General features: G+C 34.4%; 4 protein-coding genes and 1 long non-coding RNA gene across 5 annotated transcripts; 4 read left to right on the top strand and 1 right to left on the bottom strand.

Moving 5' to 3' along the window:
• Positions 1-8667: 8667 nt before the first annotated feature.
• On the top strand, positions 8668-16232 carry LOC132283320 (ER membrane protein complex subunit 7 homolog). Its single transcript, XM_059785258.1, has 7 exons — positions 8668-8892; positions 9140-9183; positions 11988-12096; positions 14204-14267; positions 14378-14494; positions 14617-14725; positions 15797-16232. Exons 1-7 carry the CDS (start codon positions 8792-8794, stop codon positions 15892-15894), a joined length of 642 nt encoding a protein of 213 aa, XP_059641241.1. The 5' UTR covers positions 8668-8791; the 3' UTR covers positions 15895-16232.
• A 1228-nt stretch (positions 16233-17460) lies between these two features.
• Positions 17461-29524, top strand: LOC132283945 (hydroxyproline O-galactosyltransferase HPGT3-like). The gene is made up of 12 exons (XM_059785992.1): positions 17461-17829; positions 18419-18482; positions 18945-18994; positions 19083-19273; positions 22590-22650; positions 22781-22853; positions 23190-23313; positions 23416-23503; positions 25109-25159; positions 28139-28210; positions 28703-28815; positions 29171-29524. Exons 1-12 carry the CDS (start codon positions 17702-17704, stop codon positions 29191-29193), a joined length of 1038 nt encoding a protein of 345 aa, XP_059641975.1. The 5' UTR covers positions 17461-17701; the 3' UTR covers positions 29194-29524.
• A 939-nt stretch (positions 29525-30463) lies between these two features.
• On the top strand, positions 30464-32848 carry LOC132286059 (uncharacterized). Its single transcript, XR_009472661.1, has 2 exons — positions 30464-32190; positions 32494-32848. It is a non-coding gene; the product is annotated as an uncharacterized LOC132286059 (long non-coding RNA).
• Positions 32849-48268: 15420 nt separating this feature from the next.
• LOC132285280 (heparanase-like protein 3) lies at positions 48269-52801 on the bottom strand. Its single transcript, XM_059787447.1, has 9 exons — positions 52412-52801; positions 51345-51381; positions 51058-51241; positions 50807-50955; positions 49644-49874; positions 49366-49555; positions 49143-49268; positions 48931-49030; positions 48269-48783 (listed from the first exon to the last, which is right to left on the bottom strand). Exons 1-9 carry the CDS (start codon positions 52730-52732, stop codon positions 48409-48411), a joined length of 1713 nt encoding a protein of 570 aa, XP_059643430.1. The 5' UTR covers positions 52733-52801; the 3' UTR covers positions 48269-48408.
• Positions 52802-59354: 6553 nt separating this feature from the next.
• LOC132281352 (uncharacterized protein At1g05835-like) lies at positions 59355-60897 on the top strand. The gene is made up of 2 exons (XM_059783066.1): positions 59355-59409; positions 60584-60897. The coding sequence occupies exons 1-2, from the start codon at positions 59355-59357 to the stop codon at positions 60895-60897; spliced, it is 369 nt and encodes a 122-aa protein (XP_059639049.1).
• The last annotated feature ends 11192 nt before the right edge of the window (positions 60898-72089 follow it).

The following is a 72089-nucleotide window of genomic DNA, read 5'->3' as shown; positions in this document are numbered from 1 at the left end:
TAGGTCTAGGTACTCATGCCCACCTTTGGGTGCGTATTCGCATGTTACCTTCTATTCAGGTTGAGACCCCTATTATAGACTAGTGAATGTCCCTTAGTGTGGATATATTTATACATATGGACTAGATAGATATTGTGAGGTGTCTACGGTGTATCTGCGTATCGGGTCACTGTATGGATTGCAGTTAGATTAGAACTTGCTCGTGGGTCTGACCCATTCCTTTATTATTCTTTTCAGGTACAGGACGGTACCAGCCTTAGAGCTTGATCGTGCTTGTCGAGGACAGTCTCACTTTCATCAGATTACGTAGGACTTTCCCCGATGTTTCTAGTATTATCTATTTTTCAGTTTCAGTCTCAGTTGAATTTTTAGTTAGGGGTCCATCAGTGGATTCCCAAGTTGTAACTTTGAAGTTTTGGAGGATTGGAGTTTTAAATTTTCAGTTACACATGGAGGATTTTATTATTATTATTTTTTTCAGTTTTATTCTATCTTTATTGGTTTTTGTCATCTGTGTTCGTTTTAAAATACTTTAATTGTTTGATATTCCCTAGGGTTTGGGCCTGGGCCTGATCAACCCGTGTCTCGGATCCGAGGGGTATCACATCATTGACAGTATCAAAAACCAGAATACCACCCTGAATCGTATCACTAATAGAAGCATAAATTAACCTAATGGCATGATAGTACCTTTAATCAACCTAAAAAATTCAACAACTTTTCTACCAAAGAAGACTCTGCACTGGGTACGGTTCTTCCTCAAAAAGCATAGACTCGTAGTCCAAGAAACCTAATATAATATTAAACATGTTTTCTAGGCAGTATAGTTTTAACCATTCCATGATCCAATCCTCATGAGTTATCTTTGAAATGCGGAAGCGTCTGTAACCTGAATACATATTATATTAAAATAACACCACATTAACAACATATAAAATAATATATCACAACTATAGGGATTATTACTTTAATTTGTGCTTGGGATTTTTAGCCAAATTACTCATGGTGTTTTACCATGTGCAAAACCCATTCACCCTGCGGGAACAGATAAATTGTCATTTAAAAATTACCTGTTGGCAGAAGTTTAAATTCCACTTTACCCCCCAAACCTGCAATCAAATCGCGCATAGACCTAATTGACTATACTTGAATTATTGTTAAACACTTCTACTACCTTTTGGCAAGAGAGTTATTCAGTTCTAATCCAAGCACCCTCAATTTTACTCACTTGTCCAACACTAAGCCACTGATCACCTTTTGGTAGAATTACCGTCTTAGTGTAGGTAAGTACACTGTGAGACTTCAATAAGACCAACGTCTTAAAATTTCAAAAATAATAACCTCCATGAGCATGTCACCTTTTGGCAGGCATCGTCGACTTTAGCTACTACCTTGAAACAGTCACCTTACCGATCTTCCTAAAACCCGTAGAAGTTCCATTTTATTTATGTTCATATTTATTTATTTATTTAGTGCACATAAACCAAACCCAAAATTATGGAACACTTGATTTCACAGTTACACAAATAACTTTAACAAAAATAAAAATAAAGCCACCTCATAAATATCAAAAAATTAAAGAGAATAATATAATAACATGCACATAAATTAAGATTTAAAATCTTAATACTTTAATTTTAAAAATTATAAAACTTGATGCATGTAATATTATATATTCGATAAACAATCTAAAATACTTGAATCTTTAAATTAATCAGGTTAATACTGCTTGCTATGGCACGCAAGCCCTATAGGTTTTTTAACTTAAAAAAAAAATAAAAATTAAACAAGTACTATGAATTACTTAATAAAAACATTAGAAAAAAGGATGTGGCTAGATTGCCATGAAACTTCACATTAACCAAAAAAAAAAAAAAAAAAAAAGGTAGCACATCAGTCTTACACTAAACTAAAAGGGATTGACGTAATTTAATTTCTTTGATATCCTATCGAGTCACTCTCCAGATTGTTTTTCTCGAGCCAATAAATAACCACGCAACATGAATTGAATATTATATTAAATATTCAATCAAGTTTCAACCTTACAAATTTTTTAATACTTTATTCATGCACATACAATGATATATATATATATATATATATATATATATATATATATATTATATGCGTTGAACAAGACAAATTACTTCATAAAACTATTTAATCGTGTACCAAAATTGAAACAGGAAGTATGTCAATATCTTTATCTTGCTTAATTGAGATACTACCATATGGTTAAGTTCTTTCATGAAGAAGGTGTGCATGCCTTATACATATCACATACACGTAAAAATAGCTTTTAAACACTACTGACAATGATCCTTTAAAACTTTCATGTAATTCATAATTTCATCATATAGTGCTATAAATCCAAGTCAATAAAAGAGACGACAACAGTGATCAGACCGCAAGACCTAAATACATAGTATGCCATCAATAAGAAATCGGTAATATGAAAAATTGTTCCAACCCATGTAATACTCGTAAACATAGTACGGTCAAATTTATAATACTCCCTCCATTCCATATTAGTAGTCCATTATTCTCTTTTTACATGTCCTAAATTAGTTGTCCTCTTTGAAAAATCAAAGCAAATAAATTCTATATTTCCATCATTGTCCTTTATCTTTTAAAAAAATTTCAAACTTTGTAACTATATATATAAATTAAAAGGGACAAGTTGGTAATTTTAAAAGGGGACAATGCATTAAATGCATGTCCCCTTAAAAACTCTAATTCTTAAAAATGGACCTATAATATAGGATGAAGGGAGTATATTCACAATTCATTCATATTCTACAAGAAAAACTTTAAGCCTTAACCATGGCTCTGATACCAATTTTTGGGTTTTAATTCAATAATTTATGTAAAAATCAAGAATACTTTAATTAATTAAAGAGGAGAATTTAGTCATCATACCTGATTGATGATTAAATCATCAAGCACTTTTAGATATTGGATAAGATCTTTATAATCTTTTAGAATTTCCTGCAAAACATTAGAGTGTTTTACCTCATTTTAAGAGTTGTCCATCGATAAGGCTGAATAAGGGTTTTAAAACCCTTATATATAACAACAATAGGGGAACGACTTCTCTACAAATAAACATATCTAAGTCTTCCTTCTTATCATAAAAACTTATATATCAATAATTAGAATTAAATCATACCGAATAACTTAGAAAACCACAATCCAATGCTATAAAATCATACTCCTAATTAGACCACTAAATTGGAAAGTACAACCCAACCCATCAAGTATCGATAATCACATTGCAATCCTATTTTAAAAAACGTAGTGCATAGGACTATAAAATAATTTTTATTATTTATATATAAAAATTTCCAACATAAGGACCCAGGTTCGAGTTTAGGTCTGTATCCAGTCCATACCTCCTAGCACCTTAGAGGCCTAGATTATAGGATCCATATTGTATAATGACCAAAATGCTTGGTTGGATGTTACATGTTGCATATGATCATTTCATATTCCATTATGTGCTTCAATTTATGAAATTATTTATTTATTTGGAATAGGATTGTTGTACCTGTTATCCATAGAAGGCACATTGAACTTAAGTGATGATGAGTGGGCCTGTGTTTGGTGGCACGTTGTGGGCGCCTTTCTGTACCCATCTCATAATGTAATCCTCGAACTTGGTTATTAAGTGATGATGACACTGGCATTGTGCAAGAGTAAATTGAAATTATTCAAGTGGCTTTTTGGTGTTAAAATTCAAAGTGGTCACTCTTCAATTGAAATGGATGCCCATTCCACGAACCAGTAATATCACAATTTTGGAAGTCCCATCAGCAATCAAGAGATAGAAGTCTGTTGTATCCGTATTTCCTTACATACTTTTAACTTGGTATTCACAATGCAATTTAGAAATAGAATTCTAACTAGTTTTCCTTAGCTTCCACAATTTTTTCCTTAAAGACTAATAACTAATCCTCCCCGTGTGTGTCTATAGAAATAATTTTTTGCCTGCAGTTTTATAATTAGTTCCTGATCTTTTGCTTTCTATAATTTGTCATGATAGCCATATCTAGTGTTAAGAGAGCCAGAGTGGCAATGGAGGAAAATTTAACTGTTTCAGTATTTCAACTGTTCTTTTGTATGTTTCAGAGTAGATAACTTTCTGTAGAAACATGTCAATTTTGTTTTTCCACTTATGTTTCTCTTCATACGTTAGATAGTTTCTATAGAAATAAAGTAAAATTTAATCCTTAGTTAGTTTAATATAATATGTTGTTTAATGACGTTTGCAACTGGCTTGTTAAGAATTTTTGAAGCATTTATTGGTCGATTGTTGCTCATTCCTTGTTGATAAATATCATTTTGGGTATTATAAAGTTTTATGTAACTTGGTGGTGTAGTTGAGTGAATTAGTGGATGTTATACCACATGCCATCCAATGTCGTGGAAATAAAAGCAATCCTTGCTCCAACCCAATGTGCCTTAAAATCAAAAGATACTTTATCCATGCGCATCAATGCAGTTTTTAGACAACCAAGATTTTACTAAGGGTTCACTCAGAAAATTGTATCGATATTTTGATGCAGAGAAATTCAATCCCTTGAATACCTTGGTTGGTATTGTGGACGCCCATAAAACCTAATGGTTATGCACTGGTGGCCTAATGGGACATTTGGTTTGTATACTAACTTATAGTTGTTCTTAACAAGCCTGTTGTTGGCTCCATATTTAATATTTTTCAAACAGTAGTGTCTGGAATCGTGTTCAACGTAGGTGAGAAGAACATGTATAGAGCTGATAAATTATTAAGTGATCTGGGACTAGTTAAACACAAGATATCATGCAACTAAACGTGTCAGCTTTAGAGTAAATGAGATTGCATTGTCAATAGTAAACAAACAATTTTGGGCTAAACATCTTCTACATGCTAATTGAAAAGGGCATGCATTCAATAAGAAATGAAATGTAGCTAGGAAAAATAGTACAATATTATTGTATATCTGAAAAATGGTATTGCATGGATTCAAACAACCTTATTAAAACCTTGTTAGAAAAAACCAGTGGGACAAAACCTGATCGAAGGAAAAAGAGTACAGTATATGTCGATACGTTTTTAATTATTTGCTCCCCTTCATCAGTATATCAGTTGGAGTAGTTCATTATGAAAGATCCTTAAATTATCACATCCCAATGTTGTGTACCAACTTCTTGAATGTCGTAGATGACAGTGTTTAAGTGAACAGGTTTGCTAAATTTTCACATGAATGTATCTACTAAATATCAATATAACCATTCTTCTGACGTTCATGTGCATAAATTTTTTTTTGGTGAGATGTGCTTGGTCCTGTTACTTTTGATTTGACCTTTTTCATATGTGCAATGCATGTAATATTATCTTCATATAATACTATATGGCTATTTGTTATTGATGAGAGGCCACATGATGTTCAAATGTGTTGGATCATGGATCATAACCAAATGTATTCCTTGCTTGCCTCATGAATTGTAAGTATTTCAGAATGACTCAGAGAAGTGGCAATCATTGTTAGCTTTATAGAGTGGCATGATATATAGCATGCTACCACAAGTAAACATATACTTTGTTTGTGATCAAGCTTTATGTTGGTCAGATAGATAACCATGCCATCACTTACAAATGTATTTGTCTAAAAGATAGAGTTTGGAATGTGAGCCTGGTTGGGGAGGGTTGATGTCCTCCCAGTGTTCTTCTTTTGGGGGGTTCTAGCCATGGTTGCCAGTGGATCGAGGTGATTAAAGTGTGCATATGTTGATGTATGTGGTTCGAGGTGAAGTTATTCTTGGGGACATGAGTTCATTGTTATTGAGGATCTGCTTTGATTCATTGAGTGATCATGATGTTCTCTTGAGGTCATTTTACATTGATTGTCTTAAGTTTTGGAGTCTAGGGCGTGAGTGAGTTTTAAGGGAATGTTTAGGAAATTATCGAATTTGGATGTGATTTGTTTGTAGAGATTTCCTGTTCTAGCTTGTGGCTATGAAAGCTTTTAAAAGCTTATAGTGTAATCAGTGATCAGTGGAGTTTTGTATATCATCGTGTGATGTACGATTAAGGTATTGTTGGACTTTTCGGTGTAACGAAATTACGTTCACATAATTGTTGAAGTCACATGACCTAATGAGTAGATGACGAATGAACCTTTAAAGTCATATTTAGGCTTGGATATGTGACCTTTTTCTCGGGATTTATGTGAGAACAATATTAACGGATTCTGGGAGTTTGACTTTTTTAAATAAAACAATCCCATATCAATTGTGTGCCATGAAGATATCGCAATACGTGCTTAATTCTATTCCAATATCTGAGGGTTGGTGCAGAAATGTATCTTGCTAATAAATTGATTCAAAAAGCTATGTCAGGTCGTGTGTAATTTGTAAGATATATTAGACCACCAAAATTGTACTGAGATATGATCTTTCAGGACCAAAAATTTATTTGTCATCCTTGTGAGGATGAAAATGATCTTTTTTTACATCAAGTTATCGAACAACCATTGGGAAGCTCAATGGATGGGCTTTATCATATAGAAAATTCCACTTGATAAATGTTCAATTGCAGACCAACAAAAAATTTTGTTTTTCCAAGATCTTTCATCTCGAATTTTTTCTTTAAATAAGTGGTTGTATTTTTTATGCTTATCCAATATTCCCACAAGATTAAGATCATCAACATATATTGCAATAATAGCAAAATCAAAGTATAATTAGTTAATAAAAATGCATTGACAAAGATGATTATTCACATACCCTTCTTTTAGTAAGTACTCACTATTTATTTTTTTTATTTTTTTGAATATTATTTATTTCAATATATATATATATATATATATATATATATATAGAAACATAATCTTTATTGGAAATATTCTTTTCTAATTCTATATATTTTCCTTTCATTCCTATAACTCTCCTTCTATAAGAAAATATAATATCTCTCTCTCAAAATTATTTTTCTCTCTCTAAAACGGAGCACCCAATATCAACAAGCTCTAAGAAATTTCATAACATCAGTAGAGAACACAACCCGGGAAGATGTTACTTGACCCACTCAAAAAAATCAATCTTTTAATGAATAACCAAATGAAATATAGTATAATAAAAATAAATAAATAAATAAAGAGGATGTCTTCTTTGGTAATAGATTGTTAAACGAAACATAGAGATATTTTAGAGAGAGAAAAAATTATTAGAGAGAAAGATTTCCATGAATAGGTCTTCATATACATCCAAACAAACCCATTCACTATTTAAATATATACAAAATTGGCTGGGGCATTCTTGTTACACAAAAATGGTACTTTTGGATTTTTTTAAAAAAGTGACATCACCAACAGCTTTTTTTCAATAAATTTCTTCAATAGGGGGCAATTTGCTCAAAAAATAGATAATACAGGGAGTTATATGCACACTTATTATTTTTATTTATTTACTTCTTTTTTTTCTAATAAATATGTTTTTTGCACATTTTTTATATAGCGAGGGAATTTTTTACACTTAACCCATTTTTTTCATCGTAAATAATTTACGACATCCAAACATTAAAAATTAAAAATTATTTTACATCCAAACAGCCTTGGGATGCGTTTAGTAAAGGGAAACGTTTTATGTTTTCTATTGTCAGTCCCTAAAAAGTCAAAACAAAAACAAAAAACATGTTTAGTAATGTGTTTTTGTTTTTCTGTAACAGAAAAGGTTTTTTGTTTTTGTGAAGAAAGGAGAAAACATAAAAAAGGTGTTTCTCATATTTTTGACACTATCGAGCAAAAACGTTTTCACTATTATTATTACATATATATTGTTCATTTCAAATAAAATGTATGTTATTTATATTATATACTAATGCTTCATATTAAATACTAATAAAAATTATATTTTTAATATATAATTATATTATATTATATATTAGTGTAAATTATTTTTTATTTAACAAAAATATATATTTAAAATATAATATATTATATAATAGTGTAAATTATTTTTTTGGGACAAAAAAATGATTTATTATATATTATATATTATATTATTAAATTATTATGCAACATACCTAACATATTATTATATACCATATCTATATTATATCATAGTTATATTATTTAATATTATTTATTTATTATAATATAATATATTTATATATTTTATAATAAATGTATAGATGATGCATATGTATGCACTTATATACAGAATTGATTAATTGGTTAGTGTTTTTGTCATAATATGTCTTATTTTGTATTTATGTAGTGGGTATTATTAGGATTTGTGATTTTAAATTAAATATTATATTTTTTTTATCCTGTATTGAGTATTTTTACTATTTGTAGTAAAATAATTGAATTGGAAATATATTTAAGATTTTTTTGTAGTAATGAAATTTGCTAATAAAAATAAAATAATTAAATTTTTTTTTTATGTAAATTGTAACAAATGTGTATTATTAAACACTGTTATTGTTTTTTATTTTTAAAATTATGACAATAATAAGTGTTAATAAATATTATTTTTGTATTTTATTGTCTTTCAAAAAATAAAATTATATTTTTACTTTCTTAAAGTTTTAAAAATAAAAAACAAAAACGTTATTAAATACATAACTATCTTGAAATGTTTTTTAAAACAAAAAAACAAGACATCCCATTTTTTTGATAATTTCATTCCCTTGTCTTCTTTCATCCATCTCAAACACGGCGTTAAAGTCGAAACAAATACCAACGACTTCCACGAAGAACCATCATTGTTGGGTCTTTCACTCTGAACGATTCGAATTTTTCTGTGTCTGATGGCAGTGACACGGAGATCTAGAGCGATGCTTCTCACTCTAGTATTGCTTCTTCACTGTTGCTTCTCTCTCCTTCCTTCGACGGTCGCGATCTCAACTGGGTGCGTATACCTCACTTATAATATATATATATATATATCTCCTACATAAACCCTAATTTGTTTGTTTTGAATCTCTATTTCTCCTTTGGAAAATGAATTAAAGTGTTGTGTCAGTTTTAATTTTTAATTTCTGCACACAAAAATCAAGTTCCAGCATTGATTTTTATTTTTATTTATTTTTTCTTGGGCAAAACCAACAGATATATGGATTGGCATGCAATTTATTTATTGATTTATTTATCTGCAGGAGTGGTGATGGTTATACCATAAATGGTCGAGTAAAGATTCCAGGTATGCTGATTTTATCTATTAACCTTTTATTTTATTTTCTTTTTAAATATACAAGTTTATGCTTTTTTGCACCTTTGGGTTTGTTTTCATTAAATTGAAAATTGAATTGTAATATTGTGTTGATTATGTCATTTTTTTTTGGTAGGATATATTTCTATCTAATGTGTTGTTGTGGTATGAGATGAGCATGTATTTCATTATGAATAGGATGTGGCTTGATGATTTTATTTTTTAATTTTTATTGTGAGGTCAGTTTATGTATCTTTCTTAGTTTATGTATCTTTTTTTTTTTTTCCTAGTTGGTACTCACACCCGTCTCTTCTGATACTTAAACCCCTGACCTCGCTTTGGGAAGTAAGAGGTCGGCACCGCTAGGCCACTGGCCCGTTGGTCAGTTTATGTATCTTTCATCTATATGTTGAGTGTCTTTGCTGGTACTACAGATTGGGGCATAAGCTTTTTGTGAGAGTGGAATTATTACATCGAATTGGAGATGTCAAAAGTAGGAGAGAATAAAAATATGAATTTCTTAATGGAAATTCAGATTTTAGGGTCTACAAACATTAACAGAGGAGGAAGAAGATGGGGAAGACAATCTCTTAAAGTAAATCTTTATGTTCAAAACACTTGATTCAAAATTGGAAGAAACAATGAAAAAAAAAAGATGTTTCAAAATTTTAAAATCATAAATTCACCTTCTTGATCACATTTTTCTCTTGGTACAACTCATCTAAATGCCTTCCAACACTGTAAATTCAGGGGAACATTTGAAAATTTAGCTTGCCCAATACAAAAAAACAGTTTGTGACTAAAATCTATTCATAAAGCCCAAAAATTTCTACAACAAAGAAAAGATAGCAAATTATTATTATTATTAATTTTTTTTTTTTTTTCCTTTCCGGTAATTGAAAGATAGCAAACTTGGTATGACAATCCTAACTCAACTTAATTTAGTGGCTTGCCGCCTGCGAGGTTTCTTTTGTAAAATACACCTTTAGAGATTTGCCATATTTGTTGAATGCGAACAATGGATAACAATTTGACCCTAACTTTTACACTTTTCGTTAATTCTTATTCAAAATTCAATTAATTAGTTTGATAATTATGCCGAAGGGAGGCTCAATGATGCAGTGCTTGTCTCCCGCCCCAACTTTTCCTCTTTTTTTTTTTTGTGGTGTGGGGGGGAGGGGGGAGTTGGTCGAACTAAGCGGGCTTACATAACAGAATTTTACGTGGATAAGAATTCAATGAACTATTGGAAGCTTAGCAATTAGCCAATTAACTATTATTTTCTTTCTTAGCTATTCATATTAATATGAATGGAGAAAAGAATAGAATGTAAAAGTTTAAATCAATATTTAATATTATAGAACTTAACAATTAATATAGCGATGGGGGTATTGGTTGAACAGCTGCTTTGGATGATATTTGTACTGTTGATAATCTCAAGTGCAAGGGCTTTTGGATCACCAACTGGTGCTGTATGTGAAGAGGAGGAAGAGATAGTGAGCCATTTACTCTTGCATTGAAGTATTCTGCAGCCTTCTTTCATCACCTGGAATTGTGTGAATTATGTTTGGCTTTGTTATGGGGATACTGCATAGCTGGAGAGGAGGTCTATATCTGGATATTACACATTTGTAGGAGGTAATTTGGTAACATGGAAAAGTAAGAAGCAAAATGTTGTGGCGAGATATAGTGCAGAGGCAGAGTATAGAGCAATGGCTCATACAGCTTGTGAAAGAGATGGGTTTTTGCAACGACAGGCCTATGAGAATGATTTGTGATAATCAGGTTGCTACGTACATTGCCAGCAATCCGGTGTTTCATGAGAGAACTAAATATATCGAAGTAGATTGCCATTTTGTGAGGGACTTGGTGATGAGTAAGAGGATAATTACTACTAATGTGAGATCCAAAGATCAACTGGGAGATGTATTTACCAAGGCATTGGGAAAATCACGATTTTCAAAATTATGTAACAAGTTGGGCATGATAGATATCTATGCTCCAACCTGAGGGGGAGTGTTGAGTAATAGTGTAATTAATGATAGAGTTGGGGACATATTGTAAATAAGCTACACTTGTAAGTGTGTGTGTATATATATATATATATATATATCAGATTTTAGGAATAGAACACCACCAAACATCTCATTTCTCTCTCTCTATCTCTCTTTATCTCTCAACAGCATTGAATCAGGAAGGCGTAGAATGCTACTGTCTCTGCCTTTTGTGGGGAATTTGGTTTGACCGTGTGAGTGAAATAGTTCAGTTTTTGAAGGGCAGATCATCCAATACATAGGCTGAAACATCTTTTTTATTAGGTCTTCATCTTCTTTTGGACTTTAGAGTCCTATATTATGATGTATGATTCTTTGTACTTTTTTTTTTTTTTTTTTTTGGGAAAATGAGATTTATTCTTCATTGTTTCTGTATAAACTCTCTGTGTCCCGCCTTTTGGCACTTTTAGTGGAATTCTTACCTTACCAGAAAAAAGGAAAAAAGAAAAAATATAGGTACACGTATAAAAACTGAGTTAAGCAAAAGTACAGATATTTTATTTGCTGAGCCATTAATGCAATGCATTGTTCACAGGCGTTAAAACCTCAGTAGGCATCAAATTACAAGTGTTATAGCTTAATTAATTTCAATCCTGATTCAAAGTTTTGAAATATCATATCATTAAAAATCATTGATCTTATTTATTGTTTGAAGTCGCCTATATCTTTACAGCTTTATTTATTCATTTTAGAGATGATTTTTTTTGGCTCTTTTGGATGGTTGGTGCTTTGTTTTGGCAGGCATTGGTTCAAGAGGATTTGGTCTGCCAGCAAAAATATCAAATGCCAAAGTCATACTCAATGGTGGCCAAAGAGTTACCTTTGTCAGGCCTGATGGTTATTTTTCATTGTATCCTACCATATTTATATCATGCATTTACTTTTCTTTTGATTAGATCCATGGCAGTTCTAGAATTTGTACACGGTATAACTTCACTTCATGTTGGTTCATCTATAACCAAATTGTAGTTTTTTTTTTTTTTTTTAGTTGGTTGTCACACGCCCCACTTCCAAGGAATTGTTTGCACCCAAGAGGAGTCGAACCTTAGGCCTGATCCTTCCTGAGGCACCAGGGCCAAGTGACTTACCCACTTGAGTCAACCCCTTGGGGTTCAAATTGTACATATAGTTTCTGCAATTTTATCCTTTTTCTTGTATGAATTGTTGTGTGCATGTTTATGGAGGTTTGGATATGAAAGTTTTTTATGGTGATGTGAAAATTGAGTTTCTATGAGTAATATTTTTGTCCTTGACAGCGGATACATTAACATTATGAGGATTAACCGACAATGTCGATTGTGTTTGAATAAGGGTAATAGTCATTTCTAACTGAAGTTGAGCAGTAATGTTATCTCATATTTTGGATTAGGTTATCTCTTAGTTTGCATTTAACATGGAGTTCCGGTGGTGCTACGAGAAACCGAAGAAAGGAAGAATTAGGTTGTTCAACCTATAAATCAAAGAACAATTTTATGAAGATATTTTAATATGTAAACATAAATATTTATAAAGCAAAGAATAGAAACGAAAAAAGAATATGTTTAAAAATTTAATGTCAAAAAGGTTGAGGGAAAAATTGAAGACAGTTTAAGATCATCCATACATACTTATACGCTTAATTTTGTTAATGTAAGAGCGATTGTATATGCATAAAAGAATTTCAGGTGATGGTGTAGCCTAAAAGTTGATTTTGAGAGGCTGGTATACTTGTATCAAGTGGTGTTGGATCAAAATCTGATGTTATTTACTAACGAGTTGTAATTCCTTGTTTGTTGTTATTTGTAATGGGGGTAGGTTCTGAATACCTTTTTCTCTGTCTTGTTGACATTCCAATTACATTCTAGCCTGCATCATGTGCTGTTATATTTAGGATTTCTTAAAACTAAAAAAGTCAATAGCTTTCAGTATAAAAAGGTATATATTGGTGCCTTAACAAGGATATTACTATTTATAAGAAATTACTCTTCATACTTTATCATGTTTGGGTTTGATTTGTAGTAATGATTTGAGCTGCTGTTTATAATGCTTCTCTAAACATGGTCAAGTTTAGGCCACAACAGCAGCTACTTGGCATATTAGAGGCTTAGTTTTGTGGCATATTAGAGACTTAGTTTTGTCAGATTTCCTTTGTTTGTCTTTTTTGGTGTTTCTAGGTCTGACAGTTTCACTTTTCTTGGTTCTGTGAAGGCGTTGCTTGTTCGTGTTATGTTGGGAGCTATATGCAATTGTTTAACACAACCGAGGAGTGCTTTGCTTATTATTTTCTTTAATTTCAAAGTTTCATCCTGCATGGTTAGTATCTGTCTTGTGTCACGAGGTGGCTTGTTTCATTTTGTCGGATGGTCATCTTATTAAAAAATATTGAATTTGGTCCTGTTCTTCATTGGTTTTAAGGGAAGATGCATGTGTAATAGATTGTTAGGGGTACTTGGTAGATGGAGAGAAGGGTCATATACCAGCGTTAGATCTCTCTCTCTCTCTCTCCCTGTTTTTTTTTTTTTTTTGGCCCGGGGGGTGGGGGAGAAAACCCCTGGCCTTCTATTCTGGAAGGTGAAGAAGTATCACTGGACTACAACCCTTGGTCTTTTCCTATATATATTAAAATAGTAGGTTTGTACAAAATACTTCAGAGGATTCATTAACCTGCAATTCTTTATGGTGAACTGATTTTCTCTGCATGAAAGCTTGTCACATTTTTGGTGTGCAAATTTGAAGAAAATAACCCTGAAAGTGGACACTTTTTCCTGTTTTATTTTGATAGGCCAGTCTGGCTGTTTTCATCTGATTACCATTCGTTTTATTAATTCAAACTGATTAATTTTAGACCATAGGGCTGCGTAATCAAGCAAAGGCTTTTACCTAGGAGCTCAAATATAGATATACGTGTATGTATATGGAAGAATGCTATTGAAACATTTGGTAGACTCAGGCTAGTTCCTTAACCTCTATGCTCAAAGCCATAATGTGCCAGCAGGGACTCATCTGATTGAAGTGGCTGCAATTGATTATTTCTTTTCTCCGGTGAGATTATGCTATCCACATTCCCAGCTAATACTTGATCATAGTGGAACATAATCCAGATTTCACATGGTTCAATTATTTTTTATTATTATTATTTTTAATATGACCAGGTTCGCGTTGATGTCAGTGCCAGAAACCCCGGTAAAGTTCAAGCAGCACTGACAGAAAATAGGAGGGCTCTGACTGAGCTGGTCTTGGAGCCTTTGAGAGAGGAACAATATTATGAGGTTGGTTTAGATGTCACTCCCATTATTATTTGTTTTTTTTTTTTGTTTTTTTTTTGTTTTTTTCGGAAAGGATTATTATTTGTTTAAACAAATGATTATTGTTATCCTTTTTTTGGTTGCAGATAAGGGAACCTTTCAACATAATGTCTGTAGTGAAAAGCCCAATGGGTCTGATGATAGGATTCATGCTGCTGGTGATGTTCGTGATGCCCAAACTTATGGAGAACATGGGTAAGTACTCTATACTTGGTTCAATAATTTTTTGTTTCGACTTTCAACTATGCTCCAATTTGCTGTGAATTTACTCAGACTGGCTTGCTTTTCAAATGGCAAGCCTAATCCCCAAATGAGATTCAACAAAGCTAAGTTATGCTTTAATCATAGTCAGTTTTTGTCATTCGTCTCATAAAAGGACCTTAACTGCTAGGTTCTTGATATTTTCAAATTGCCAAGTTACATGATTATTTTTGTGCATGTAATGTATTATTGCATATAATCCAGTAAACAGTTTCTCCTGGGACATCCACTGAATTTGAAAGACAAGGAGAAGATTTAGTTTCTCGTCCGTACTTTTTTTTACTACCATATAAAACAGTACATAACTCACTGCCTATTTTAACTGCTTGCTAAAATCTCCATTTGATGGCAAAATCTCCTTCCTGCTCCCTATGGAAAATAGAAATGGTGATATTTCCACAACTTTGAACACACCAATGCCAAGTTGACCCCAATTCCAACTGGGCAACTATTAAGCTTAAAACAAGATTTTTTGTTTGTTTGTTGTTGTTATGTGCATTTTGTTTTGTGGGCAGGTAAATCACATATGCTATCATTTTCCCATTTAGGATTCAAACCCTGAACCCTCCATTTGGAAGGAGAAGAGATACCATCTTTGGTGTTTTTATTTTATTTGGCTCTCCAAGTGGGTACCATGGCTGTAACAATGGCACAATTTTGCAATTGGAGGAACATACTGAATACAACCTGAACTTAACCTGTCAAAAGATTTGGCAATCAATAAGTTTGACACCTAGAGAGGTGAAAAGATGACAATAGATCCAGAAAAGTATATTAATAATAAATTAATAGGGTAAGAAATGTCCAAATCCGAGTGGCAATAGTTGTTAGGCAAACTGCTTATTGGAATATATAGCAAATGATGTGGTCTGCAACTTCCTGTTTATACGTGTTCAGATTCCCAATCTATGGTTGAGGGACAAAAGAGTGTTTCATTTTATGATTTTTGTTGGTTGTTTCTACTTTTAAATTGTTGGTATCAATCTATATTTGTGTTGGTGACAGACCCTGAAGAAATGAGGCGAGCACAAGAAGAGATGAGGAACCAAGGGGTTCCATCTCTTTCAAGCCTTTTACCCGGAGCTGCCCCGAGGAGCAGTTAGAGATTAATTCGAGGCACTATTTGAAGACTCTATCTACTTTACATGATTCTGAGCTGCAAAATTGTTGGAGGGCATTAATTACCACAATGGTTCTTAACTGGGTTATCGGATATATGCTCTTGAACAATGGGTCTCTTGCTGGTTGGCGGTTATGGTTTTTTTATGTTGAGGAATGCTTTTTTGGATGATGATTCAGGAGAAAAGAAAGAATTTTTCTTTGTATTACTATCAAATTATTGAAGTTCCCTTTTCTTTATAACCAAGACTAGTCGTTTGTATTGTAGTGTTACGCAAGCCTTTCTCAATTTTATAACTTAATAGTCTGTTAGTTTCTTTTATTCTCTCTCTCTCTCTCTCTCTATATATATATATATATATATATATATATATATCTTTGCATCTTAACCTATGGGGAGAAGGATCCTCTCTAGTGCGTAGTCGAAAGGGTGAAAATTGCCCTGCAGTAGGGATTTTCGATTTCAACCCTTTCCATTGCACAGAAGTTTCGACTTTATAGTTTTGTTTTTTTTTGAGGTTTGTACTTTATTTTCTTTTTCTTTGGAGTATATTTTGTAATAACCTTTTTAAGATTTGTTATTAGGTATAACTTTTTATAATTGAGCCCTTGGGTCTACATATTGCAAGGCTCGATTAGAGAGCTATAGGGGGATGAAAAGCTAGGTTGATTAGTTTAATTATTTTTGAATTTTAACTTTCACATCCAACTTAAGCTTAATTAATAATAAAAAGACATGTAATAGTAAGCATAGTGCAGCATAAAACATCAATACACATGAAAAATGATTTTATTTTATTTTTTAATTATTATTATTATTATTATTTTAATTATGTTGAAAGGAAAAAGCTCAACAGAAAAAGACCATGATACTTGTGACCTAAATTCACACAATCTAACTTTATTTTTTTTCTGCTACAAATAAGCAAATCCTTTTCTCATGCTATCTGCGGCTACATCTTGTGATTTGATTTCTAATGACTAATTTCATATTCAACCTTCAAGTTTGTTGTATAGAACTATTGTTTTTGATCAAATTTCAAATATTTAAATGAAAACTGACACTCTTTCCTAACAAAATCAATATTAGATTAAAAATTTGTCAAGGATGAATTTGTCAATAATATTACTAATATGTTCAATAAAGCAAACATGGTCATTATTTCAAATGTCAATATTGTTTTGGAAGTGCAATAAAATTAACAAAAAATAATAAAATTTTAGGATAATATGGCTAAATGTGTGGGTATAAATACATATCAAGGTCTGCGACGTTTTTATAAATATATTTTAAAAATTATAGAATATTTTGTCTCAAAAGTTAAATCAAATTTTATACGTTTTCAGTCTTTTCTAGAAAAAAAAAAAAAAAAAAAATCATAAAATAGATGGGCTGGCTAATAAAGCCAAAATCCTTAATTAAATAGAGTAGTTAAATATTTCTCTCTAAATTTTTCTGTGTATATGTTTAGCCAAAAATATTTTAATTAAATATTTAATATTTCTCTGTTTTTTTTTTAAAAAAGCACTGTGTCTTAGTCTCTCAAGTCACATGTTTGGCAGGAGAAGTTATAAACTCTCTTTCATTTTGTTTCAATATAAGGGAAGTAATAAATTCTCTCTCTCTCTAAACTTAATTCAATTCGATTCGAGGTTTTGGACTGTTACTTCGATAATCAGATTCACAAAATCCAGCGATATATCTCCAAAATCTATCTTTTTCTTCTTCTTCTCCATCTTCATGTTCGCATTCTCTCAGATTTGATTTCTTAATCATCTTTTCAGCAAGAAATGGAGGGCTTACCAACGACGTCGTCCAAACCGGACAGGCGAGGGAGATCCAAGTCTTCCCAAACATCCAAACCCTCCCTACTCATGGCCTTCTTCTCTTGTCTCGCTTGCCTCTACATCGCCGGCCGGTAATTCTCTCTCTGTGTATATATATATTTGTGTGTATATATAAGTTAGAGTGATCTTTATTGGATTGGTGATCTGGTGCGTGAGTGTGTGAATTTTCATTTGTTTCACATATAACAGCATTTTCATGTGTTTGAATTTACACTCAAAACTCACGCGAAAAGTACCTCTCGAACAATTGAAGTGTGTCTATATAAATATATATACATAGACACGAATTACACGAGCATAGTGCCTATTATGTGCACCTATATACGTATATTGACAGATTTAGAGATACATTGATTTTAAAATGTGTTCATATATGCTCATATAAATGTGTCATGCTTATCACCTACACATATATAAATATTTACATACATGCTTATATAGTTTTGCAACTGTTTGTACTTCATTTTCCAATAATTGGTAACATTTTTTCCAAGCATTAATTAATAAGAAGGGAAATTATTTGATATATATATATTTCATATAAAAATTTACATAAAAAGTTATTTTGGTTTTAAAAATTTTATGTTGGAAAAATGATGCTTTATTTATTTATTTTTCTGGAGAAATTTATCTAATTGTTTGTTTATATTGGATGATTAGGTTGTGGCAAGATGCAGAGAACAGAACAATACTGGCGAATCTTCTTGAGAAGAACTTGAGCCAGGTCTGTTTTCGATTTCTTGAATAGATTCAGTGCGTTTGCTGATAAAATGAATGTATATACCATGTATCAAAACACTGATACCTGTTTTGTTTTGTTTTGGAAACTTGCCTAAAAATTATGTGGCCGGTTCCTTCTTGGGACTCTAATTTCCCCCTTTAAATGGTTATTTTTGGTGTCATTTCATTTTGCAATGAATTTTTTCTCTCTTCAAAAAGCCGTTTCTAAGAATTTTGTCAGAGCGTTTTCCATGTCTTTTCATTTCTTTAGTTTAGAAAAAAAACCACACATTTCTAAAACTGAAAGTCACACGAAATTTTCATTTCCAGCAAAAGCCAAAATTTTAAAATTTTCATTTCGACAATGTCCACTTTTGACTATCTCATTTTCTTTTATTTCTTTCCTTTTTCCACTTATTTTATTTTATTGATTTCTTCTTTATTTGTTTTATTTTATGCTTTGCAGAGACCAAAAGTTCTTACGATTGAAGATAAGCTAATGGTCATGGGATGCCAGTACATATTTTATCATCCTCTTGTTTAGTGTCAGTTTCCACAATTTAAGATGATTTGTGCATTTGTGTTAAGGGTAGTGATGTTTCAGGGATTTGGAAAGGAGGATTGTGGAAGCTGAGATGGAACTAACGTTGGCAAAGAGTAAGGGTTACCTCAAGAATAAGTCGCAGCAAAGTGGGTCTTCTTCTGGAAAAAGGCTTCTTGCTGTTATTGGAATTTATACTGGATTTGGGAATCGATTGAAGCGAAATCAGTTTAGAGCATCTTATATGTCAAAAGGTCAGTTAAAGCCTGACTGCACTATATTGAATTTCAAAAATAATCCCTCAAATCAGTGCTGCAATACAGATTGTGCTGCAATACATTGAATTATTTTAGGGGGCTATATCAAATTGCTGAAAGGCCTTGGTGATTATCCAATTTGGTAATCTGAATAGAGAGAAGCATAAGTACTTTTGTTCCATGATTCATTTTGATATTTTAAAATTTTCTCTCCCTTGTAAGTGATATTCCTTTTGTTGATTTGATGATCTAGCGTGATAATTAGAGTTATGTGTGTGATAGCATAGTGCTTAACTGCTTGTGCATTCCTGTAGTGTGAACTGATTCTGAATTTAGAACACTTTGATGTCATCCCTTTTTTTATGTCTAATGATTTTCTAAGTCTCAAATTGAGAATCACTTAGTGAAATTCTTATCAAACCACATTATCGTAATTGTGATCATTGCTGTCACCCTTTCCCCTGGACCTAGATGTAAGGTCTTGTAGTCTGATGTTCACAATTTTTTATTCTTATTATTACTCAAGGTCTCCCCCACTAAAATACAATTTCTGGGTCAGTCTGTCCGAATTCAAACACAGCTGATTGCCAAAAAAAGAGTAGATGTCAAAATAGGGATTCCAATTTAGAATAGCCAATTTGGAAATACCAAGAGCCGTGACCTAGTGGTATCTCTTCAATCTTCCAAAGTGAGGTGAGGGTCAAGTCCCCATAGGGACAAACGGGTGTCTGAGTTGGGAAAAAAAATGAAATAAGTGGTGGTGGATCCCCAATAAATGTAGTAATACAATTTGGAAGATCCATAGTACAAAATTTGCCTCTTCGCATGTGGAGGTAAGGTTGCGTACATCTGAACCTCCACAGATTCCGCAATGGCAGGAGCTTCGTGCACTAGGTTTGTCCATAGTACAAAATTTTTGCTAGAATCTCGATCCGTGGTGTAATTTGTTCAGACCAGCCATAAATGCTTGTTGCGGTTGGTCTTCTTCAAATATTTCTGGCTAAATGTGATCTTGGTCAATTTCGTCATTGATACTTCTCTATTCTCATATTTTGTTAATATTGTATTCGTTCATGGTAGTGAGCATGAATGAGCTTAACCATAGTATTTTTTTCTGATAAGTGAAAATAAAATGCCAATGAAAACCAGCGTAACCTTGGTAAAAATGCAAAGGAGGTTCAGAGAAATTGTTGATTTGATTACTCATCTCTCTCTCTCTCTCTCCCTTTTATTTTATTTTATTTGAATAGACAATTGAGCTTAATTTGGGGTGAAGATCATACTGTCAACTGACTCAACTCAGCAAAGAGCTGTTTTAATTACTGATGGGTGGCTAAAGTCATTGTTCTGCAAATATTGAGTTTATCAAAATACCATTGACCTAAAATATGAGAAAAAATAAAATTGGCGAGCAACATCGTAATTTAAAATAAATGTAAAAAAGACTCAAGTCACTACCTTTGGACCAAAAAGTCTCTTGTTAACCATCTGACTGAACTCCTAAATTTAGACTTCTGAATAGGGAAGTCATCTGCAACCAAGCAATTGCTATCACAACATACAGATGAGAAACTTGTTTAACATTAGTACAAGGAGAATAGCATACCACCTCCAAGTTTTTGGCCTATCCTATTATCCAATGAATAAAATGGAATTTTCTCAAGTGGAGGAGATGTACAAGGTTGTGAAAAGGATGGTTGGGAATTAATTGTAGGTCTTTGTAGGAGGTCTGGTACTTTTACTTGATCCATTGTTTAAGAGAAAATTTGAAGTTCATGGTTTGGAGAATAATAGCAACTAGGTTTTTTCATTGATTTCTGTAGCACTCGAACTTGTTAAACTACAAAACTAAGCAGAATTCTGCAAATTGAACAAGTTATACCTTAGAAGATAAAGAGTTTGTGGTATGATTTGCAAGTTCATATACCAGAAGCCTCTAGATCCAAATTATTCGACGTGTGTGTGAGTTTCCTTAACCTTCCAATATATATATATATATATATATATATATATATATATATATATATTTACACTAAGATTGGATGAGCTCCATGTAGCTCATTGTTTACTTCAAGTTTGGGGCTGAACTTTGCCCTACCTGTCAGAATTATGCATAAGAGGGGAAAGCAAAATCAAGTTACTACACTTATCATTAGTATTATGCCATCTTACTTATATTATATATTAGGATGGTTTGTCTCTCTCTCTATATATATATATATATTTACACTAAGATTGGATGAGCTCCATGTAGCTCATTGTTTACTTCAAGTTTGGGGCTGAACTTTGCCCTACCTGTCAGAATTATGCATAAGAGGGGAAAGCAAAATCAAGTTACTACACTTATCATTAGTATTATGCCATCTTACTTATATTATATATTAGGATGGTTTGTCTCTAGGATTGTGTTTGGTCATGGCATTTAGTATATTGTTGCTTAGGATTAGTGGAGCCATTTTTCATGAGTTCAGAAAGTTCCATTTGAATTTTTATTTGCATACCTTTCTATTCAGAAGCTTTTAATTGATATTCGAATTTCGTTAATTCAAAGGATTCCACTAGGGGCTGTGTTGGGAGTTGCTTTGTATCCTGATGCTCTCATTGAGTCATAGTTGGGTATTTTTAGAATTCTAGGGTTTTCTAGCTTGCTTTAAATAGCGATTAGAAGTTAAAGAATGGTTCTCTTTTTAAATAATGAGCATGGGACTATTATTCATTTTAGTATTGATCTCAATCAACCATCATGGAGTTGTTCTTTCTCTTTCCTTTCTTTGGTACTTCCTCTTTTCTGTTTTTCTTGTTTTGCTGAATTTCTTTTACTATTGTACTACTCAAAGCCCCTTTATTTACCAAAATCTGACCCTATAACTTGAAAATTATTGCTTTACAATTTTAACCCATTTCCTTTGTTTTTTGACCTTTTTCTTTTTGATCCTTTAGGCTCAGGTTTTCTCCTATAGTTCAGCCCTAGAACATAAAGAATCTAGGATGTCCTCTGATTTCTTTGAATGCCATGTTCTGCCTTTTCTAATTAATATCCTTTCAAAGATTATTTTTTATTTAGGTCCTTATGTTTCAGTTGAATATTATTTTGTTTATATTCTTCATGCACTTGAATATGCGTATTCTTTTTCTTCTATTACAATACTGCGGCTTTTAATTTCTGCTTAGTATAGTATTTAAAATAAAAGCTTAGCGCTTTGGGTATTGACTTAGCTTGTATGGTTTTCTTTTGAATGTTGTGAATGATAATTATCAGGAGTTAAGCCTTAAATTTACTAATGATACATGTGCATTTCAATGGCTTTTCCAGATGACGCTTTGAAAAAACTTGAAGAAAGAGGAGTGGCCATACGTTTTGTAATTGGTCGGAGGTTTTCCACGCACCCAAAACTGTGTTCTTAAATTGTGCATCATCCTTGGTTTTGCATCTCTTAGTTTTTCCAGTGCTATTGTAAGCTAGACAAAGCTTTTGTCATAACTCAGTTGTGTTGACATTGGCAGTCCCAATCGAGGTGATAGCTTGGACCGCAGTATTGATGAGGAAAACCGGACGACAAAGGATTTCTTAATTCTTGTAAGTTGTTGAAGTTTGGATGATAATTAAACCACAATGATCTTCTACCTTAAGTGCATGGCCATATCCAATTATTTGAATGGTATAATGATATTTTTAGTGCTTTGTTGGCCTTAAAAGACCTTTTGGAATTACAGCCGAACATAATTATGAAATTAGATATCATGATGATTACTTAAATCCCTTGTGCATTTAAATTATTAGAATATTAATAATAAAATTTAAATAATCATAATAAATTAGTATATAGAATAAAAGTACTAACGTGGATTTATATTTGGATTCAAAAAAATATGCAAAGCATAGATCTTGAGCATGTCATCACTTGTCTATTAGGATGGTCATGAGGAAGCTCAAGAGGAGTTGCCCAATAAAGCGAAATTCTTCTTTAGCACAGCAGTTCAAATTTGGGATGCAGAGTTTTATGTAAAAGTTGATGACAACATAGACATTGAGCTTGGTAATATATTTTATTTTATTAGTTTTTATAGAATATCACCACATTCTTTCTTTTCATAGAACTTCTAGAAAGTTATTAATGATATTATGTTCTGGCTGTCAGATGGGTTAATTGAACTTCTTGAAAGCCGCCGTGGAAAAGAGGCTGCTTATATTGGATGCATGAAGTCTGGAGATGTGATAACTGAAGAGTAAATGCTCTTAATTATATTTCGTTGTGCTCAGTTTGGTTGCTTGTTATTGCTTATCTTCTTTTGCTTATGATGTGTGTTAACCACCATCTACTCCAAAAGCTCAAGCTGTTAGAGAGGTTCAAACCTCACTGTCACCTTGGTTTAAAATTGAAACATGTGTTGGACCAAAAGAAGGTCACACAGGAGGGGGCATGTAGAAGGATATTAATATTAAAGTTGCACCCTCTCTAATAGCTTAAGCTTTAGAGTAAATGGTTGTCAACAATGTGACTTAGTATATTTGTGGTAGAATTCTCTCCTTCAATGATACTTATATATATTTTCTTTAGTGTTTTCTCATGATCAATTGGTGGGATAAATTTTTGATGGTGAAAAGGGGATCTTTTGTCAACTTTGAGAATGATATTAAGATTTTCATTGAATATTTGATATCTGGAGAACAGAGGTTGTGTAACAACACAACATGGTAGGATACGTGGTGAACTTCTGAGTCATACCATAAGTAATACGCCACTCATTTTTCGTATGTGGTAGATCGTTTACTTCTTATGTTTTATTACAAGTTATTATTATTATTTTCAATTCTTTTAAACTACATAGCATTGCATAGAGTTTTATGCCCTTTTTTTTGCATGTCATAGCAAATTGAACAATATCGGACTCTTACCTGGTAACTATCAGTTGTTTAATCAATTCGGATGGTTGTTCAAAAAGAAAAAAGAAAAAAAGCCAGGACTGTATACATGAAGAAATAATGAAACTAGTTTTATGTCTTGCATGCCATGCGCATATTAAGAAGCCCCATTGGTAATTTGTGAAATAAGGTTGGCATCGGAATCAAGGTTAAGGGTCAACACTTGTATCTGGATTTCTAAATGCACTCAAGGGAATGATTTGCTAGCTATTGTGAAACATATTATTTATTATATGGGCACACCGGTTATTAAATCACTTAGGAAATGTTTTGGCTTAGGACATTTTAATTGGTATATGAAGCCTTAGCAGCTGTTTGTGTAGCCTTTGGTGCTAGGGTGAAGGAAAAGCTTTCTTGATATCAATCAACACTTGCCTATAATCTTTTTATCATAAAAATTGTGGCTAAGATTTCTCTGAACCTTCTCAATTTCATTAGTGTAATGGTGTCTTCATTCAGAGTCCTAATAATGCGTTTGTAATAAAATGATTACCTCTTGTGTAGCATTCTTACACAATGCTCCCACAAGAACAGGACAAAGCTCTTTGAGACTTTGACAGAATTATGTCTCAGTTGCAGACTACAGCTTATGAGGAATGTATTCCGTCTGTGGCCCAATGGTGCATTTCTAATAAAATAATTAACTCATGTAACATTTCTTAGACAATTCTGCCACATGAATAGGAAAAATCTCTTTGAAAGAATTATATCTCAGTTGCAAACTTTAGCGTATGAAGAATGTATTATTTGTCTGTGTTTATGTGGCTGCCTCTCTATTGTCAGCATTTCCTATTGTTGTATACCGCTTAATCCTTGAATTTTTCATTTGCCTATTTGAACCTGTAAGCAGGTTTAATGTGGAGGTTGTTGGTTCGACGTTTGAACATCCTTATTTGTTGAATTTGCAGGGGAAAGCCATGGTATGAACCTGAATGGTGGAAATTTGGGGATGGTAAATCGTACGTAACTAGCCTTTTACTGGTTCTTTTTTTTTGCTTGGCTTGTAAATGCCCACCTCGTGCATGAGAGTAGCACTAATATCTCCTGAATAGATTTATTAGTTCATTGATTTTGTAATTTTGAGTATAGGTTGAAGCTTATTTTATGGTACGTCCCGTATTGATTTCATTTGTATTTTGGTACATTTTTTTTATTTTTATTTTTTCAAATTTCCCATGCTCTTTTTAATTGCAATGCTCCTTTCAAATGCCAAGAAGCTGTGGGAGAGGAAACATAAAGTTGAATTTAATCTCTTTTACCTTTTTCCGCTACATCAAATGGTAGCAATTTATGCTTGAAAATTACATAAGTAGCCAACTATACTGAGTATGGAATACCAGTAGTGTTCTATATGTCTATTTTTTAAGGTCAACATAGTGGTATTTAGCGATATTATCTTATACGACTGGGTTAACTTAATTGTTAAAATTTCCCCTTTAATTTTTTATTTACTTAGTTGAGTGGTTTGCGATTCAAGTAAATAAATATCTTATTCTTGTGGAAGAAACCTCTTAAGAGTTGATGTTAACTACAGTTAGCAGTGGGCACCTGAAATTCTGTTGAACATCATTAGGTAGCATTCATTGGGGTACTAGGCTATCATCTTTTGAGCATTAATGTGAAAAATGAGATTCATGTTTAAATTGGTTAATGTCATTGAATGCTTTGACAATACTTGTATCACTTCTGAAATTAATATATAAGGGAATGGTTATCATGACTAAATCCATGTGATTTTTAGACAAGGTATTGTTTGACCACTTGGTAAAATTTGAATTTAAACTAATCACATTTAATCAACTACGTGAAACTTTGGTGAAATGATTTTTGTTTTTTTTTTTTTTTTTTTTTTTTTTTTGTATATATTAAATAATGGCTGAATGGAATTTGGACTTTGGAAAATGCCATCATTCCTTTCAACTATAGGTAGTAAAATATGTGTGCCCCACTCATGAGATGTTTTGTTAGATCTTTGTTTATCAAGATACACCATCACACCATCATTCTTTTTAACTTTTTCAAGCATTAAGATACTTTTCCTTTTGATTCTCCAAGAACTTTTTCGATATTCCTCTAATACATTAGGTCACATGAAATTACATTTTATATCTTTAAGCTTCTAAGTTTTGTTACTACTTTTAGCATACTCTTTTTAAATAGTTCGCCTTTCTCATATTATAAATTCCACCACCTAGTTGTTGAGATTTTATCTTCGTTCTCTTTCTTTATTATCATTTAATATATATGCTGAAACTCAGTACCTATGCTGCGATGACATGTTTTCTTCATAAATAACCTTGCAATCTTGCTAAAGGGACACTCTATCTAGGCCACAGGCACTTGCTTATAGTGGGGGTATGGCCTCACTTATATCCATTGGACTGAATGCTTATTCTATTTGAATGGAAATCACCACATTTATGAAAAAAATAACCTTGTAATCTTTGCATGTTAGGCATCTACTCTTTGAGCTCTTTAATTTGTGGAAAACAAAAGCAATCTGAGTGTTGTTTAATGTGCTTTAGAAGTTTTTGAATATTTATCTCTCTGTCTAGAATACGTATAGCCACCTTAAGTTCATATAGGTAGGGATGTCAATTTTTACCGCTCCGTCGGGGCCCCGCCTCGTCCCGCCCCGTTAATAACGGATATGGGAACACTTGTTATACCGTTGGGGCAGACATGGATACAAATTTTGTACCCGTCGAGGGTCACGGGGCGGGTAAGGGTTCAATATACATATCTTAGGGGCCCCGCCCCACCCCGCCCCGCATATAACTATATTTAATATATATATATATATATATATTAATAAGTTATTTTAGCGGCTTACCCAATTATCCATCTCTTACAATCCTAATTTGGGATGTAAACTTGGTATTAAATTTGCTTTTGTTTTGGTTATGGTGGAAGTTGGAGCTTAGAACTTCTTGTGATTTGGTTGTATTAAACTTTTATTTTTGTTTATTATGTTCTCTGAATTATGTTATGTGCATGTTATTTTTTTTATTTTTATTAGGATATATAATTTTATTTATATTGTGTCATTCCTAGGCTTTGCACATTTAAATAACAAGAGTTTAAGTTCCAAAAAGTGGGAAAAAAAATTTGTTAGTGGGACGGGCACGGGGGCACAGTATTTCCTAACGGGGCGGGGTTGGATATAAAAATCCAACCCGTCGAGGGTCTCGGGGCGGGCATGGACTTGACAAAAATTAAAAGGGGCGGGGCGGGATTTAGGGAAACCCGCTCCAAACCCGCCCCGTTGCCATCCCTACATATAGGGGCCATTGGTTGGTGCACTGGTAAAATGCTTGGGCTATCGAGTGTGCATACGCTAGTTCGAATCGTGAGAGCAGCTACTTTGCGCGCGCGGGGGGCCGCCCGCACCTTTGATTAACGGGGAAAACATTCGGTAATCAATTGCCATATTCTCCCCATCTATTCACATCTCCAATACGTGTTCACCATGCATCATCTCATATCATACACAATCATTTCCTACACAACCGTTAAAAAGTCTCTTCCTATAAGGAATCTATCTCCTTCGATGTCCCCTTGAACTTGTTCCCGAAGTTGAGCATTAACGTGCTATTCTAGTCCTACTTGGGGCGTAAACACTGACTATATTACCGATATCTACCCAAGTGTTAGATACAATTGGGATGAGATATTTTGCAAGCTTGATGTTGGCCACAAATATGGTGAGAACTGCAATAGTAATTGGATAATTTGAGATAACTAAGCAATGCTGTTACGTAAAAAAGTTTGTTCCACTATATTTGCTCTTCGAATAATTCAGGAATTATTTATTGAAACTAAAAGCCAAAAGATTGGCACAGAATGAATTCTGTTTTAGTTAAGATTTCTCTTTTTTGTGTCATAAGTCTGATTATGGTTACAACTTCCACTGTATGAAACATCAATCTTGTCTTCAGGTACTTCCGACATGCGAGTGGTTCACTTTTTATACTATCCAAAGAATTGGCTCAATATATTTACATAAACAGGTTAGTTATCAATGCCTGCTTAGGGAGATGAATTTAATTTGGATCTACTCTTTTTTTAAACTGGGAAGTTTTGACAAGCTCTGATTGTCCTTGACATTAAGATTAAACTATCTTTTTGAAGTTTGATGATTAACATTTGATGTTTGGCTTATCTTTTGTGCTAGAATTTAAATTTCCTCACATAATTTTTTACATTTCAATGGATTGTTTCAACTAAATGATGCAAGAAACTCGAACTTATCTTGAGATGCCAAAAGCAAGATGCTTTCACTAAATATGAGCTCGTAAAATTACTCCCCTTTTTTTTTTCCCCAAAATATTCAAAGTTTAAGAGTCAACAGATCTACTCACAATATTGCATTTTATTCTTTGATTCCTTCTAATCAAACTGAACTGTTCCTACATCCTCTATACTTATGAATATGTATATATGTATATCTCCTATACTTAGTGTATGAGTTCCGTTCTCATCTTATTTCCCTTATCATGCAGTGCATCTCTAAAGTCTTATGCTCATGATGACATATCAGTGGGTTCTTGGATGATGGGAATCCAAGCAACCTACATAGATGATAGTCGTACGTGCTGCATGAACTCAAGACAAGGTAAATCTGCTTCCTTGCTGTCATAGTTGATTCGATCTGTCCATATCTTGTGGCATGCCTGGTATGATTACCAGAAATGCGAGATGCAATGGAAGTTTGGCACCTAAGTGGTCGTTGCTTACGTTTTGCTCAATGCAGTAGTTAACCAGTTTACTCGATTATTGGGGGGGGGGGGGGGGGGGGGCGGAAGGAAAAATGCCAAATGTGCGTTTTGATTGGGACTTTTTTCTCTTCCTTCCCTGGTTTATAAATATGTTTATTTCTCAATAGGTTGAATATGTTTAGTACTATATTGGTCTTGATGGGCCAAACGGTATGCAACACTAACAGTTGGTATTTTAACTCTTGTTTCCAGATAAAGTATGTTCCTTGGGTTGATAGGAGGAGGTTTCTTTTCTTCTTTTTCCATCAGAACAACCAACCTCTAAGCCTGTTATAAATGCATTTGGAACATTCCCTGTGCATGACTTTGCGGTGTCCCGTGGCAGTGAGGAAATCTGAAGCGGTAGCAAAATTTTTATTCTTACATTTTACCGAGGGGTGATCGGCAGCAATTTTTTCCCCATAGGATAAACACATTAGTTGACTGATCTGTAAACCTCCAGATACTGCTAACCTTATAGTGCAATATGGTTGGTTACCTACACACTGTTCAGTATTTAGGTAATGTTTTTTCTTATTTAACTATTAAATTGTGTTTGTGGAACTTTGGCTTAAGCGATCAAACAGAAAACTCATCATTGACCAGCTCGTACAATTTTTATTTTTATGACGAGACCATTTTATGACGAGCAATGGAATAATTTGGTTTCTATACCTAAAATGTGATCATAGAGAGCTCAAGACAAATGCCATGGGCTTTTTACCCTGCTCTATAAACTAATAATCCTACAAAGAATAAATTTAATTTTTTATTAACCTACCAAAGTTCTAATCTACGTTTTACTAAAATCAACCGGTTAACGTTAATGACATGAGATGATATTTAATAAGAGTCCGATTATTTAGCCTGATAAATAAAAGAGTAATGATAAGTAACACTGAAGATTTGGCTTAGCCACGAAAAAAAAAAACTTTCCTCTATCCCTTCACAAATAGAAAACTAAAAACTCTTCATAATTGGAGGGAGAGAACAAAAGAAAATAATCACCATTTGGAAATTTTTTGTTCCCGTGTTCTATAAATCTAAATTTACAAAGTAAAAATTTGAAGAATTATATAGTTTGAATATATTAAATTATTTTTTAGTTTTCTCTTTGTGAGGGGAAAGAGGAAGCACCATGTTTTCCTTATTTATTTATTTATTATTATCTTTTTTAACCGTTGTACCTTTCTTGTTTTTTTAACTCTGATGTGACTTAGCCAAATTAAATTCGAAGAGTTCTGGCTTTTTCTCTTTTGCGTTGCCTATCATTACTAGTGTATCTATTATATATACACACACATATACATCACATTGCATTTGCATGTAAGAACTTCCTTATATACAAAACTTTGTTTTAGATTATTAATATACATCAATTACTTTGATAGGCATTTGTTAATTGCTATAATGATCAAAACTGATGATCTATCCACTCCCAGAAACAAAAATAAGGAGAGGAATTAATTTTTTTTTTTTGCAAAGTATTGAAAAATTGTAAAAAAACATTATAATTTTTGTTATAGATTTTGTACAAATCAGATTCTTATATTTGAATACTATGAAACTTAATGTGAAAATGAAATAAAATAAACAGAAAAAAAAAAAGATATACATACCATAAATAGAAAACTAAAAAGATAGGAAAATTAAGGAACTATAAAAACCAAAAAATAATGAAAGGAAAAGAGACATATTTTATAGAAACTATATAAATATGAAAGGGAAGAGCGAATGTATTTTGTGAAAACAAATAAGAGTACTCATGATCCTTACAAACAAAAGTCAAAAATTTTATCAATGTCCTAGGATTTCAACTTAATATTCTTTGTTGGCGATTAAATTTTAGAATAAACACGTTTGAAAAGATAAGAAAAGAGGATGGGAAGTAATTTATGAAATTTTAGAATGACCAGTCATATTTTGCGGTTGGATATCTCTGAACTTCTAAGGGCTAACGAATGAAAACCCTAACGTCAATCCTCCTCAATCTTTTCTGCTCCTATTTATAAGTAAGGTGAAGAAGGAAGAAAGAACAACGGAGAATCAGACGAGAATCAGACGAGAATCGAAGATGGACGTAGAAGAAACGATGGTGATGTTGGACGAAGTCGAAGAAACTACAAGTAATGTTGTTGCAGAAGAAGAAGAAGACATATATATACTTCAGCGTAGCAAGGTTGAACGGCGATTGCCGCTGGTACTCAGTCAAAGACGACACAAAACCTCTCTCTCCCGTTTTCCCCGATTTGCCGCCAAACTATTCATGCTCTTTTGGTTCTGCCCGTGTCGCCTTGCGCTCGGTCTTATACTAATCCCAAATTATGGCATCCTGTGTGTATCAATCGGTACTTCGACCAAGGGTATTGCATCGACACTCTCTGTCCCTCCAAAGGGTGGACCGAATGTCCCTGTATGTCCAGGCCAAGGTACCACTACCATCCCAAAGCCTTTACTCACGATGGCAAGGTCTACGTGGCCGGGGGCCTTATTTATAGCCACTTGATTGATGATATACCACCTTGTGAAAAAGATGGTTTATGGTATTTACCAAGTGATAACTATTTTGAAGTTCTTGATCCCTCCTAGCCGGAGGAGAGCAGATGCCGGCGACAAGTTTTCTCGACCGAAATACCCCAAGAGGTTAGATTGTTTTATGTAGATGCCGTACAAATGTTACAGAATTCAACTAGCGGAGCATGGGAGCTGAATGTGCTTCTCACTGGCTTACGACGAAGTGTGCTATATAAATACAATTTGGATGATGAATCGTGGACACGCCTGGGTGGTGGACTTTGGTTTCTATCGCCCCAGAAACGTCCTTTATAATGATGAAATCTTGTATTGGTATGATAAAATGTCGTCACTGGATCACATTGTTTGGATGTCAATAGTGCAGACGTCGGACCACGACCACTCTACTTCTCTGAACGAGAACGCTGCGGTGGCGAGGAGGAGGAGGATTTGGATTGTGATGGTTTGGTTCCCCTTCCTTGCCATTTTCGTTACTTAACCTAGTATTTTGCCCCATCTATCCGGCAGCACAAAGTTCTGGGCGCTGTGTATAGACCATTACACAATTAACCACAGAATCACTGCCACCTGATGGAGAGTATCCACTCGTTGTTAGATGCTTAAAGTTTTCCGCGTCTAAGAAGCCCAATCCAGAAGGAGGGTTTGATTTTCTTGCCTCTCTTCGTGTTTGGAGACCAATTATTCGACGCCATTGCAATGTAAGTGCTATTTTTGGATTCCATCTCTTTCTTAATTAATTATACGATTTATTCCATTTTTTCTTTTACTATCTTTTAATATTAATATTGTTAATATTAATTGACATTGATGTATCCAAGGATATATTGGAAGCACTGAAAAATTCACACCTTAAAATTTGAACTAAATTTCTTCCCAAAAAAAAAAAAAAAAAAAAAACTCTCTCAACATGCAATTTAATGTGTTTATGCTTGTATAATCTGATGATGTAAATGCTTATTTTTTTGGGCAAATTATGCGGATTTGTCTGTCTCTGTTAATAGTCCCTCAATTCAACGACGAAGGGAAGCAAATGGCATTGAGGAGGGCACCCGGGACAGTAGTGACCACTCCCACGGGACGAAGAGGATGAAAATCGTGTAGGAAGGTTTTCAACAGGACGTTTTTTAGGAAAGGTTAATTTCAAATTATATTAATTTTAGACACGGATGGCCACGATGATGTAGGCACATGGACGGCTGTACGGTGTGACGACAACAATGATGATGAGATTGCTTCAGATGATGATAAATTGTGTCCTTCAATTTTTTTTTATTTTTTTATTTTTATTTTTTATTTTTTGTAGACAATGCTGGTCGTGCAAGCCAACTTGAGCTAAAGGGAGGTTTTGTATTTGAATATATGGTCGTGCAATCCACCATCATTATTTTTAAAAATTTGGGTTCAGCTCAGTTACGTAACCTCAACTTTGTATTTGTATTCATACTTAGTTTGAATTCGTATTTAAGATCACATTAATTTATACGATAGGCAAATATATTAAAGGAAAGAGCAGGGTTAAAAAACTGGTATTCAAATTAAAAAAATCTCTCTTATTACAAAGAATTAGCTCAAGCATTAGACTAGAATTTATTACTGTTGCTGGTGTACGAATATAATGTACATTACATAGATTAATGCTCATTTCAGGATATCAGTCATATATTACGGTGACAATGAACTCTAAAATTTTTGCCTTACAAAAGGGTGAAAAAAAAAAGAAAAAGAAAAATAGAAAGTAAAAAAATGAAACATTATACCTGTCCATTGATGCAGGTATTGCCTAAAAAGGTAAAGCAAATCAATACTTTTGCTTGAGACAAGTGTCAATTTATAGCCCTATCAATAAGAGAGAGTTCATTTCTAAGGTTCAATAGAGCAACTTCTTTGCAATCAAAATTAATATTAGTAGTGTCCATGGCAAGGCCACGGACGGCATCACAAGCACTATTAATAGTGCATTATATGGTGGAGCCCAGAGCTACAGAGCAGCACCTCCACGAAAGTGGCATTTTCCTGCCGATGTGTTCCACATAAAGGGGCTCTTCAACTCTTCCAATCTCGTTCATTTTCTTGGTCGATAAGTTAATTAGGTAGCAATCCGTCACTTCTAGACGCCTGCCAAACTCATTAACACCCTCATCATAGGCATTCACACAAACAAGACACTTTTCTCGACCTCCTCCTCCTCCTCCTCCTCCTCCTTTTCCTTTTCCTTTGGCGGAGAACACAAAAATCCAGAGATTTTTGCCTCCTCCTCCTTCTTTTTCTTCTTCTTCTCGGATGATGATGATGATCTATAGACAATTTTCTTAACCTCCTCCTCCTTTTCCTTTTCCTTTTCCTTATTCTTTGGGGGAGAACTGGAAGATTCAGAGATTGTTGCCTCCTTCTTCTTCTTCCCAGATTCCGACGAACTCCTAGATCCAGAGATTATCTATCATCTGAAGAATATTTAATTTAAAATTTGAACTAAATTTTCTTCAATTTTGACTTATGGCAACAGTGTTTCCAAACACAACATAAGAGATAGGAGATTATTGGTTGCTTAATGTCACCTTCTGACCTAAATAGAGCCAAAAACTTGACTCTCACTTAAAGCTTTGAAGTGTCATAATAATTAATTTAAAATTCGAATTCATGGGTCCGAACCGTTAACCGAGTCCTTATCCGAACCCGAGGTTACTTAAGGGTACCATCATTAATCTACATGACAAGACACCTTTAGTGTACCACCATAACTCATTACATGCGCTAAGTAACTACAAAGAAATAAGGGAACAGCTCCAAAGATGGTGGAACAAGAGTAGTGGAGGGCCTGCATTTCAATCGGCCGAAGTGCTTATTTCGGTTGGCTAAAGTGGACAACCGGTCGACCAGTTGTGGCCCAAAAACTTGCGAGGCTACTGGAATTTGGGTGGAACAGTAACTGGTCGGCCGAAGCAGTTATTTCGGTAGGCCGAAATGACCCTGCGAGCTAGGGTTTTGCTACTGGATTGCTATGAATGTTAAAATGGACAATGGTCTATGCAAGAGTTTTGAAAGCTGCTCTAACTTGCTCAAACGCACTGTAATATGACATACTACATTCCATGATTATAAATATCAACAATTTGATAAGATGCAACATTATTATTCTCATTTAAATAAGAAATGTCAATATACTCTTACAATGAGTCCAATTTACATCAAGATAGTGTCAAAGCTCATAATTACATTACATGGTCCAGTTATGCAAACTTAATACATGTCAAAGGATACTTTACAAAAAAAATAAATAAATAAGGTTCAAAACACGAAAGGTTGTAAAATGCACTCCTAGTCCCTTCATGCTTGTAGTGGATCGTCGTCCGCCACTTTCCTTCCATGTCCTGAAAAATATTAATAATAAAGGGGTGAGCATAAAGCCCAGTAGGAGGTGCCAAAGACACACCTCTTGTAACCCTGTGAATCCATACAATGAATAGAAACAAGAGAAACCAGATCATGCTGTGTCGAGAAAAAAATACAACCACAACATCAACATCAATAAATCCAAGTCGTGAATGAACTATGCCATACAATGAGATGCGATGTCATGCAATGTCGCTCCCCATTTATAAAATATTTTTCGTCATAATTTCCAAACCGTTAGTGAAACCCGTCACATAGCAACTCTATAGCGGCACGAGAGGAGGATTGACTAACTGTTCCTGACCCATGACAACTCCATGGCTTCATTTGGGGCTCAGATAACTCAACCACGCTAGGGTGATCTCCCCAGTCCCCTCTAGGCCTCACTAACACCGCGATCCTTGGGCAACTCCTGGGCAGGCGGGTTTTCGCAAACCCTTTCAAAACTTTTTCCCAAAAACCCATTTTTTTTTATTTCTTTCAAAACTAATTTCTCATTTCTTTCCCAATGAAATGCATGGATGCGTCATGCTTTTCATGCCATGCCAATATTTATTATTCTACAACTAATTCAAACTTAAACCACTTAGCATGTTTTACAAGAATTCCAAAAAAAAATACCACATGCTTTCATTTCAACAATAATCTAGCAAGGTAAGTATATAAGACATGAATTCTACATTATATAAGCTTGCTAGTTCATGTAATATCAACTAAAGCACATAGTCACATACTTTATTTACAACAATTTAATCATTTTAGAGGAAAATCAACACAATTTAGCATGCTAGACAACAATCATGGAGAATAATTCACAAAGGTGCAAGAAATTATACATTAGAAACCCCTACCTTCAAAAATGCAAAAAGCCCTAATTCCCAAGCCCTAAATTCGAAATTGCAAGGTTGGCCAAACAAGAAATTGCTTACATCAACACGTAGATCTTAACGAGCTCTCCGATTTGCCGCAAACAGCACGATCAAATTCCCAACGGTCGGGGAGAAATCAAAGCTTGAAGCTTTGAAGAAAAAGAAAAGAAAGAAAAGAGGGAGAGAGAGATACAATCGGGAGTAAGAGAGATTTGAGGCTTAAATGGCCTTATGGCCATTAAAAAGGAAAGTGGTGGGTCCCACCACTAAAAAAAAATCTTTTAACTTTTTTTTCTACCACAAAAGTCATATACATGCACCACTTATATAATAACCACAATTTTAGCATTTAAACAATTAACTCATGCCCAAATAATTATGTATGAAATGCAACGGACCCAAGACGCAACCCCCATACACAATAATTTTCGGTAGTGGGTCCCACCCTGGACCTTCAGGCCCGAAAACGAAAAAATGTCGAAATGGCAATCGGTGCATTTCCAAGAGTCTTGAACTCAAAGAAATATCTCACCCAACTCTCAGACACACCTAGCACACCTCACAATGTCCAGCACACAAAACGAGAAAAGACTAAATTAAATACCCTCGAAAAATAAGAAATTTTCAGAAAATGAAAAATGACAAAACCCAGAAACATACAATACCATTTATCATCCATTGCATCAGAATGCTCTGACTACATAATCCCTAAAATGGATTTCTGGATGAAGTATAGTGGTGGGGGATAAACAAGTATTTTTTTTGCAACTCATATAAATAGGTTTATGAAGAGGGTTATGTAAAGATGATTAAACCATCTTGCTATTTATTTATATATATATTAATCTTTTGTTATTGTATTATTTATCTTAATGCTTTTATGGTTTTGAACAATATTGGATTTGTATTTGGTTGTGTGGATTGGTTTTTTTGCAACTCATATTGGATTTATATTTGGTTGTAAAAATAATTTTTAGACACTTTACAGAAGTATCAGACAAATGTCCGACATTGGTACGGAACCCTCAGGAGGGGTGTCCGTGCTTCATACGATTTAAAAATCCTATATTTTCAGAAGAGTATAATAGAAATCCGAACTATTACAACATGCCCATTAAAGAAAAAAAGAAATAATGAAAGTTACAAGTCACCGATAGTGATTTTTTATGATATGGCATTCAAATAAATTTGTTAAAGTACTCTAGTCAATCTGTTAAACCCTAGAACTAAAACTTTGAACTTTTAGTTTAAAAAGTGAGAAAAAACTACGATATTATTACAACCTTTAGTATTTACTATTACTATTAAAAGTGTGTAGAATATTTATATCTTATATATCATTTTCATGCAATTCTTTTGTTTTTTCAATCCAAGTATAAGTTTGATAGTCCGACTACATTGTTGCACCTCTTGGAATTGTCCAATCCTTCTGCTCGATTCTTAAATCATAATGAGAAAATTTTACACTCTCCCTATTTGTAATTGTCTATTGGACCTTTTGTTCTGCTACCGTAAGTTGTTCAGGCTTCCCTTTTCTTGGCCCACACTATAAATTCTTTAAATATTTATACAATTGTTTAACCTTTCCAAAAAAAAAAAAAAAAAAAAAAAAAAAAAACTTATAGGAAACCCTAAACCTTCTAGTTTTCTATTTATTAAGGTGTAAGGAAGCTACGAAATGAAGGTTCAAGTCTACAAAGAACATACCGAGAAACCATTCTTCCTCTCTCTGAAACTCTTTCCATTCACAACCCCATCCCAAACCACTTCAAACCCCCATTCTTACCACGTAAACATGTTTTAAATCCCTCTACTCACAGTCTCAAGAAGGCACACTCACCTATATATATCTATCCTCAAAAAGCCTCATCCATTGTTTAAGAACTTAAAACCCCACATTTCTATCACAGCAAACCAAAAATCTAAGCATGTAATCTTCTCTAGTCCCAACTCACATCCCAAGTCTCGATTCATTGATGATTATAACAATGTCTTTGCTGACGTGGATCTGAGTAACATCTAAGCCATGATGAACGAAATTTATAGACTTAGAGTGGAGGTTGCTGAATTTAGAAACAACTACAAATATTCTTACTTGCTTGAGGAAGTGGAATGGCTGAGAGAGCTTATTGAAAGAGGACTGGACATTCAAAGAGCCATGAGAGCCCGTATTAACCAACTGAGTGACGGAATCATTGAGTTCAACCACGATCCTTACACTGATGATGATATTCCCAGTAGTCCTTTACAACATCATCCTCCTCAACAAAGTAGCTCCACCTCTCTCCTCCAGAACGACCAAGGTAACGGTCAGGAATTCACCTCTACTACGGGCACTGACACAATCCCAAATTCAAATTCAAATCCATTGGAATCAGGTAAGTCCTTACCTCACTTTATCTCCACTCCCCATACTTTACCTTATATAGTATCAGGTAAGTCCTACCCTACAAACAAGGTTGACTCTCAAACACCTAACTTTAGCAACCTAAGTCTCACCACTTCCAAACAAAATATCCTTGTCTCAACTACTACCCCTTTATACAGTGGTCCACCAACCAGCACATCTCCTACAGTAAATAACCAGACCTCATCAAAGAAAAGTCTCATTCAAACCCTAAATCCTACCTCGAAGGCACCCACAAAACCAACCATAACCACAAAAACAAAGCAACCAACCTCACAAACATCACCCCTCAACATAATGATGTTATTAGACATACTCGAGTACTTTTTAAAAGCATTGTTTGGGAGGTTTTGGATGTCTTAGGGGTCTGTCTTCAAGATGTCTTAGCCTTGCTTTAGTTTTTCTTTTTGGATAGGGTTTTCCCTATTTTTGAAGTGTCATCATTTTTTAAGGATTGTGTTTAGTGAGGGTATGCCCTTACTGTTTGATTTGTACTTTATGTTCATTTTATAAAATTTTCTCTTCAATTAGGAAAAAAAAAAATACAACCCCTTTTGGGCCACCATTGTATCCAACCTACCCCAAAAAATGACCCTGAACTACCATCACCATAATTCTGCCCCATCTGATATTGAGGCTGCAGGTTTAGAAGCAATGAATTGTAGCCTAATGGGATTCTTTGTTCGCAAAAAACTTCCATTTGGAATGGTTCAATCTATCTCCAAATCTCTCTGGCATGAATTTGGGCTCATCAAAGTCACAAGCTCTGTCAAGGGCTTATTTGAATTTCACTTCTCCTCCCCCAAGCAGTGTGAGTCTTTGTTGAAGGACCATGGTTCTTTGCCAACAAACCATTAATTCTAAGGAAATGGGACTCTGAATTCAACATGAACAACCACACATCATCCATACCAGTTTGGGTTAATATCTTTGGACTACCATTACACTACTGGGCCAGTTATAGGCTAAGCTTTGCAGCTAGTGCCATTGGTAAACCACTCTTCGCTGATGCCATCACTGAAGGTAAACTCAAGACCAGATTTGCAAGACTCTGTATTGAAATTGAAAGCACCTTAACCTTTCCAACCTCACTCAACTTAAATCTGCAGTCCCGAATAACTGTTAACCTCAGGTTTCAATATCAAAACATTCCCCACATCTGGCCAACATGCCACTCCTTTAGAAGCCATTCTCATAAGCCAGCTACACCCTCACCTAATTCTATTAAATGGCAAATGGTTCCATTCTCAAATCATTCATAGTTGGAAAACACTCATTCCTCACTACCATCATCATCTAAAAACACAGTTTTTCACTACTTCACTTGGTAAGACAAACTCATTATCGACCTTGCCCACTTGGGCCACTATCAACTTTTAAGTCATCCTACACAGCTCCTGTAGTTGAGGATAGCTCAGAAGACCTCTCACAGTCAGATTTTGATGATAGCCCTGACTCTGAACCAAACTCACCTGTTGCAGAAAAGGGAAAACCTAGTTAAGAAGAGACAACCACTTCCTCCAGTAGGAAAATGAAGAAAAAACACAGGGACTCAGGGAACAACAAAAAGGGAATAATGCTCCCAAGTGGTAAATTCTTTAACAGTGTTAAATGGTTCTAGCCATTTAGAATATCAGATGCCTTAATGGCCTTAACAAGTAGAGAGAAGTCAAAGCTCTCATGAAGGACAACAAGGTTCATGTAATGTCCATCATTGAAACAAAAATTAGCCTACATAATGTGGAAATGGTTCGTAAGTTTTTAGCCAGCTCATAGAACCTAGCCCACAACTACAACCATTCACCACTTGGAAGAATATGGATCATTTGGAACCAGAACACAATTAACCTGCAGGTAATCTACCAAACAAGGCAAATGATTCATTGTTCGGCCACCATTTTGAGCTCAAGAACTAAGTTCTTTATCTCATTCATTTATGGAGCTAATGCTATTGAAGAAAGGAAATCACTTTGGAGTGACATCTCAAGCCTTTCCTCTATTCTGTCTACATCTCCTTGGATCTTGGCTGGGGACTTCAATATCATTAGTCACCATATAAGAATTTTGGGGGCTCTGATAGGGTCTCTCAACCTATGATCGAGTTTAGATAGTGCTTACATAAGGCTAACCTTGAAGATCTTAAGTTCACTGGACTCCTCTTCTCATGGACTAATAAAAGCTTAGGGGTGACCAATATTTCAAGGAAATTAGATAGAGTGCTCACCAATGATGCATGGCACAAAACCTTCCCTCTTTCAAGTTGCCATTTCCACCCCTATGGCATTTCCGATCACAGCCCAACTATCATTACCTTGGGCATACCCAACCCTCAGAGAAAAAACGTTTTTCAGGTTCTTTAATTGCTGAAGCAAGCATGAGAATTTTATGGCTATTGTGAAGTCTGTTTAGGACAATCCTGTTTCAGGGCATAAAATGTTTCAAGTTAGCTTTAAACTCAAAATGCTCAAATACCCTCTCAAGCAACAGTTGGCCACTTCCTACTCAGCAATCTCAGAGAAAGTGAAGATTGCAAAGAATGACCTCAATGCATGCCAATCAACCCTTGATTCTATTCCAGATGACACCCAGATGAGATTGAAGGAAAATGAACTTCTGTGAACATACAAGAAGCTTAAGAAAGTTGAGGAGTCAACATTTGAACAAAAATCTAGGATTCAGTGGCTTAAGGCAGTTGATTCTAATACTTCCTACTTCTTTAAATCCATAAATTCCAGATTCAACAAGAACAAGATCACTAGTACCTTGGATTCCAATGGCTCTCTACTTAACACTGAAGTGCTAATCAAGCAAGAAGTAATAAGTTACTTCAAAAGTTCTTTAGGTTCCTCATCTCACAATTACCCTGGCCCCCACTGCTTCTCACCCTACATCAACCAAACTATTAACCCTGATTACCTTCCCTCACTCCTTGCAATACCATCCATAGAAGAAATCCATAAATATATGTTCTCTATGAACAATGAAAAATCTCCTAGCCTTGATCTGTATAATGCTCTATTTTTTAAGCAAGCTTGGCCAATCATTGGATCTGATGTAACACAAGCTATTCAACAATTCTTCACTTCAGGAAATCAATAATTCATATATTTCCTTGGTCCCTAAAGTTCAAAATCCCTCCTCCATGCAAGATTTCAGACCAATCTCATGCTGCTCTATATTATATAAATGTATATCAAAGCTACTAGCTAACAAACTCAAACCAGTTCTACCATCTATTGTTAGTCAATCACAATTAGCCTTTGTTCAGGGAAGAAGTATTGATGACAGCATTTTAATGGCCCAAGAGCTTTTCAATTGGTACAGTAGGAGTTTTTGCTCCCCTAAATGTGCTCTGAAGCTTGATTTGAGGAAAGCTTTTGACTCCATCTCATGGAGTTTTATTTTGGACACCCTTAGACTGCTTGGTTTCCCTTTTACTTTTGTTAATTGGGTGCAGGCTTGTATCACTTCCTCTTCATTTATTATTTCCCTCAATGGTGAGTTCAATGATTTTTTCAAGGGTGCAAAGGGACTTAGACAAGGAGATCCTCTATCTCCCTTCCTTTTTGTCATTGCTATGCAGGTGTTCTCATCAATTTTAAATATGGCCACAGCCACCAACACATTCAAATATCATTGGAGGTGCAGAGAGTTGAGTCTTACTCACTTGGTTTTCGCTGATGATGTTATGTTGTTTTGCCATGGAAGCCTTTTCTTTGTCTAAATCTTGCTCAATGCCACAGAAATCTTCACTAGCTGGTCTGGGCTCCATATCAATCAACACAAGAGTAACATTTTTCTTACTGGAGTGAAGCCTGATGTTGAAGCTACAATTCTCAACTTGGTTGATCTTGGAGTCCCCCTTATCTCAACTATGCTTAAAGCCACAGACTGTAAGGCTCTCACTAACAAAATCACAGCCAGAATTAGGCATTGGACAAACAAATTATTATCTTTTACAGGAAGACTCCAACTTCTTAAATCTATCCTCTACAACATACAAATTTACTGGAGTTCCAAATTTATACTTCCAGTTTCTGTTATCAATGAATTAACCAGCATTTTTAGGTCATTTCTTTGGATAGACCCAGAGCTTAAAAAGTATGGAGCAAAGATCTTGTGGCTATCAGTTTGCTTACCAATTAGAGCAGGTGGTCTGGGGATTTCCTCTCTTAGGCCTTGGAACAAGGTTACAATCATGAATCATCTATGGAATATCATTAAGTAGAAAGAAGAAATGTTTTGGGTCACTTGGGTTAATACATATCTATTGAAAGGCAGAAGCATATGGGAGGTTCACACAATGTTCATGGACTTAGAGGAAATTACTTCAGCTTAGACCAGCCATAAGACCTCTTGTCAGATTTGAAATTGGTAATGGAATGCTCACCAATTTCTGGTATGGTAATTGGTCTTCCATTGGTCCACTTTACCTCAGGATCTCGAGCCAACAGTTAGAACAATCTACCTTTGATACTAAGATAAAGGTTCAATCATTCATAGTAGGGCAATCATGGTCAATCCCCACAACAATTACTGATCTCATTCCCCAATTCCTTCTACCAAACTCACTTCCATCTCCAAACCCCAACAGCACTGACAAAATTCTTTGGATCCCATCACCCTCGGGGAAATTTTCAATAGCCCACACACTTAAATCTATGTCACAACATATCCTTTCTGTCCTATGGTCAAAGCTAATTTGGTCTAAACCTATGATCCCTAAGCACTCCTTCATACTTTGGCTGGCAATTCAATCCAAATTGTCCACCCTTGACAGAAGATGCACTTCTTTCCTTAATTCCCCTAACCTCTGCCCACTCTGAACATCTTCACCTGAATCTCATAACCACCTCTTCTTTCAGTGCACATTTCATGCTCCTATTTGGTCCTTCATCCAATTAAGGTGTGGTTTTCACATTTTACCATCCAGTTGGAATGCACTGGTAGCTTGGGCATCTCACCATTAGAGGAACAATGCGTCAGACTTCAAAGGCTCTCTATCTCACCTTGCATTATCTTCACTGGTCTACAACATCTGGGCAGAAAGGAACCGACGAATTTTCAAGAAGAAGAAGACTTCTGCTAACTCTCTTCTTCATCGTATCATTGAACCAGTCAAAATCAAAATTATAGCTAAACCTCCACTTGACACAACAATCAACAGACGCATACTTCATGAATGGGAAATCCCAGACACATTCCTTCGACCCCTTCCCAAACCACCAAATTAGAGGAATAGGTGGAATATCCACCTTGCTGCATTCACTGCTGTTCACCGAATTGCCGACTTGGTTATTCTAAGTCTTGTTTCCCTCATTTGGAGGCTGTTTTAAAGCTTTTGGGTTTAGTTACTGTTGTGGCTGGGTCTGTTTTGGATTGGGCTGCTTATGGGCTGGGCTTGTATTTATTCCATAGTTTTCCTCATGCTATTATACTTATTCTACTGCATTAATAAATTAAATTTTACCTTTCAAAAAAAAAAAAAAAAGAAGGTGTAAGGAAAAGGAAACCCTAATTGTCGATAATGATGATGGATAGAGGAGGAGGAGGAGAAACTACAACCAATGTTGTTGTTGATGTTGCAGAAGAAAAATAAGATCTCATGGACATTTACTTCACCGCAGGAAGTAATGAGCACGATTGCAGCTGGTACGTAATAAAGAAGGACACAAAGCCAAATGGATATCTGTCTCTTGTTTTTCCCAATTTGCACCCAAATTATATATACTCTTACCACTCTACCTATGTCACATTGGGCTCATTCTTATACGTTATCGGTGGCTATCATACTGTTCCCACCAAAAATTACAACACGGAGGGTGACTCCATTCTCGTCAATGCACTCTTCACCAACGAGGTCCATTGCATTGACACTGTCAACCCCAAGAATGGTTGGACAAAATGTCCTCCTATGTCCGTCAAAAGATGCCATGTTCAGGCCTTTACTCTTGACGGCAAAGTCTACGTGATCGGGAGTTTTACTCTATCCATGGTTATCAAAATCGCGATTCTGAGTCGTAGAATCGCATGATTCTACGATTCAAAATTCAAAATCGATCCAAATCGTAACAAAATCGTTTAATTGGTAGAATCGGGGAGTAGAATCGGTAGAATCGTACGATTCTACATGATTCGATCAATTCTACAAATTTTATAATACACTGTCAAAGACTAACCTCAATTTGTCAAAGACTAACCCCAATTTCATAATACACGCCAAAGATTGTTATTCAATCATGAATTCTAAAGGTTTTATCACTCCGACTATAGGTGAAGAGAAGAGGGGAATTCACTGGACAATCATAGAAATCAGATTAAAATCACATAAATAGGCAAAACATGGTACCTTCGTCCTTGCTCGCTCGCCGGTAAAACTGGTCGCTAGTCTTCGTCGCTGATCGCCAGTCGTTGGTTTTCGTCGGTCGCTGCTCGTAGGTCGCTGATCACTCCCTTCTGGTCGCCGCTCGTGTCGCTGATCCCCTCTTCTTCGTCGCTGCTCCCTTCTTCTTTATTGCTCATCTTCGTTTGTGGAGGCAGTGCTCGGGGTTGCCGTCCATATTTTTCCAAATAAAAAAGAAATTATTGGGCCTTTAGCTGATTGGGTGTAAGAAGTAAATGTTTGTGCAACTGTGTTTGAGGTTTTTTATTTATCTATATATTTTTTGCTCCCCTAATAATAAAATGCTTCATAATAGAAATGTGAATGAGGTTTTTTATTTTTTATTTATCTATATAATTTTTTTAAGTGTAATTTTAATTGTGCATAATTTGGGGGAGGGTAAAAAAATTTGGGGGAAGTCGTTTTACTTATTCACGGGGCAATAAAATATCTCTTAAATGTCAAATTTTATTCCTTAGTAGGCTATGTTGGGGTTAGATATATTTGGTTGTGTGTTTTGGCCTTATTTTTGTTACATTTTACAGGTCTAATTGTTTAAAAAGTTAGTTTCAATTGTTTTTTCACAATTTGGTAGAATCTTACGATTCATGATCCGATTCTACAATTCCGATTCTACGGAGACCAAAACAATTCTGCGTAGAATCCCAATTTTAACAATCTTGACTCTATTACCTTGGATTCCTAACGGTTTCTATTATCCTTGGATGACGCCATCGATGACTGATCCGGATAGCGGTGATCCATCTCAGTCTCCGTCTCATCATAATAATTATATGGGTAAAGTACACTAACACCATCTGAGGTTTGCCAAAAGGACACCCAGATGAAACTTAGCCTATTTTGGAACAAAGGCACCCCCTCGAGTTTGATACAGATACCAAAGACACCACAGTGGTAATAAATTGACATTTTTGCCCTTTAACCTTTACATTAACCAATTTGAAGGTTGAAATTACATTTCTAACCTTTACTCACAAACCAATCATTCCTTCTTCCTTCTCCCATCTTTGTCTTAAACACATGAATTTTTTTTTGAAGTAATATAATAATTTTTGATTCAACAAAAAAAAAAAAATATATATATATATATATACTAATAATAATAATAATAATAATAATTTTTGCAGCTTTATATATATCAAACTCCTCTCCACAGCCCGTCGCCCACCGTTGCCGTCGCTCCATCTCAGTCGACCTCGCCTATCTGAGCGAAGCCGTAACCTCACCGCCGCGAGTCATTCACGGCCTAGTCAGCCAACTTCTCCACAGCCGTACCGAGCCCATCACCGTCCCGCCGTTCAGTCCCGCCGGCCGCCATCATCTGAGGCTGCAAGCTCACAATCGAACCTGTCTGCCGCAGCTCATCGCCGCTGCCGTCACTTCACTGCCGAGCATAACCATTATAAGTACTGCAGATTCAATTTCAAGCTTGTCGGTTGTTCCCCTCACCGACCGACCTCTCCACAGCTAACCCTTCCATCGCCTGTCAGACCATCACGACTGAGCCCTCCATCGGCCGATCTCACCGCTGCCATCACGTCGCGAACCACCCCATCGCGGCTGAGTGTCACACCATCGTCCGAAGCCTCCTTGCTCGCCGGCCCATGCCGCCATCTCCATAACGGAACCATCCACGGCCGAGCTATTCACCGCCGTTCCACACCGACCTAATCCTTGCGTCGCCGTGAACTCTCTGCTCTCTGGTTGTGGATCTGGTTGTCGATCGAGACAGTATTTGGTATTTGGACATTGCAACAAATTTATGTATATATATTATATATATATACACACACACACACACACACGTAATAATTTTTGCCGCAGCCGAGCAGAGCATCTCCACCGTGGTTGGGTTCATCACCGCTAAGCAAATCACCTCCACGACTCCACCATGGGTGGGTTCATCATCGCCTAGTAGAGCCTTGCCGGACAATTTCACGGTTGCGAGTAATATATATATATATATATATATATATATATATATTTGTTATATCGGTGTATAGAGAGAGAAGGAGAAGGGCAATTAGGTCATTTAATTATTTTTGATATTTTATTATTAAAATTAATCAAATAATGTAGGGCAAATTAGACTTTTCACATATTTTTAGGCTCTGTTTGGCTGTCAAATATAATAAGGGGGTGTCTTTGCGTCCTTTTAACAAACATAAGGGAGTGTTAGTGTACTTTATCCTAATTATATCAAGTTTTTGATCCCTCTGAAAAGGAGGCAATGTGGAGAGAAGCTTTTTCGGCATGCCCGATGATTATCTGATAGAGCATCGTACAGATGCGTGTCTGATTCGACCTCGACCTAGCGGAGGAGGAGCATTGGATCTTTTCGTGCAAACTTTTAGCGGCCACACAACAAAGAGGCTGTTTAAATATGATTCTGATGATCAATCATGGAGTCTCTATGCAAATGAATTTGGTCCCTATCGGTGCCAAACTCTTGTTTTTGTAGATGACATCTTGTATTCCTATAACAGCTGCCAATCTCCGGTTTCAGATCGCTTCAGAGAAGCTTTCATGCTCGCAAAGGGGTCCATTCTCTGTTTCAATGTCAACAAACCCGAAGCCGAACCAAAAAAACTGATGGGCTTAGAGGATTTCCTCCCCGATCCTAACTATTATGGTTTTTATCCAACAGCTATTTTGCTCCATCTAAACGATGGCACAAAGTTTTGTCTGTTATGGGATGAACATCAGATAATAAAAGGATCGAAAGGAGGGGACGGGGATGCATTCGTCGTTACCTGCTTAAAGTTTACAGTGTCTAAGAGGCCTTCGGGTGGAGAAGGAGAGTTTGATTTAGTTGCCACTCACCCGTCTATGTCAAGTTACTACTACGTGGATGCCAGATACTTAATCAACAGTATTGCAATATAATTGCTATTTTAAAATTATAACTAGCTTTACTATTTATGGAATAAGTTTTATATTCAATTTATATTCATTCCATTCTAAATTTTAAATTTAATAGTAGAAGGGAAGAATGAATTCCGGAAAGCAACACCAATGCTCAAAATTGGATTCAGCAGGCTAGTGAAAGATTCAAACTTAATATTGATGCATCCTTTCCTGGACGCGCGCCTACAATGACTTCCTTTTCCTATCGATGATTGTTTTCATTTTCCTATCGAATGGACGGATGCAATCGTCTTTACCTGCTTAAAGTTTACTGGTGCCCAAGCCTTCTCATCCTTTGGGTGAAGGTGAAGATGAAGAGGTTGGCTTTGTTGCCTCTCATCCGTCTATGTCAAGTTACGTACCACGTCGAGGGCGAGGACTTAACCAATGCCATTGCAATTAAAAAGAGTTAGCTGAGTGCACTCTGGTAAGGTCAGAATCAAATGTACACAACCTTTACCTTCACTTATAGTTATTCAATCTCTTTCTAGTTTAAAATGATTTATATTAGCATTGTTAATTATTTTCTTGTGGCATTGTAAACAACCTGTTTGAAGGACTAATAAAACTTCAATTCCAATGTAGCTTTATTGCAGTATAGAATAAGTGGTGGCACAAACAAAAAGCACTCCTACAAGAGGAAATTAAATGAAACTGCAAATGATATATCAGTGCAGGCTTCATTAGTCTATGCACTTGTAGTATTTCAATTAAAGATTGTAAAATCACAGTAACAATAATGAATCCAAAGAGATGTCAAATCTAAGAGCAAGACATGTTGGGAATTAATTGAGATTTATAATTTGAAGACAAAATTAAAATATATTGCACTTCTTGCAGAGTGACCAATGAAAGTCTTCAAACACTTTTTTCTTTAAGAAACTCAAAAAATTGCCAAAAAAAAAAAAAAAGTCCAAATCTAATAATTATATGCAAACTTCTAATTACAGGCAGGAACATGAATAGGAATATGAATGAATACAATAGAGAAAGGAGCAACGGTTATTGGGTCAAACAGGTTTGTGTATATAGGTTCCAAGGAAGGGATAATCCCAGAAGAATTTACAGTGAGTATCTTCCCATTTAGGAGCACTGTTTGGCTGTGCAGATTCTTATCTTTTGATGTTAAATGGTATTCTTCTCTTGTATTTCCACTGATTTTAGCATATCGAGGTATCCGAGCAAACTTTGTTCTTTGACCTAGGTGTATTTGTGGCATTCCTGATGCATGATTTGTTGTAGCATTTGCAATTGAAACACCAGCTTGAACTATAGTATTACCATCTAGATTGATCAAAAGCAATGTGATTCCTTGCTGCAATATATAAAGCCAATCAATTAGGCAAGTATACAATAATAAAATTACAAAAAGGATACATACAAACAAAAGCATGTTATGTGTGTGTGTGTGTGTGTGTTTGTGTGTGCAAGAATTGTGGATTTGAATGTTGATTCCACTCACAGATGGTTTTGAACAGTGAGCGTAAGCACGTAATTTATTAGTCCCCGTGAAGTTGGTTGATAGAACGTTTCTTCCCATCAAACGGTGCCAAAGCAAAGCACTGCGTAATAAGATCAATAAGAACATCAAAAGGGCATAGAAGTATATTTTCATACAAATTAAGGTTCAAAATGTTTGGAAATAGAATTAACAACATGGATGTCGAGAACAACCTGTAGTAATCAGGATTTGGAAGAAAGGTAGTAGTGTTGAGTAGGCCATAGTTTCCTCCTATCAGTGTTTGTCTACAATATGTTTTGGTATCATAAGAGGCTGCCATTCCAAGCTGATCCAAGTACCTGTTTGGTTAAAATAAATACCGTTACTCCTTCACGGAATATCCAAAAACTAATCAGAAACAAAGAAGGGTGTTGAGGCAAATCATAGCTAACTCACCAAAAGCTAAAAGCAAACGCGTTACTGACAAGATTATGGCCGCTGTTATAAGCTCCTCCAGCTTCACCAACCCATGCTGTCGTCGAACTCCCAGAATTCTTTAAAATGTTATGAAGGCTTCTGAAGGGCTGACATCCACCATCAAGATAGGTTGGATCGAGTATTTTTTCTACTAAGTGATCGTCAACACCTATGTATGAGAAAAAGAGAAGTGTTTTTCGGTTAAATAATCAACGGAAAGTAGAGGAAAGTGCTTTTTTTTTCATTTGTGAATATACCTGGACCAAGGTTATAAATGTGGTGTGTAACCACTTGAAGAGAGTTGGGTGTTTTATCTACAAATTCAGTGAACCAAGTAGCATCAAAGAACCCTCCTGGTCCAAGGACTAGAGGCTTAACCTGAAACCCTGTGTACACATTCTGCACCAGTTTTTGGAGAGAGGTAATGTCTGATGTGTATTGAGCAGCTGTAATACTTGCTCCAATTCCACTTCCACTCAATTCATTTCCTGACAAACCATACAAATTTTGCATAAAAAATTAAGATATATCTGAAGCAGAAAATAATAGACAATGCGGCAAAAACACATTTTTACAGGGAAAAAAAAATCTAAAATGAAATATATGAGATTTTATTTATTTATTTTTTTTGAAAAAAAAAAAAAGGTTGTCTAGAACCTCTGGCTTAAGCAAAAGAAAGTATAATCTTTGGGTCAGACCCTGCATACCTCAACAGAAGCATGTCTTAATTGAGCTGCACCATAGGGCCAATTCTACAAAATGACTAGGGTTCTTTATATTCTAGTAGAAAGGTGCAAAGACAGATTGAATAGAAAGTTGAACAAGTTAGTTGCTATTTCAAATGTCCATTGCGGTAAGAATACTTCACAGATCTGTTTTACTTGTTGGATTGAGATATTAGGTTTTCTGTCACCTTCCATTTTACATAAAAAGGCCTATGAGTAGTATGAGGTCCAATCAATCAAAAGTTCAACAAAATGTTCTACCCTAAGTCACACAGAGTGAGTGTGGGAGTTAATGCGAGAGCAGGAACGCGAAAACGGTAAAATCTAAGTCACACATAGTGGAATTGGGAGCAAGAGTGTACGAGAGCTGTGGAGCGTGAGAGCGACACCCATTTAAAAGAATTATGTGACTTAGGTTATACCTCAACGCAATATATGAATCAAGACCAAAAATCTTCTGTTAGCTTCTCTTGTTGCAATCAAGCTTCCACATCAGTTATCATATTTAGTGTCAATTTAATTTCATTGCTGAATTGATACTTGAGGAGAAAAGTACTGCTAAATCAGATAAATTCTCTCTTCAAAGTTAAATGTACTTGGTTTTTACAGCTCTGTCAATTTTAGTAGTAAAAAAAAGAACAGTAAAAATCTGAATCTTTTTTGCCGGCATCAATCATAGTAAGTGAGTTTCTTACCAAGCTCCCAGCCGTGGATGGTATAGCCCGAATTGACAGTATATCTTATAAGAGATTCTGCATTGCTGGAATTCCAAGCTCCCACAACAGAATTATCCGAACCAATTGTTCTGCCGTATAACGCATTCAATCCAAATATGATCTTAGCTCTGTATATCAAAAGTACAAGCAAAAATAGATTTAGAACTAACTACTAGGAAAATATAAATGCATCGATACGAATAATCTTAGTACTAAAGATATAGTTTTACCCGGCCTTTTTGAAGAAAATGTTCAGTTCGTCCCACCGGGACATGGGTAAGCAACCATTAGTGAAGCCAAACCTCAGTGCACTATTTTTAACAAACTGAGTACATGGTTGTTGATCACCCCTGCTTTGGTATATTACTTTATCTTGCAAAGTACCTCCTAATCTTATTTTCAAGGGAGAAAAAGCTGCAACACACTCAAAGTTTAGTTGTAATGTGGTCTTTTAGAGAAGATATATATATATATATATATATAAAGCCTTTCTAGGATTTAAGAAAGGTTTATGTACCTTGGATTGCCTGTAATAAAATTGGGTTGCTAATATCCTACAAAAAAAATAATTAGAGTAAGGAGATATGATATGCTTAGGAGTCATCCTTGTGTTCATATCAACTATCAGCCTCAAAATCATGCTAAAAACATTGCAAAGAAAGAAAACAACAGAAGAGTGACATTTTCAACCGAAAAAAAAAAAATAATAAATAGAAGAGTGACATTAATTGCTAACGACAGATACGGAAATTTATTTATAAAACTGTGAAAGATCAAGGATGGGAAAGACTTTCTTCCTTGTCCTTTATTTATTTATTTTTGGTTAGAATTAGAGGCAGACATTCAATAATTACATGTCCTGTTTGAACATCAATTGTGGTGAAAACTGTATTTTTGAAGAAATCGAGGTTCATCCCCACAAAAAATTGAATCTTATATTAGCTCTTCTTGTTAAAATAACCTAGAGTAATACATTATATATGCAACTTGCAAAAAAAGAAAAATGGAAGTTCCTTGGGAAAGTACATTAACTCGAAATTATATGTGCCATGGATATACTAAAGTACTTTTATTTAATTGTTCAGATAATGCTGCTCTCTGTTCACAAGAAGATAGTTCAAGAAACACAAATCTAGGAATTTCACAAATTTTCTTGGCAACCAAACAGAGGTAATTAAGACTCCCTCAAGTATTAATTAATTATATTTAATTGACAGATTGTTCAAGGAAAATAAATCTAGGAATTTCACAAATTTTCTTGGCAACCAAACAGAGGTAATTAATAGCACCCTCAAGTACTTTCAATTAAACATATAATGGCACCCAAAAAGACATGAATTCCTGGTATTTGTTTTGGTATTTACAACAGAGGGAAAGCTCAACTGACCTCAGCAAATCATATCTGATACAAAACTTCATTATATGTTTAATTGAAGGACTGTTCAAGGAAAATAAGTCCGGCAATTTCACAAATTTTTCTTGGCAACCAAACAGAGATAATGGCACCCAAAAGCAAATCATATTTGATACAAAACTTGATTAGAATATATATAAAGTGGAAGAAGACGAGGAGAAAAAGCTAACCAGATTGAGAAGAGAAGCTCTGCCCCAACTACATGTTCCATAGTCACATTTGTCAGGAGGCCACCAATCCAAAGTTGCACAAATGAAGTCTTCATCTATCATACCAATTGAGACTGTTCCATTTATATACACAGTGCCTTCAACAGTGCTTCCCTGTGAAACCACAGTTTTTAAGCTATGGCTGGCCAAATGAAGCCATAAAGATAACCATAGAAGATTATACAGAGAGCCCATTTTATAAATCATTATATTTTGTTGAATCTCCCTTACTCTAAGGAAGCTATGGGAATGCATGAATGGTATATATATATATATATACATTGAGAATCTGTGTGTGTGTTTGTGTGTGTGTGAGAGAGAGACTGACTTTAACAGAGGAGAGAATATGAAAACGTCATACAATGTTTTTGTTGTTTAGGAAGCAACCATATATTTAAACAGGGCATTTTTGGCTTTTTCTCCTATACAAAACAAATATTGTACCATGGGTTTTGCTTGGGGTAAATTAAAAATCCATTACTCAAGTTTCCACCAATTGGAAATTCTCTCCTCCTTTTCTGAAATACAATATATTTAATGTGAGGTTCACGTGATATCATCTCGTCTGTTCCTACTCCTACCGTTCACATGTTTAGCAATAAGAGTTTTTCACTTTTTAAAGAATTTCTATACAAATTAGGCTGGTATTTCAAATCCAAATTAAATTTTCCCAAGCTTGGTCTCGAGTATGACTTAAATTTCTAACGAAAAATTACATTAACCTTAACAAATAACTATCGCAACACTCATGGTGGGTGCATTCCCAACAAGAGGTTATTTGAAGCTATTCAGAGAAGAAAATTTCGGGTGTTGGACAACTAATATCCAGCTCAAATATAGTAATTTGAGCGTAACTTAAATTATAACTTAATTTTGTACACAATAATAAATAAGGATGCCTATATATATATATATATCTTTGAACACAATACACAATACTACAAAAATTATTAGAACTGTGTTTTATTTTTTATTTTTATTAATTTTTTTAGTCAATCTTTCTCTGTTTCACTCTTCTATATTTTTTATGATGGGAAACTTCCTATTTATTTATTTTTAAAAAATAATTTGTGGAAGTTTGGATAAGTAATTGAATTCTAACCTGAATATTTTTGTTATTTTTCTTTACTTTTTTTTCCTAACCACCACCAGATGATTCTAGTTGAAGAGGCAAGTTGGGTTAAACTGAGCAATGAGCATTGAAGATCTGAAATTATTCTAAATTAAGTCTGAGCTTAATTTTCAACCTGCCCAAATAAAACCTCTACCATTACACAATTATTGGGACTTGGGAGTTCCTGAGACTCAGACCAAGTACCAGGAAGATACAGAGTTGAAGACTAGAAAACCAAATCACATTTCAATAGTTGCAACCTGCCTTTTTCATTAATATTTTAATAATCTGATGGACTTAGAAAATAGAAGAAGAAAATAATGCTAAGGTTATGTAAATATATTTAAAGAGGGATATATAAAATTAGGCAAGTGCATAAAGAAGGATGTTTCATTGAGAAAGCTGCCTTGTTTAGTAGCAAAATTCTTTTTGTATTGTAAGATAGGATAAATTACACTTATTGTATCTAACGTTCCATTAATACATATTTACTTTCTCTTTTGTTTTTCAAATTACACTGATATCCCCTTTCAGATTGCCGGTAATTATGTTTCTGATCTTATATATATTGTATCATATTGCAATAAACATGTATTCCAATTATAGAATTGGAATTTGAAAGTTATGAAATTGTTGACATCAATGTTTTTTGTCGTTAATTATGTTGACCATTAAAGAAGGAGAGTATATGTTATTCAGATACAAATCTTAAAAAAGGTAAGTGTAATTTGAAAAAAAAAAAAAAAAATAGGTCAGTGTGTATTAACGAAACTTTGCAGAGGTTTATGGATGAACAAATTAAGTACAATATTGGTTAACCTTAACAACAACTATTGGAAAAAAGGACTGTCAGATCTTAGGTCAAGAAAAAGTACCTCTGACATTGAGTGGTTGCTGTGATCCAATCCAATTGGGTTGGTGACTGGTTCTATTGTCAATATGGTCCCACTGGAAGGTGCAGGGATTCCACTGGATAATCTTTCCCTTTTTTTTTTTTTTTTTATCCAAATAGGCCATTGAATAATTAATTTGAAATTTTCAAGAATTAAAAAAGAAAATTAATTTATAAAATACCATCAATCAAAATTATGCTTTTTCGAATTAAGTTTCATAGAATAATTTTCAAAGAACTGACAAAGAACAAATTTCCAAAATGTTATATGGTTTTTAGTTATCTAAAAATATAAAATTGAATCAAATAATTGATGACATTATTGAGATTAATATAAGGTTTAGATGAGCAACCAAAGGCTATATAACCAAAAAAATAAATTAATCTCAATGATTTATTAAAGTATTGCATGATTCGTATATATCTCACGATTTGTACCTGCTCACAAAACTATAATATGTCAAACAAATAAGGACAAACAATTCCACCAAACACATTGCTAAATGAAGAAAAGCACTTCTAACAAACCCTTCATACAAGTCACTTTTTGAGGCCAGGGAGGTCTTTCTCGTGTGTCATGATCATCTTAATGTAGTCTGTATCTTAGTTTAACTTATTTTGCTTGACTTATATATATATATATGTATTGAGGCATATTATCAGCATCACCATTATAATTAGTTTGGTTGTTTCTATCATTTAGTTATCACCTTGAAAGGCCATAATGTAATAGTATCTATTTGACTGAATAAGACAACAGAAAATCTCTTATGAGGTAAGGTTAGTTATGTTCTAATTTTATATTTTCTTTAATGGATGTATATGGTTGGCCAAGTCCTTGTATTTTATTTTATTTAAACTCTGCACAATATAATAATATATGTTAAAGTTTGAAAAAAAAAAAAAAAAAATTGTTTTGAGAAAATGCCATATATATGTATATATTTGGACATAGTACATTATGAATACTAAATGGGGTAACTTGGGTAACTTAATTGGTACAGGCACTCTTTTGAGTCGTGTGGAAGCTTGATTCGACTCCCTTTCCTCCTTGTTAGATGAAAATAAAAAAAATCGTTAAATTAATATTTTTTTTGGTAAATAAATAATTATGAATACTAAATGCATAGGTTAAAAAGGTTAAAAATTTTAAGGATGTTGAAGGAAAAAGGTGATAAAAGTTGCTCTCTCTCTCTCTCTAATCTCTTGAAATTTGTGATCATCCCATGTGCATAAAACTTGTTATATATGGGGAGTAGTGAAGAAAATTTGAAATTAGATGGTTGAAACTTGAAAGTTTCAGTATCAATATAGGTCACCTAATTTGTGTGATGGGGCAATGAGTCAATGAATTTGCACTCAAATTTTGGTTTGATTTTTGAGACCCAATCACCTAATTTTAGATGCTTTAATAATAATTCAGTATTAGCTAATATTTAGATTTAAAAGATTCTTATGCCTAATTGCTTAAAGATTCACAAAATATTTTCATTTTGACTCTATTTATTTCGACGTAAAATATATATATTTTTATTTTTATTTTTTCGATGTTTGGTAAAGGCCTATATCGAGGTTAAGAACGAGTTCATCGAATGAGACATGTAAAATAATTATCGAAAATTGATACGTAAATTATTTTTGTTAAATTTTAATAATTTTTTCTTCGTAAATATTTTACGACAATAAAAAATTAGAAAATAAAAAAAAAATTAAAAATATTTTACATTCAAACAAAGAGAGCCTACACACGTCTCTTCCCTGATTTCTTTTTGAGAAATAAGAAACTGATACCGCTGAGCCATTGCCTGTTGGTGAACCAAACTAAATTAATGGGGGCATGATTTGTTAATTGTTATTACTGAACCAATATCCAAACCACAGTTTATACAATTCTTATACGCATTTAGAAAATTAAAATAGAATAATTTATTAACGAAGCAGAAGTTATTAAAGTTCAAGAATGAACTGTATAAAGATAACTACCAAAAATCAACTAATTCGGAAGTCAATTTGACCACTAACAAAAATTCTGAAAAAAAATTATCTGTCTTTCTTTAATTTGGAACAAAAAAATAATAATAATGTATATCCCAAGCAATGGCTGGTGATTAGTGATTGTTGGCCATTTTTAATTGGGAATGGGACTTTGGTGGGTCAAAATGGACACAAAACTGCACCGAGTGTGAACCTCTCTGCCTTTGACCTTTGGACGAAATAATTCTGGATGATGCATTCACAATCTGTTACAGTTTTTCAAGTCTACATGCAAATTTAATTAGTTAATAAATATAGAACCTATTTGTAAAGATTTGTCTTCTTGGACTTGACACCATTTAGGTCCAAGCCAACCAAGGGAGGTTTGAATCATACTTAGCTTACCCAAGACAGGTTGCATCTCTGTGTCTGGATAAGCAAATACTGAAGTCAAATGTTATAAGCGTTTGAAAAGTATGTGTATATGCTGTGTTGTACAGTTGTTCAATCAAAATTAATAAAAAATATAAATTTCAAACCTCAGAACACTTGTAACCGTGTCGATTTTATTGGAACATTTTCTGTCTACGCTTTCGAGGTAATAACTGATTCTCTTGTTAATAAGAAATTATTCGTTGTGATTATTATAATATTGACCTGATGTAATAGACAACTACATATAATTCATCAAAGCAAAATAAACCTACAATAAAACTAAATCGAGTTGAACTAATCATATACGAAAAAGCTCCGGCATAAATGATATAAAAAAGTAAGGTATTGTTCAATTCGGTTCGATCCAATATTTAGAATTGATGAAGACCAGACCGATTCCGACATGTGTACGGGCAGTTAGGCACGCACGCAGAGATAGAGAAGAAGCAAATGGGGAAGGATGGATGTGGAGACGAATCCTATTGGTGGAGCGTCATGTGGGAGATGGGGTGGACTCGGAATGTTTTACTTGGGGAGATAAATTAGTCATATTAAAATTAAGTTAAAGAAAATTGTAATTTTTTCAACAATAGAATCTAAGAAAATTATATAATAAATTTGAGGTATTTTATAAAGCACCAAGCCACCAGGTACATAAAATGAGAGAAATAATATGGACATTGTTTGAATATTTGAACTTCCCTTCAAATTGGGGTCCTTTCTTTCTGGCCCACTGAAATGGACAAAAAAGGTGTTATTTGGTCCTGTAAGTCTGTAAGGGCTCAAAGTCCCACTTCTTTGGGCCTCTGGCCTTCCATTGTACATACCATTATATATATATATATATATATATATTATCTCCTTATATTATTAGATTTTCTTAAAAAAAAAAATTCTTATATTATTAGACCTCAACTAATGGTAAAACCCCAAAATTATTATTTTCTTATATTATTAGACTTCCTTCTTTTTTTTTTTTCCTTTATTAAGGCCCTAAAATATTATTTCTTTATATTGTTCGACTTTCTACACAAATTATTTCTTTATATTATTAGACTTCGACTTATGGTAGAGATTTAATAGTGGCGGAAAATAATTTTAGGGATTCATTTTAAAACTTTTCATTCCACTCACTCCACTCCTAATTTCTATTCTTATCATCTCTCTATTTATTTTTTCTTCCCCCCAGTCCGCATTTTTCAACCATATTAATTATTCAATATGCATCTAACCAATAATGTTTTGTTTTTTTTTTTGAAAAAAATAAGAAAATAATATTCAGACATACTTGTTAGGCTTAGGTGACAAAGAAAATCAATTTAGCCTATTAATGTTTTTTTTTTTTTTTTTAAAAAAAAAAAAGTATAAGAAAATGATATTTAGACGTACTTGTTAGGCTTACTTGACAAATCGAATCAATTTAGGCTATTAATGGTTTAAAATATGGGGTCTCACTTCATATAATTAATAACTTTAATTATTTCACTTTGACAAATAAACTTAATGAATGAACCTAATATCATTACTTAAAAAATAAATCGATTGATAAAAATCTTCATTATCTAATAAAAATATTGAAATATATAGAGTTTGAGAGGATTGATAAATTAAGAACACTGAGAAAAACTTCATACTACTAATTTCAAGAGATATGTCTCATTAAATAGTGTTAACGAGCATAAAATTGTCACTTGTAAAATAAATAAAATTTAAAAATATAAAAGGAATAAAATCATATATCATTAAAAATTTAATAAATGGGCATAATGATTTCTTATTAGAATGTTACATTGTTGAGTCCAATCAAAATTTATGTTCAAAATTTGTCATAATATCTTATTATTTGGTTCACTTTTCTTAATTAGCCGAGTGTTTTGATTGAAATGTATCACATAATTGAGGGCAATCTACCAAAAATTATAAGTCCTCGTCATTATTTAATATAATGAGATCCGTTTGCAGCCCGATTAATTATGATTGTAATGAAGTTTTTGTGATATTAACCGTGGACCAAAGTTACCAAACAACTTAAGGATTGGACGCATAAGCCAACTCTTAATTAGGTAAAATATATATATAAAAAAAGAAAAAAAAAAAAACATTGATTGATTTTTCTATAATAACAAAGCATCTTTGACATTCCTGGCAAATCAAAATTATGAAAAAATAAATTAATACTTAGAATCTATAAATGAATGAAAATTAATATAAGGTCAATCAGTGCTTTTAAGTCTTCCTTTAACGTTTTTTTATCCCTGCAACAATACCTCTCTTTTTTTCTTGTTATATATATATTTGGTAAGTAGAATTAATTGAGGATTTTATAAGTTCAAAACTATATTTTGCTCTAAAAATTTAGCATTTAGCATTTATTTCATTCACACACATTATATTATATAAGAGATTGCCTTATTTTCCAGGAAGTAACACCTAGGAGAAGTGAATTCAGAGTCCCAATTGAAGAAGAAATCTGTTGACATTTTTCTTCAATGGCAGTCCTCAAGTTTTTCATCGCAATTCTTCTTTTGAGCCTCATTAACAAGGGTAAGACATTTTTACCCAAATGACTAGACTATGAACTCTCTCTCCCCACACACACAAACACACACAGCATATTCATTTTTTTGGGCATGTTTATTACTATAACCCAAGACTGAGTTTAAGAAGATGTATCAATTAGAAAATTATAATTTTTTTCAACAAAAAAAAAAACAAAAAACCAGGGGCTAAGAGGCCATCACACACACACACACACACACACACAGATATATATATATATATAATTTTTTTTTTTTTTCCGTAAGCATTTCCGCCTACGCTGGGATAGCAAAAACGATCACAATCACATTTTTTTACATGAATAATTTTTTTTATATTATTTTTTCGAATGTTCAAGAAAAAGCACACACCCACAAATATATACCATTTGAATTTTGGGCTAATGACTATGTATGATTGTATGTGAAATTTAAAGGGCTGTTCTTGTCTCCAAGTTGACTAGGATGTTATTTGATAAAACTAAATATTAAGAATTGAATTTTTAATCTATAAATTTAAATTTCTAACTGTGAATTGAGTATTTCATTAAATTATTTTTAATTTTAAGTGTGAAATTACTATCACTTAAAATTTTATTCTATTTTAAGTAGGGACGGGTCTATTAAGGACTGAATTTTTTTAATTTACAAAATTATTTATAATTTTTGTTAAACTTTAAAAAATATGTCCAATTAATTTTTGACACGGTCGCTATTTTAAGCTAAACTTTTTCTTTAAGTGTTATATTTATCAGACTAGTGGCCTAGCGATACCTCAGTAGAGACATGTATGTGAGTACTAATTAGGGAAAAAAAAAAATTTACTCATGTCCCAAATTAACATCCCTTTTCGGGAATCTAACTTTTTATAAATGATTAATTTTTAATATTTTTTTTAAGTGTTTCTTTAAGTGTTATATATACTTATCTGTTCTAAATTAAACATTTCTTTTTGGGAATCTAACTTTTTAAGATGATTGATTTTTAATATTTTTTTATTATATTACTTGTGAATGAATTACCAACTATGTCAATAGTGGTGCTGAAGATTAAATTGGTAATATTACGTGTATATTTAATTTGGGATATACGGAGTGTATATATATATATATATATATATATATATATATTACCTATTGTTAAAAATTTTATGTCCTAATTAATTGTGTAAAATATTGCAGGACTATGCGCATGTAAGGTGAACGATAAGATCCAAATAAGTACAGTACGAACAGGGAAAGAAGTAAGTGGTAAACCAGAATGGGGAGTGAAAGTGATCAATAACTGCAATTGTGCTCAGAAAAATATATTTTTAAGATGCAAGGGATTTCAGAGCGTTGAAAATGTTGACCCTTCACTCTTTTTACCAAGTGCTGATGGTCGATGTCTTGTAAAAAATGGCGAACCAGTGGCACCTTTTGACAACGTCAGCTTCAACTATGCTGGGGACCCCTTTTTTTTCCTTCCTTTGTCATCAGTAGATATGTGCAGTTGATCGATGGATCCATTTTATGAAATATTGCTAGCTCAATATACACATATTGAGTAATGTTAGCTTTTTAATAAATTAATTAATAGGTTTGAATTATTTTGGGATGTGTGTGTGTGTATATATATATATATATCACTGTTTGATGCATTATTGATGTTAGAGCACATGGCTATAAATCATGGAGTTCGAATTCCTCCTCGCTCACAATCGGACCAAAAGGGAAGGACCTTTTCCTCTTGGGGGTAGGGGAATCATGATACCAAAAGTTATGGAACTTGGGTGTGAGGCTTTTGTCAAAGTCCGGGTTGTCAAGTGTGAGAATGGCAATTTAAAAGTTAGTATGATAAGAAAAAAAACAAGCTATCAAAACTAGGGTCAATTACACAACAATATGAGCTTCCGTTGCATACATATGTAATTGAAAATTGACTAAACGTATTAATATTCATTCAAATAATTTTTACTCAACAATTACCGAGAAATAATTCTAAGGAGGTTCAGATTTTCGACCTTGTTTTGAGAATGTGAAATGAAAGTTTTTACCATTAAACCATACCTGTAGAGTTGACGCGTACCAAAATTAAATTATGAGAATTACATTATAATGCGTTCCAATTTTATTTGTGTTTTGTTAAAACTTTCCCTTCCGTTAGAATTCTCATGCCAACAATGAAATATGACAAATATAAAAGTATAAAATTACCCTTCACACAAGTTGCTCTCTTTATATCTCTCATTAGCAACAATTTGCCCTTTCTCAGTGAAATATATTTGTATCTAATCAAAAACCCAAACACTTAAATTATACTCACACCCCTTCAGAGTTTAATGTTACATGGATAAATATTTTTGTTTTGACTTTCAATCATATTTGAAAAAGTAAATTCTGCGACTTGTAGTGACGCCAAAGTACATTTTAGGTGTACAATTACTATGCTACCCTTTTAACTTTGTGTTGACTTTATTTTATGTGAAAAATGACTTAACTACCCAAAAAAATCCTATTTTAAATTACCGAATACCCTAAAATTTAATCCTCTCCCCTCTTTTACCAGGAATATATATATATTCCTGGTAAAAGAAATGCCCTATGACATCTACAAGAAACAGAACAATAACACAAAAACCCTAACTAAAGCGAACAATTGAACAGCCCAACAAAACAAAAGAGCCACAAAACCATGTGGAACCATAACAAAATGACAACTAAGCATTGCCCTCCATAGAAGATAAAAAGGCAAACCCAAATTGTAAACCAACTATCCAAGGAGACTGCCAAAGAGCCAACAAAGGCGGAGAACAAGGACCACGTGAACACATATGCACCTGACAAATATATCTTGTCTTGCAAACACAAGCACCACTAACCACGGCATAATTGCCTTTGACAGAGTCACTTACCAGGTGACTAACTCACGCACAAGCAGTAACATCATAACCCTGGGATCCACCATCGTAAACCCAACAGTACAGCATCCATCCTGTGCAAATGCAAGGATACTAGCCAGACAACAAGAAACCAGTATAACACATTTGAAATCAGCAATGGATAGCTTGATAGGAGCAACAATGAACACAGTACTTTCAAACCATAGCTTCCACAAGGGAAACAACCACACCCAAATAAAAGCGGCAAAAAAGTGCACCACCGCATCCTTAGTAGCATTTAGGAAGAGGGTATAAACCTTATCAAACAAGCACCCAATGGTTCCCGTAGAAACATTGAAAACCTCCCCTGATCGTCGAATTAAAAGTTGCATAACCACAGTATAAAGCTCCATTCCCTACCAAGGAGGTTTCCAAACTTGAGGCAAATTTGTTGACACCCTTTTTGGTAAATTTTGTATTAATTACATGGCAACCAATTTGGATATAAATTGACACGTGGAAAAGGTTACAGAAGCTACATTCAAATGCAAAGGAGATTGAAGCATTTGAATTATTTAATAGATAGGGATTATAATTTTAGTATTTATCTTTTAGTTGATGTAAGTTAAATATTTATGTTTATCTTTAGGATTAATTTATTTTAAACTTGTAGTTAGTTGGTTTATCTATATGATTAGTTTATTTTGAATTTATAGCTAGTTGTAATAGAGTTGTAATTCAAGTAAAGCACTTGCATACAGGAGTTTGTTTCTATGTTTTATTCTATGAATAATCAAAGAGGCATGCTGAGATAGAGGTCCAGCACCCTCAGAATTATTATATTTATTTGTTTGCTTTCTCAAGCACTTTCCCCAAATAGCATCCTTGCTATCTCTATCTCTCTCTATCTATTTCAGTCTCGTTCTATTTTTTCCCCTATATCTCTGTCTCTCTATCTCTTCTTCATATCACTTTCTATATCTATTTCTCTCCCCTTTCTATTCTCTCATTATTTACTATAAATTATTCACTATAAAGTCCTTTTAACTAAGGCAATTAGAACTCATTAAGGAGTATATTTGTTTTCTTCCTCCTGTAATCGCCTGAAAGTCAACCTTCCAAAAGAAACTGTAAGTTGACAAATCACACTTGAACCATATATTTGGTTCTGGCACGCCCGCACTACATCAATTTGAGATCGGTTCTAGCTAGCTGATTTTAGTGTCAACATTTTTTGCACGCCCGGTGGGACCTCACTAGGTAAGTGATTTATAATAAAAAATATGCAGTCGGCTTCTTAGCTGATGTACCAATATTCTAATCAGATATATGGTCGGCTAGATGATTATCAGCAAGTTACAGCCGCTGATTATCGGCATGTTCCAATAACTGATTATCGGCATGTTTCAACAGAAGCCGATTATCGGTAGACGCTAACAACAACTGATTATTGGCATGTTCCAACAGAAGCCGATTATCGGCAGATGCCAACAACAACTGATTATCGGCATGTTCCAACAGAAGCCGATTATTGACAGATGCCAATAGCCGCTGATTATCGGCATGTTCCAGCAGCCGATAATCGGCATGTTCCAGCAGTCGATTATCAGCGTGTGGTAAATCAGCCGGTTGCTCATGTATATCAGCCACTTTCGGTATATGGGGGGCAACCGATAACTAATCAGACATATGGCTTGCCAGATTATCATCAATCGCACTCGTCAGTAAATCAGCCACATATAGAAATCAACCAGCCTTGCCGATATCGGCAGGAAAGTTTAGCTCAAAATCAGCAGCAGAGTTGGCCAGAATACTACCAACCACCAGTGGCTGATCAGTTGCTAATGGTAGAGCAAGTTCAATTAGTTGAGGAAAATGAAGAGGAGAACCAGTTGATCGGCCCAGGCGGATCTAATGTGGCAGAATCACTTCTATTATGCAAATGCTTGAAGCTATTATGCAGGGAATGGAAAGTCGTGAGACCCATTTGGGAGCTCGCATAGACGGGATGGGTCTAAAGGTTGATGCTCGCATAGACGAGATGGGTCTAAAGGTTGATGCTCGCATAGACGGGATGGGTCTAAAGGTTGATGCTCACATAGACGGGATGGGTCTAAAGGTAGATGCAGTATCAAATCAATTATCAGTTATTTAAAACTGATCTGATCAGGCCGAAGCTTTAAATGTCCATGAGTCATTGGTTCAACATATTTCTTCATCAAAAGTGGTTATTCCTGAAGAACCAAGAACAACGATGACAGGAGTTATGCTGCCAAATCTGACTCTCGGCATGCCAATCAGCATAATGCCAAATTCGACACTCGGTATCACAATCGGCAATGTGCCGAACCAAACTCTCGGCATGCCGATTGGTAACCCATCGATAGTATCAGATCCGCCAATAATAACTACTATGCCGATGTATCATCTGCTAGTAAATCACCAGCAGAATCAGAATGTGAACCCCCACTGATGCAGCCGATTCCTCCTTTAAGAGATTAGCAAAAATGGGGCAATCAGAACCAAGGAAAGGTCAATCCAATAATACCACCGGCGGCTGCTGGGGGGCATGTACATGCAAATCCACAACGAGAATGGGTTGACCCGTATGCTCCACTTCAGCCTAACAATGATTTTGCGACTCTCAACGGCAAAAAATATCAGCCGTATGATCGGCACGATTATTATCCATCACCAGCAAAATTTCAGCCACCAACATCAGATTATCGGCAAGTTTCAGCAGCCGATTATCGGTAAGTGGTAAATCAGTCACAATAGGTGACTTATCAAAAACAAAGTTAGACAAACTATCAGCTTGGTACTGAAATCGTCCAGCCTTGCCGATCTCAGCTGAAAATTTTACCAGAAATTTGGCTGAAAGCAAAACGGCCTATGTACCAACATTCCCTGCCGATTGTGACATCTAATAATCAGCAAAAACAATCATCAGCTAAAAGAATTGTTTTAGCTCGTTGTCCTCAGCCCAATTTCAAGAAAGAAAAAAAAAGAATAGCCGATGTTAATTTCAAAAGGTTACTTAGAGCTCAGTTGAGAAAATCGGCTAAGGCAAAATCGGCTAAAAGAAAATTGACAAAGTCAAAATCATCTAAAAGAAAATCGGCAAAGACAAAATCGGCTGAAAGACTAGCGGCTACCGGGGGTTATGTGATTTTTAACCAGTGATACCCTCGGATTCCCGAATGCAAGTTGGCCAGGTCCATGCCCGAATACCCGAGGATATCAAAACAAATTGATAATAAACGAACACAGAGTACAAAAGAATAAAGAAGAATAAATAAAATGCTGACAAGAAACTAAAATGATAATCTAATAATAAACCTCAGAATATATTTCCATTAATTAATAAACTCTTCTGATACAACTGATCCTCTAAAATACAACTCGGGAATCCATACTGTGTGGACCCCTAGAAAATCCAAACTAAACAAATGACAGCAATAACTGTCTAATCAGGAAACTGAATCATAAAGGAACTCCTATGTAGCATCGGAAGAATGAAGTAGACTGATCCCCGCTCATCACGAACAACCTCTACTCCTGACGAACACCTGAAAAATAATGGTGGGTCAGGCCCACAAACAAGTTTTACTTACTACAGTCCAAGCAGAGATCCGATACACGTATACATCCTAGTCAATCCAACAGTAACTAGTAGTCCGTATATATATATACACACACTAAAGGAACCTCACTAGACTATAGGGTTGTTTCAACCTGAATAGTAGGCAACATGCAAAACGCACATATAGTGGGCATGAGTACCTAGACCTACCAGGGCACACAACTACACTATATCTAGCTACACATTCCTGGCGATATACGCACTCTAACCACTAATCTTGAGACTCAAGCTCATATCATGGCACCATACTTATATATATAAAATCTAGTAACCATCCTATTCAGTATAAATTAATCTTCCATAAGTCATTCAACTTGTTCAGCTGACCTGATTTGAATATAAGTAGGACTTAACATTTTAGTTAATCCATTCCCTTATATAATAAATTAATCCTCCATAAGTCATTCAACTTGTTCAGCTGACATGACTTGAATATAAGTATGACTTAATATTTTAGTTAATCCATTCCCTTATATAAAATAGGTAGGACTTAACTGATAAGTTAATTCATCCCTAGAATGCCACCGTCCCATACCGGTGCATTAAACCACACAATCCAACAATTAATGTAACGATTAAGGAAATACATCAAATAATCCAGAAATAACTATGATAATATGATATCAAGTTATCACAAAATAGGAATGACTTATTATTTATTTAAGTTTCCTATATCATATGTCCTACATAAACTGATTCTTATACATATGATGATATTTTATTATACCGTCAAATAAGCATTCTTCATATCCAATTCATCCTGCACATTTAATCTCAATTGCTAAAACATATTAAAATATTAAATTCATTCGTTTGTTTAAAACATTCAAATAGCAAGCATCATTATGATTGAGTCTATTTAAATTTATTTAAACCCTTAGTTCCTATTTAATGTTCAGGAATCCTAGGCATGTTTCTACGTTCCATCATTCCACAGATATGAAAAATACATAATTTAAACATGTAAAAATTCATATGCTGTACTTCAGCCTGCCGATTATAGTAAGGTCGTTCTTGTTGATCAATAGACTTTTGGGCATGATGCAGTCCTGTTGATGGAGCTGAATACAAAATCGGCTGCAATAAAATCGACTGTAATGAAATCCGCTGAAAGGAAATCAGCTAAAAAAACTCCTTCTTGGCACAATGTCATAGAGATAATAGGCAGATCGGCCAGAATGACACTTCACAATAATTTAATCCCTGCCGATCATGATCATGATCATGATTTGCTAATGGAGTTAGAAAATGCATGGGGGGCAAGTCCTTCCTGGGTTTATGGGCTGGCAATATTGGCAAACTATCCGAAAATCTAGGAAGAAGCCTAAATCGGCAGATTTGGCTAATATGAAATAAAGATCATCTTAGAGGTGATTCAGAAGAAATAGAGTTTTGGAGCTCGTTAATTTGTAATCTGATTCCAAGTGACTAGTGCAGCCTTTGTTCAAAATTTCCTTCCAATGTACTTTAAATTTCAAATATCTTATCGGCTTGGGCGGCCGACAGCCGATAAGACATTTCAAATTGGGGAGCATTGTTGACACCCTTTTTGGTAAATTTTGTATTAATGATATGGTAACCAATTTGGATATAAATTGGCACGTGGAAAATGTTACAGATCCTACATTTAAATGCAAAGGAGATTGAAGCATTTGAATTATTTAATAGATAGGGATTATAATTTTAGTATTCATCTTTTAGTTGATATAAGTTAAATATTTATGTTTATCTTTAGGATTAATTTATTTTAAACTTGTAGTTAGTTGGTTTATCTATAGGATTAGTTTATTTTGAATTTATAGTTAGTTGTGATAGAGTTGTAATGCAAGTAAAGCACTTACATATAAGAGTTTGTTTCTATGTTTTATTCTATAAATAATCAAAGAGGCATGCTGAGATAGACGTATAACACCCTCAGAATCATTATATTTATTTGTTTGTTTTCTTAAGCACTTTCCCTAAATAGCATCCTTGCTATCTCTATCTCTCTCTATCTATTTCAGTCTCGTTCTATTTTTCTCCCTATATTTTTGTCTCTCTATCTCTTCTCCCTATCACTTTCTATATCTATTTCTCTCCCCTTTCTATTATCTCATTATTCACTATAAATTATTCACTATAAATTCCTTTTAACTAAGGCAATTAGAACTCATTAAGGAGTATACTTGTTCTCTTTCTCCTGTAATCGCCTGAAAGTCAACCTTCCAAAAGAGACTGCAAGTTGACAAATCACACTTGAACCATATATTTGGTTCTGGCAAGCCCGCACTACATCAATTTGAGATCGGTTCTAGCTAGCCGATTTTAGCGTCAACAAAATCAAATCGCTTGGATCCTTTAGCACCAATCTTAACTATCCGTAACAACCAAATATAGAGCAAAAATGTAACAACAGAGCGCAATAAGAACAACAGAGATTCTTGAAGTGAGATTAGCGGAGAGTCCCATTGGCCTGGACGTGGCATAGAAATGGCGACATGGCCAAGTAACTAAAACATATATCCCACTGCAGAACAAGAACATATGGGCCTAGCAATCTACAGCCCATAACCCAAACGGCCTTATGTTGGATGAACCCAACGACAAATAAAGAAGGTTGGGCATAATTGGGCTTAAAGAGCTCACAGAGTCCAACTGGGCTACTGAAAAGTGGCAGCCCATAAGAGAAATAGGTGTGAAGTCCAAAACAGAGCCTTTACCTGAAGATGCATAAAGACAAATGTGGCCCATCCGTGTTTCTCCAGAGCGTTCTAGCAACACCGAGACCCAAGACGTGGCTTCCTCAGTACGCAAAAACACCATCAACATGATGTCATATGAAAAGACCAGCACAGGGGACAGAAATTGCTCTACGCAACCTCTTTGACCGGTACGATAAGGCTCGAAATACACCGCCGATGTAGAAATCTGATAATCTGACGAAGAGCACAAAACAGCGGTACTAACAACAATAGAGAGCCATTGGTGGACCAGGCAAAACAGGATGATGATGGATTAAGCATTAGAAACAAAAGTAAAAGACCAATTATAATACCCCTAGTTTTAAAAAGGATAAAATTGAAATTTCAATTATTTTTATTGCATTTTTATGTGACTAGTTGCTTAAATGTTTAATTGTTTTATTTGTTTTAAACTGTTAGTTTTGTATTTGAATTGCCTTATTTGGTTAAATATATTTTAATTAAATTAATTGTATTTTTGGTTGCTGTAGTTACTTTAATTGTATTATTAATTATTTTCTTGCGTGGACGTAAATGTTTAATTAAATTAAGTATATGAATTATCTTTTAGGGTTTTAGTATTTTTTTATGGGCTTGCCGACATAATTAATTAGGTTTTAAGTTTAGTGTGTTTATTGACTTAGGATTTGGAATTAGTTATAAATATATAACTAATATGTCTCTAGGGTTGGATAACCCTATTCACGGCACAGTGAAAATATAGAGAGTTTTGAAAGAACTGAGCGAGAGGAAACAGAACAAAACTTAGGAGGAGAACAGAGATGGCCAAGGGAGAGTTGTGGTGGATTAAACCAAAACCATAGGAGGATTGAAGGTGGTCAGTGGTTGCCGGAAATTAGGAAGACGATAACACAGTTTTGAGACCAAAACTAAAGGCAAGTTCTTCTACTTTCTCCTTCTCTTTGGCTTGTGTTATGTGCACCTAGGTAGTCTCTAGGGTTAAATAAATCATAAATTGGAACTTACATGTTTATTGTATGATATTGTGATGATTTGGTTGTTTTGTAATCAAAGCTGTTACAATTCGTGCATGTATGTCTCAGTTTGCTACTTATGGCATGTTAATTCTATGGTAATTTTTAGTTACTGTACTTCCTTTTACCTACTGTAATGAACTATGGGGATATACGGGGGTTAGATAAGGCTCCTAACTATGCGTACGATTAACGATTGGAAGAAAATTAATTGTCTAGTTTTAATTTGACAATTTAAGATGCTATAACATGATCCTAAATTAAGTTTTAGATGCATGGTGGAGTCTTTTAATTAACAAATTAGACTTGTGGCATAGGGTATGGCTCTGTCCTAAAAGATAGAACATAATACAAGTATAGAACTTAGTACGCTGTTACCGGATGGAAATAACTAAATTGCTTAAATTAATTTAGCAATTTAGTGGACTATATTATGGTTATAGAAGAGTCATTAATATATTAGATTTGATCTATGCATGCTTTGGATGCTAGTTGCTGAATTATTAATTGTTTCCTGCAACTTTATGGTTTAATCCTTGGATTTAAATTGCTGAAACATTTAAAAATCTTCTGCAATTATTTGGATTTTGGTTTTGGATTGTAAATTGCTAAACTGTTATGTATCGGCTGTAATTTACATGGTTTTGGATTTAAATTGCTAAAATACTAAATACTCTTCTGCAATTATTTGGAATGGTTTTGGACTGTAAATTGCTAAACTATTATGTAATTGTTGTATTTTACATAGATATGGAGGATTGTATGTACCAGTATGGGACGGCGACATACTAGGTATGGTTTAGCTCAAAACGCTAATTCCTAACTTATGGATTTTAATTGGTGAACAGTTTTACCTATTCAATTAATTATATGGATTTTGTGAATTGTATGCACCGGTATGGGACGGTGACATATTAGGGATAGACTGATTCAAAATACTCAGTCCTACCTATTTTAGAATAAGGGTACGCGTTGTTAAATAAAATCCTCCTTATATATATGAGTCAGTGCGGTTGAATACGCCGAATGACTTACTAGATTTCTTCTGGATGAATGTGAACGGACTTTATATATATTGTTATGGTACCTTGACATGAGCTTGAGTCTCATAGTCGACGGTTAGGGAGCGTATATGTAGTAGGATGCGTAGCTAGCTATGTTGGTTGAGGTATACCTTGTTTGGCTTAGGTAGTCATGCCCACTCAGGTGCGTATTGCATGTTGCCTTCTATTCAGGTTGAGACCCTCAGCATAGTCTAGTGAGAGTCCTGTAGTGTGGATATATATTTATCTATTACGGACTAGATAGCTATTGTTGAGATATCTAGGGTGTATCTATGTATCGGGTCATTGTTGGGATTGTAGTTAGAGAAGAATTTGCATGTGGGCCTGACCCACTCTTATTTTTACAGGTGTTCGTTTGTTTTAGTCTTAGAGCTGGATCATGCTGAGCAGATACAGTCATTCACTCCACCGATGCTGTAGGACTTTGTTTCATGTTTTAGGCTTTGGTTTTATTTCCAGTCATCTGAGTACAGTGGGATTTTTTTAAGGGTCCACTAGATGGATTCCTGAGTTGTATAATTTAGAGAATGATTTGTATTAATAGAGGATCAGTTATAACAGAATAGTTTATTTATTAATAAAATTTTATTCTGAGGTTTTTGGATTATCATTCTAGTTTCTTTTCAGCAAATTTTATTTATCTCATTTGTTTTAATTATATTATATGTTTGATTATTGCTAATTGATTTGATATCCTCGGGTAATCGGGCGTGGGCCTGGCCAACCCGTATCCGGAAATCTGGGGGTATCACAGTTGGTATCAAAGCACTCCAGGTTCTAGTGTCCTTAGGAGTGTTTTCGTTATAAGACTTCTGTGGTGCGTCTCTTCAAAACTTAGAGCCATATTAGGATTCGTTGTACTCTTATTACGGTTCGATAGGAGGAGCTGATGTCAATTATATTTTATAGTTATGGAATGGTTGACACTAGTAAGAGGATCGGGTTCAGGGCGAAAGCGATACGAACCCAACGGAGTAAAGGAGGATATTGTCAAGTTCTTTATCAGCAGCAGAACTTGGGGATCGAAGATTTAGTCCTAAGGTTGGCATTACTTATAAAGTATACGCCAAGAATGGATTAAGAGGTCGGTGTTAGGTCTGTATACTGGGGCCAACACAAATTTCAGATATTCTCAAAAAGGAGACAATCAAAAAGTAGGATTCTGAAAAGGGTCCTAAGGAAGGAAATTTCAGTGTCTCCAAGAAAGGGGATATTAAAGCTTGAAGATGAAGGATTGCACAGAGGTGATCTCATTTACCAGCAGTATGGTGAATGATACTAGTAGAATTGGTGTAAATCAATCTACATATGGATGAATTTTCGTATCATCTCCGAGAGTTAATTGAAAAGTACTCTTTAGGAGTTTACGAATCGGATGGAGTTCTTGTCAGAACGAAGACGTGAT

Source organism: Cornus florida, unplaced genomic scaffold (genome assembly GCF_030987335.1).
Source record: "Cornus florida cultivar Cherokee Brave unplaced genomic scaffold, ASM3098733v1 CherokeeBrave_3.0.0_Hap2_Chr11, whole genome shotgun sequence".
Classification (NCBI taxonomy): domain Eukaryota; kingdom Viridiplantae; phylum Streptophyta; class Magnoliopsida; order Cornales; family Cornaceae; genus Cornus; species Cornus florida.
The sequence above is the reverse complement of the archived record's forward strand: the minus strand, read 5'-3'. Positions and strand labels throughout refer to the sequence as shown.

What these genes read in the sequence shown, in the direction of transcription:
- LOC132283320 (XM_059785258.1), top strand. Translation starts at nt 8,792, where the DNA reads ATGGCAGTGACACGGAGATCTAGAGCGATGCTTCTCACTCTAGTATTG. An exon ending in TGGTCGAGTAAAGATTCCAG is followed by an intron (nt 9,184 to 11,987) that starts GTATGCTGATTT and finishes TTGTTTTGGCAG; the next exon opens with GCATTGGTTCAAGAGGATTT. An exon ending in CCTGATGGTTATTTTTCATT is followed by an intron (nt 12,097 to 14,203) that starts GTATCCTACCAT and finishes CTATGCTCAAAG; the next exon opens with CCATAATGTGCCAGCAGGGA.
- LOC132283945 (XM_059785992.1), top strand. Translation starts at nt 17,702, where the DNA reads ATGGAGGGCTTACCAACGACGTCGTCCAAACCGGACAGGCGAGGGAGA. An exon ending in CAACATAGACATTGAGCTTG is followed by an intron (nt 23,314 to 23,415) that starts GTAATATATTTT and finishes TCTGGCTGTCAG; the next exon opens with ATGGGTTAATTGAACTTCTT. An exon ending in CAATATATTTACATAAACAG is followed by an intron (nt 28,211 to 28,702) that starts GTTAGTTATCAA and finishes CTTATCATGCAG; the next exon opens with TGCATCTCTAAAGTCTTATG.
- LOC132285280 (XM_059787447.1), bottom strand. Translation starts at nt 52,732, where the DNA reads ATGTATATATATATATATATACCATTCATGCATTCCCATAGCTTCCTT. An exon ending in GAGCTTCTCTTCTCAATCTG is followed by an intron (nt 51,382 to 52,411) that starts GTTAGCTTTTTC and finishes TTTTTTTTGTAG; the next exon opens with GATATTAGCAACCCAATTTT. An exon ending in ATTTTCTTCAAAAAGGCCGG is followed by an intron (nt 50,956 to 51,057) that starts GTAAAACTATAT and finishes TTTGATATACAG; the next exon opens with AGCTAAGATCATATTTGGAT.
- LOC132281352 (XM_059783066.1), top strand. Translation starts at nt 59,355, where the DNA reads ATGGCAGTCCTCAAGTTTTTCATCGCAATTCTTCTTTTGAGCCTCATT. An exon ending in TTTGAGCCTCATTAACAAGG is followed by an intron (nt 59,410 to 60,583) that starts GTAAGACATTTT and finishes AAAATATTGCAG; the next exon opens with GACTATGCGCATGTAAGGTG.